General features: G+C 41.9%; 2 protein-coding genes and 1 long non-coding RNA gene across 3 annotated transcripts; 1 reads left to right on the top strand and 2 right to left on the bottom strand.

Annotated features, from left to right (window-relative positions):
- The first annotated feature begins 27833 nt into the window (after positions 1 to 27833).
- On the top strand, positions 27834 to 29077 carry LOC101675475 (protein WFDC10B). The gene is made up of 2 exons (XM_013053151.2): positions 27834 to 27965; positions 28876 to 29077. The coding sequence occupies exons 1-2, from the start codon at positions 27857 to 27859 to the stop codon at positions 29034 to 29036; spliced, it is 270 nt and encodes an 89-aa protein (XP_012908605.2). The 5' UTR covers positions 27834 to 27856; the 3' UTR covers positions 29037 to 29077.
- A 17403-nt stretch (positions 29078 to 46480) lies between these two features.
- Positions 46481 to 50937, bottom strand: LOC123392632. Its single transcript, XR_006607384.1, has 3 exons — positions 50849 to 50937; positions 47122 to 47271; positions 46481 to 46751 (listed from the first exon to the last, which is right to left on the bottom strand). It is a non-coding gene; the product is annotated as an uncharacterized LOC123392632 (long non-coding RNA).
- A 2185-nt stretch (positions 50938 to 53122) lies between these two features.
- On the bottom strand, positions 53123 to 55309 carry WFDC9 (WAP four-disulfide core domain 9). The gene is made up of 3 exons (XM_045082217.1): positions 55117 to 55309; positions 53685 to 53883; positions 53123 to 53153 (listed from the first exon to the last, which is right to left on the bottom strand). Exons 1-3 carry the CDS (start codon positions 55268 to 55270, stop codon positions 53123 to 53125), a joined length of 384 nt encoding a protein of 127 aa, XP_044938152.1. The 5' UTR covers positions 55271 to 55309.
- Positions 55310 to 72089: the final 16780 nt, after the last annotated feature.

Below are 72089 nucleotides of genomic sequence, written 5' to 3'. Positions count from 1 at the left end.
TGGGATCTGCATTCCCATTTCTCTATCTCAGCCTCTTTTCACACATGGCATCACCCACATTTGATCCCAACTCTATACTTCTTTCCTTTATGTTCAATGACTAGAGAGCCCCCTTCCTATAACTGCATAGCTCCCAGTTTTCCCCAGTAAAGTACTCTGTTTAGTCCTGTGCCTCTGAGGCTGAATAATTCACATCTGTTGGAACACTGAACTTTGCAGAGAGTAAAGGTTCATTTAGACTCTTATGACACCATTAAAAGGAGTATAAACTGTCAGAACCTTGAGAATTGAGAGCCAAGAACACAGTTATACTCCTCTGTTTCTTCAAAAAATTGCAAGACACTTTTAAGACAAGGGTCTAATTGGCCACAGCAACTTTTTTCAAGACATGGAGCACTGGGTGTCATTTGTAAACAATGACTCTTGGAATACTACATCAAAAACTAATGATGTATTGTATGGTGACTAACACAACACAATAAAATTTTTTTAAAAACATGTCTTCAAAGGCAAGAGAAACAAAAGCGAAAATAAACTTTTGGGACTTCATCAAGATAAAAGGCTTCTGCACAACAAAGGAAAGGGTCAACAAACCCAAAAGACAACTGACAGAATGGGAGAAGATATTTGCAAATGACATATCAGATAAAGGGTTAGTCTCCAAGGTCTATAAAGAGCTTATCAAACTCAACACCCAAATAACAAATTATCCTAAGAAATGGGCAGAATGGGCAGAAGACATGAAGAGACATTTATGCAAGGACATCCAAATAGACAATAGACACATGAAAAGTGCTCAGCATCACTTGGCATCAGGGAAATACAAATCAATGAGATACCACCTCACACCAGTCAGAAATGCTAAAATTAATGTCAGGAAATGACAGGTATTGGCAAGGATGTGGAGAAAGGGGAGCCCTCCGACACTGTTGGTGGGAATGCAAACTGGTCCAGCCATGCTGGAAAACAGTTTGGAGGTTCCTCAAAAAGTTGAAAATAGAGCTACCCATGACCCTACTGGGTATTTACCGCAAAGATACAAAGGTAGTGATCTGAAGGGGCATGTGCACCCCAGTGTTTATAGCAGCGATGTCCACAATAGCCAAACTATAGAAAGAGCCTAGATGTACATCAACAGAATAATGGATAAAGAAGATGTGGTGTGAGGGAATATTATGCAGCCATCAAAACATGAAATCTTGCCATTTGCAATGACACAGATGGAACTAAACGGTATTATGCTTAGCCAAATAAGTCAATCAAAGATAATTATCATACGATCTCACTGATATAAGGAATTTGAGAAACAAGACAGATGATCATAGGGGGTGGGAGGAAAAAATGAAACAAGATGGAACCAGAGAGAGAGACAAACCATAAGAGACTCTTAATCTCAGGAAACAAACTGAGGGTTGCTGGAGTGGAGGGGCATGGGAGAGATGGGTGGCTGAGTGATGGATATTGGGGACGGTAATGTGTAAGATGATGTGCTGAATGTGCTATGGTGAGTGCTGTGAATTGTGTAAGACTGATGAATCACAGACCTGTACCCCTAAAACAAATAATAAATTAATGTTAATTTTTTAAAAGTTAAGTGAAAAAAAGTGGTAGAACATACAAAGAGGAAAGAAAAAGTTAAAAGTCATCTCAGAAATAAAGATTGTTACAGGATTTCAAGATGGAATAAATTCAACTGATCTACAAGAGGCATTGAGAAAAAGAATGAAAAAGACAAGGGGGGGGCTGGGTGGCTCACTGGGTTAATGCCTCTGCCTTCAGCTCAGGTCATGATCTCAGGGCCCTGGGATTGAGTCCCGCATTGGGCTCTCTGCTCAGCAGGGAGCCTGCTCCTTTCTCTCTCTCTCTCTGCCTACTTGTGATTGCTCTCTGTCAAATAACAAATAAAATCTAAAAAAAAAAAAGAAAAAAGAAAAAGACCAGGGGTCACAAATAAAATGCATGTTCCAGCCATGCTCCTCCTCTGTATCAGTGCAGATGGGAGGACTCTAGAAGTATCTTCCACATCTCCTACACATTGATGATAGTTAACTCCTGCCTCATTTTCATCCTTTGGCTGAGCCACCCAGGGATCCCAGCAACTTTTAATACAGTATACTATTGTTCACTACAGTCACCAAGTTGTAAGTATATCCCCAGGACTTATATATTTTATATCTGGAAGTTTGTACCTTTTGACTCCCATCTGTTCACACCCTACCTGCCACCTCTGGCAACCACTAAACTATTCTTTTATGTATGAGTTTGGGCTGTCTTTGTTTTCTGGTCACATACACATGGGATTATACAGTATTTGTATCTATAAAGGGATCCAATTGCCAAAGAAAAAATGGCTGTTGATGGGAATTTAAGCATCCCTTAAGAATTCTTTTTGGAGAGGCAGGTCTGTATAAGGGTGAGGATTGTGTCTTTTTAGGTAAAACTATCCCACCCAGAAAACAGTGAAGGAATAGAGAGTTTGTGGAGATCTGTCCAGAGTCACTAGGGTAAACAAGGAAGCAGGGAAGGGATACTCCCCAAGACAGGAGGTGGTGGAGCCTGTCAACAGGAAGAATAATTGACTCTGACCCAACAAAACAGAAAATTTCTTTGACTAGGGATTCACCTTCTCACTCCATAAAACCAGAACAAATTGCCCATATTTTCTGTTTTTCAGAGAATAGAGTTGGTTCATTTGAAATGGCTGTTTTGAGTTCCTATATCTACTCCTGGCTCTGCCACCAATCCATGTGGATGTGGTGGATCTGCTTGGATAAGCATGCAAATCTTTCCCAACTCCTGGACATTTAAAAGGTTTTTCTTCTAGAGTCCAGTTCCAGGGCTGGGTCTTAATACCCAGTATAAAATAAGAGATAAGAGAATTCTTCTGGTCCCTGGGGCTTGCTCTGTGAGGTTGGAAAGTAAGACTCGAGAAAAAGACAAATGTATTACATTGAGCACCTACTGTGTTCCAGGTACTATAAAGGTGTTTATAGATGTCATCTTATCTCATCTTCACTATGGAGGTGCCAAGAATTAATGAGTGAACTAAATCTATAGAGGTCATAAGATTGTCCTAGTGTTATGATGCTGGCAAATACTGTCTTATCACAAACCCTATGAACATTCCTCTGTTTTTCAAATTTTTATTAAAAATTGGACAATAAAGGACAAATTCTTGCCCGTTATCTCCCAACCTTCACTGTGGTGCCTTCTGAGGTTTGAGGAAATTGACACTCATCCTTTGTTGAATTAAACATGACTTAAATGTTTAATTATATAATGGAATAACAGAAAGGACATTGGGAAAAGGAGACTGAGGCACCCAGGCACCCCATAATGCCCCTTAATTCCTTTAAGCAGTTTGTAAGCCAGAGATTATAATTCTCATTTATAGATAGGAAACTAGGCAATCTTGTGGCCTGGTCATTTGTGGGAGGCTGTAAAGATTCATGGCACTTTGAATTAGACCTTAGCTCACTCTCAGAAGCCAGCAGGAAGAAGAAGCCAGGGAAATGGGTTTGGGTGGGTTTGGGGAAATTTATGTTTGGGGCTCATTGCGAGAAGGAGAGGAAAAGAGAAGGGAGTTGGGGGAAATTGGAGGGGGAGATGAACCATGAGGGACTGTGGACTCTGAGAAACAAATTGAGGGTTTTCGTGGGAGGGTGGTTGGGAGAACCTGGTGGTGGGTATTAAGGAGGGCATGTACTGCATAGAGCACTGGGTGTGGTGCATAATCTTGGAACACTGAAAAAATAAAATAAAGCTTAAAATTTTTAAAAATAAAAAATAAATTAAAATTAAAATTAAAAAAATGTTTAATTACAAAACTAATGCTCCTTCTTTCTATGTATATGTGTGTGTGTGTATAAATATAAGTATACATGCATACCTGTGTGTATATTTATTTATACTTAAAATATCTACTTAATTCTTACATTCACAAATTCTACTTCTCTTAGATTAGTCTAAAAAATTTTTTAAAGATTTATCGTTGAAAATGCTCAAGACAGGGATGCCTGGGTGGCTCAGTTGGTCAAGCATCTGCCTTCAACTCAGGTCATTATTGCAGGGTCCTGAGATCAAGCCCTGCATAGGGCTCCTTGCTCAGTGGGGAGTCTGCTTCTCCCTCTGCCTGCCGCTCCATCTGCTTGTGCACCCTCCCATGCTCTCTCTCTCTCTCTCTGACAAATAAATTTTAAAATGTTTTAAAACATTAAAACATAAAAAGATATGGTCCATATACACAATGGAATATTATTTCTGCATCAGAAAGGATGAATACCCAACTTCTGTATCAACATGGACGGGACTGGAGGAGGTTATGCTGAGTGAATAAGTCAAGCAGAGAGAGTCAATTATCATATGGTTTCACTTACTTTTGGAGCATAAGGAATAACACGGAGGACATTAGGAGAAGGAAAGGAAAAGTGAAATGAGGGAAATCTGAGTGGGAGACGAACCATGAGAGACTGTGGACTCTGAGAAACAAACTGAGGGTTTGGGAGGAGATGGGGGTCGGGGGTTAGGTGAGCCTGGTGGTGGGTATTAAGGAGTGCATGTATTGCAGGGAGCACTGGGTGTGGGGGCATAAACAATGAATTTTGGAACACTGAAAAAATAAAATTAAATTTAAAAAAAGAAAAAAGAAAATGCTCAACATAGTATATTGTCTAGATAATCAGTAATTGGTACAATTCAAATGCTTGACAATAGGCATTTTTTAAAAGATTTTATTTATTTTATTTATTTGACAGAGAGGCAGGCAAAGAGAGAGAGGGAAGCAGGTTCCCTGCCGAGCACAGAGCCCGATGTGCGGCTCGATGCGGGGCTCAATCCCAGGACCCTGGGATCATGACCTGAGCCGAAGGCAAAGTCTTAACCCACTGAGCCACCCAGGCTCCTCAATAGGCATTTATTTTGAGTAAGACATGTGTGATTATGGAAAGCCACACTGTGAAATATTTACCTCGTTAAATGAGGGCAGGACAAGATGGGTAATAATCCGTGGATGATTCCAAATGTGAGAAAACAACAGATTGCTTATATTAAGTCTGCAAAAAAAAAAAAAAAAAAAAAAAGAATTGTATTAAGAACGCATACATGTTAATTCTCTGCAGCTAGATTATCATAATTTTTTAAATGATAACTTTTCACTTTTTCTGTAAATTATCTTATCATTTAAAATGTAGGAAAAAATGTTTGCAAAGGATGGGATTAGTCATGTGAGAGCAGGAATCCTCTGCAGAAGGCCAAGTCCCACAGACAACAGGCTGTATTAAGGCAAGCAAAGGGGAGGAAACAGGGCTCCTTGTTTGGCCAGTGGAAGCAGGGAGGAGCCCAGGATAATGATCCAGCTCTCCAGGGAAGTCTGTGCCAGACTGAGAGCTCTCCACTCTGGCCAGAGGCATGCCAACCCAGGCTCTGCTGCTTCTCTTCCTCCTCTGTGAGCTTCTGCTGCAGGTCCAGGGAGGGCACCGGAAACCGAAGACGATGCAGAGTAGGTGACGGACTAGGGGACAGGCAGGGGAAGGGGGCCAGGAGAGGCTGTATCCCTTCTGAGGAAGACCTGGGTATTGCAACCTTGCAGCACATCCTGCTCAGACCACAGCACTATGAAGACTCTGGGTCCTCCCAAACCATGGCTCTCTGGCCCTTTTATCCGGCCCTGGGAACAGTGATGGGGGTGGATGGGAAACTACATCTTTTGCTTCTCCATTCCTAATACCCAGACACAAACACCACATACAGTAGTGAAAGGTATATCATGGGCTGAGAGTCACATGGGGAAACCAAACAACTGTTCTTAGATTTCTGCACATATGTGACACATTACATGCACAAATGTTGGTGGGAGTAGGTGTAGAATTAAAGGACCGTGGGAAAGCAAGTTTTGGGGTGTACAAGGTCAAGTCAAAGTTATCATCAGAGATACCAGGATGGTGGCAATGGAAGGGAAATAGTGCAAGTGGTAAAATCTGGAAAGAGGCAAGGGCCCTGGAGAAAGTGACAGTGACAGGAGAGAAAGGGCAGAGTGGCAAGTCACCTTCTAATCTAGACCCTGCAGATTCTGGAGAGTGGAGAGGGTTTGTAGGATGTCTCAGTCTCTGCTGAGTTCTCAGAGTGTAGATTCTATGGGAGGCCTCACCAAGGCCATGACTAACATGGGAGACAGGGTCCTGGTTGCAGAGTACCCAGAGGACCTGGGAAGGCCAGGTATTGAGATCTGTTGAGAAGAGTCAGGGGTTATAGGATTTAAGATACTACCAATCACCACAATTGAGTAAAGGGCAGAAAGTGATTTCCCTGAAAAGTCTAAGAGTGTCATATGTGGGACCTGGGTTCTGGGGTCTTTGGGAGAGGCTTTAAGTTTGAAGGGAGTGCTCTCAAGGGATCTGGTTGCACTGACCCTGTTCCTGCTCTGTTTCAGAAATAGAGCTGATCAAAGAAATCAAGGTCTGTGAAAAGCATACCAACATATATATGTGCAGACGCCCCTGTGAATATCACCAAGATTGTCAAGCAAATAGCATATGTTGTTCAACCTTCTGTGGGAATATTTGCATGAGCCTGCAGTGAGTGGGTGAGAGGGCTGGGCCACTCCCCCAAACCTCTATTCATGCCAAGGCATGGGGATCTCAGAACCCAGGCAAGAGGATATCAACAGGAATGCACCCACTCCACTGTCTAAACTATTTGTTCCTGTCAAATAAAACAGAACAAATGTCCACAGACCTGCCTACTTTAGTCTCAGTGCAGACCCCAGAGGGCCCCCTCTCTGAGTCCAGGTCTCTGATCTCTTTCCCCTTGTCACTCTTCTGTATTCTCTCTCCTGTTGGTCCCTGCACCACTGATAAGTCCCAGAGGCCCAGCCTCATTGTTGATCTGCTTACTGAGCCAGTACACCTAGAGGAGAAACTTCTCATGTGTGGTATCTCCCAATGCTAACCAGAACATTCCTCAGCCTAGGGTCAAGAGGGCCAAGTTAAGTATGAGGCAGATGGAGGCTAGACCCTGGTCACAGAGTAGGGGGTCCCTAGGGAGGCCTCTTCTTAAACTTGTCCCACCCTCACCCCATTCTTCCCATTCTCCTTGTGAGGTTCAGATTACTGTTCCTTTACAATGAAGAAAACCAATCCAAGGGAAGTTAAGTGGCATGCTTAAAGCAAAAGAGAGTGAGAGGTCATGATGTGGCTAGAGGAGGATGTTTGTCTGGACCCTTGGTTTGCTCAGCACCTAAACCCAATACTTGCATTTCAGATAATTTCCTATAGTTCCTTAATTAGGCATCCTGGGTTTGTCATGACACAAACTACTACCAGAGGTGGCAGTGGGGCACACTTTGTGGGTGAAGGCATTAGTATGGACCCACTTGTGAGCATGGGGGCACCCAAAGGATGGGAATGAGGCAGGAATTGACCATTATCATGGTGTAGGCTATGCAGAAGATACTTCTAGAGTTCTCCCATGTGCACTGACATAGAGAAGGAGGATGGCTGGAGCATGAAAAGAGAATAATGACTGCAGAAGGAATGACAGCCATGAGGCTGTGTGTCTGTCAGACAGAGCAGCCTGATCAGCAATTCTCCACAGGTTGAAACTTTTGTCTTTTTGGACACCCAGGTCATGGCAGAATTTACAGGTGCTCCCTCCTTTACCTCCATGAGAGTCAAGGCCTTGCCAGGGTCCCCACTCCTCCACTCGACCTACCACGGAACACACAACTGCTCTATAGGACAGAACACCAAGTGGTGGACAGGCGAACACTCCTCCTAGTTAAAGCATTCTAGGCATAGATTCCAAGTCCACTGGGACAGGGTGGAGTGTCCAGAGAGCTCTGTGGAACACAGGCCAGGACACCAGTTATCATGATGGAGAAGAGCAGCTGCTTCCAGTAGATTTCATGGTTGAGGGGCTCATGACAGTGGCAAGAAATATGTCAGCTGGCATCATGGTGTACCTACATGGTAGGGAGCACTGGTTGTAGATGTGGGAGGTCATTCCCTATGTGGGCCCTGGCAAGTAAACTTGCCTCTCTTAATAGTCTCTCCCAGGGTATTTGGGACCTGGCCAAACCCTGGGAAGGCACTTGCAGAGTCAGGCTGTGTGAGGAAGCACTCCTGCAGAGCATACCCTTACCGCCCACCTGTGTCTGATAATGTCTGTGCTGCTGGTTGATCATAATATCTTTCCTAAGGTCTCCTGGTCCAAGTGCTGGTTGATGGTGATCTCTTTCCTAAGATCTCCTGGTCCAAGGGCAGGTCCGAGGAGAGATGGAAAAGCTCCTCTGATACCAGGAGCCCTGGAATGCTTCTGAGGCAGGCCAGAGAGTCTGAGAGAGGCAGGTTTCCTCCTCTGGGCAATCCTTCACTGATGCCCAGCAGGAATCACTGGACTGGAGTAACACTGCACACCTGCCTCCAGCAAGAGCTGCCTGTCTCCTGGAGCTCTTCCCACTTGACTCCATGGAATCTTGCTTGTGGCTCATAACATGATCTCAGGGTCCTGAGATAGAGCTCACCTCAGTCTCATGCTCATCAGGGGGGTCTTTATGGGATTTTCTCTCTCTACTTCTTGCCCTCCCCCTGCTCAGTCTGTCTCACTCTCTCTCAGAGAAATAGATAAATCTTTTTAAAAAATGCAAATACTTGTGGCTAAGCAATCACTAGGATTTCTAGAGAGTTCAGGAATGGGGACTATGAGAGCAGACACCAACAATACAAGCTTACAGTTTTAGAAGAACACATAGGCACATTACAGATCAAAAATATGTATGCAGGTATTATATATATGTGTAATATATGTGTGTGCATGTATACATATAATCATATATAATAATCTGTACATACACACAATAATTGTATGTATGTATACATAAATCCATATCCTTATATGGACGTGTATATATACACATCTACATGCATATATATGCCTGTCTGTATATATATGTGTGTGTATATGTGTATCTATACCTGTATGTGTTTATATACATGTATATGTGTATATATATGAATGTGTTTATATATGTATGTATGTATATGTATATGTGTGTGTCTGTATAAAATATAGAGAGAGCAAAAGTAAGAGCAAAGGTGTGCTGTTTTCCTAAATTCTACAAAGCTTTATTGCAAACCCATCTGAATGGTCCAGAACAAAGTGTGGCAGAGATCCTGGGAGGAACCTCTTGGCACTCTCAGTAACTGTGCTCCTCAAACAGACCACTACGGAACCCCAACATCTGAGCCAGATGCTGGGCAGGGCTGTGACAGCCCTGCAAGGAACATCATTTTCCAGCCATAGAAAGTGATGACTTGGGAATCCACAATTCAATCATTTGGGGTGTGGCACCTTTTGCAGTCCCCATCAGACTTCCTTTCCATTTGCTCCCACATCTTTGTGCCCACGTCCCCAGATTCTACCTTTTATCTTTATACAGTCCACTCTCCTCAGTCAAGTACCCAGAATCCTGACATATGTTTCCCACTGCTCAATGCATCCAGTGTACCCTGGGGGGGGGGCGGGAAATCATTGTACATGGATGTCTCCAGTCAGTGCATGAAATATTCCTGGACATAGAGTTTGGAAGAAGGAGGTCTGCTCCTTGGGATCCCTGGCCCCTGCCCACTTGACTCTTCTTTTTTTCTAATAAGCTCCCAATTATGGGCATGAGTGCTCTCTACAATGCTCTTCTCTGACATTTGGTGGGAAAATCCCCCTAGCCTTCAATCCACAAATTTGTACCAAGATGTTGGTGCTGGTCATCTGTCTTTCCTAAACTCCTTCCTACTCAGTCTCTTTTTATCCACATAAAACCCCTAGGGCATTTAGGGGAAGATGGTGTTATGCTTTAATTAGCAAGAGAGAATCAATACAGGGAAGCTGTTGACCTTATCAGCATGAGCAAGTCCAAGGCAAATAGATATACCAACTACTCTTTAGTCTACCTATGGACAGACTCATACACATATGATAGACTCAAGACTTGGATCTGTTTGGGTGGCCAGGACTGGGATAAGGTATACAGTGTTCCTCCTAAGTTAGGAGGATATACTGATCATATCAAAGAAAATCCAATACTTTGGAATGGGAGAGTGTCCAAGGAAAGAGTCTGTGATATAACCAACATGAACTTCCTGGGCAGAACTCACAGATCAAATCACCATTAAGTTCTAGGCCTTTGAACTTTGTTTTTTCTGCTCTTCTGTCCCTGGTGAGAGACCACAACCTCCTCTCCCCATCCCCAAGTAAGAAGAGGCCACATAAAAGAGCTGTCAGCCAGCTACTGCAGACACTCAACTCAACACCTTGAAAGGTTAAGTATGGGCAAGGGTCTGGAGGCATGAGCTTTAATTTGTGGCTTGTTTGAATGAGTTCCCTGCCCAGGTGGTCTCAACACTATTTCTGTGAGATGGAGATTGTTGTTTCTGGTGGTCCAATAAGAAAATTGACCTAGAGGTGACATACCTGTCTGAGGTTCCACAGGTAGAAGGGGCAGACATGAAACAAGGTACCAGTATTCCTGACTGTAAGTCTCATACTTTCTCTTCTTTAACATTATCTGGAAAGCCCAGGATCCTGAATTCTGGGGGGAGCAGTCCTCCCATGTCTTTGTGATGCCTCAGGGTCTTGCCATTGTCTTACACTCTACCTCAAGATGACCAACGAATTCACACAGAATTTTGTATGTGAGTAGTACTCAGCCTGGGCATGGTTATATTTCTCTTCTCTGGTTCAGTTAGTGTACCTGAGGAGTGCAAAGAAGGGTATTGGGCATCCCCAGGACCTTAAGCACCATTTAAGGGCAAGTAAGGAACTCAGAAAACTGGACTAAGAGTAAGGCCTTTTTTTTTTTTTTTTTTCATCGAATGGATCTCAAAATTCTGGAAAACTTAGATCTAGAATGATAATTTTAGGTATAAATAAATAGCTCCATGGATCCCATGGTTTTGGATTTTCTGGTTCTGGAAGTGTGCACCAGTTTTCCACCTTTTTTAAAAAAAAATTATTTTCAGTTAACCACTGCATACTACACCATTAGTTTTTGATCTAGTGCTCAATGATACATTAATTACAAATTACACCAGTGCTCATCACGGCACATGCCCTCCTCAATACCTATTTTCTTTTTACCCCCTCCTCCCACCTCTGTCCCCTTTGAAACCCTCAGATTGTTTCCCAGTGTCCATAGCCTCTCATGGTTCCTCTCCCTCTCTGATTTCTCCCCCTTTGGATTTCCCTTCCTTCTCCTATGGTCCCCCCATGCTATTGCTTATGTTCCTCATATGTGTGAAACCATATGATAATTATCTCCTTACACTGTTGGTGGGAATGCAAGCTGGCACAGCCACTCTGGAAAACAGTATGGAGGTTCCTCAATATGTTAAGAATAGAGCTACCAGACAACCTAGCAATTGCACTATTAGATATATACCACAAAGTTACAGATGTAGTGAAAGGAAGGGGAACATGCACCCCAATGTTCATAGCAGCAATGTCCACAATAGCCAAACTGTGTAAGAAGCCAAGATGCCCTTAAACAGATGCATAGATAAAAAAGATATGGTACATATATACAATGGAATCATTGCAATGATCATCAGATGCAATGAATACCCACCATTTGCATCGACAGGGATGGAACTGGAGGAGATTATGTTAAGTGAAGTAAGCCCTCCTCTTTCTTTGTGCAAAGGATCTGCCCAGGAATCCACACCATCCCAGTGTATGTTCACCTTCACCCAGCTACCTCCTACTTTGTATCCCCGTCTGTAAGTGGATGACAGAGCATCTGCTTTACTAATCTGTGTTGCTGTGCACTACTGCATTCAGAGGATAATAAGAACACTCTGAGCCACGCTCAAAAACTGGGTATTATGCCACCTCAAACTGCCTTTCTGGGGCAAACAATGTGAGTGATTTATAGGATTTCTGACAACCTACCATGCTCAGAGGTAGTTCACCTTTGGCCTGGAGCTTCACCAATTAGGTTGTATCCTTTGGTAAATATTGCCCAATAGTAAATGAAGTCTCAATACCTTCACTTGGTACTTTTCCTTCATCAAGACATGCTAAGGCCTGCTGGCAGGGACATGAGCTCTGAATGGAGAAAGTCGGAGAACAGATACAAGCATCTAAGGTAGAAGCCCCCATCCCTATACTTTGAAGCATTTTAATCAGAAACAGAGGCTGTATCTTGTCAAATGTTTTTTCTGTATTAATGGAGAGGACCGTGTGTTATTCTCTCTTCTCTTATTGATTTGTTCTATCACATTGATTGATTTGCAAATGTTGAACCACACTTGCATCCCAGGAATAAATCCCACCTGGTCATGGTGGGTAATCTTTTTTTTTTTTAATTTTTTATTTTTTATAAACATATATTTTTATCCCCAGGGGTACAGGTCTGTGAATCACCAGGTTTACACACTTCACAGCACTCACCAAAGCACATACCCTCCCCAATGTCCATAATCCCATCCCCTTCTCCCAAACCCCCTCCCCCCAGCAATCCTCAGTTTGTTTTGTGAGATTAAGAGTCACTTATGGTTTGTCTCCCTCCCAATCCCATCTTGTTTCATTTATTCTTTCCTACCCACTTAAGCCCCCATGTTGCATCACCACTTCCTCATATCAGGGAGATCATATGATAGTTGTCTTTCTCTGCTTGACTTATTTCACTAAGCATGATACGCTCTAGTTCCATCCATGTTGTCGCAAATGGCAAGATTTCATTTCTTTTGATGGCTGCATAGTATTCCATTGTGTATATATACCACACCTTCTTGATCCATTCATCTGTTGATGGACATCTAGGTTCTTTCCATAGTTTGGCTATTGTGGACATTGCTGCTATAAATATTCGGGTGCATGTGCCCCTTTGGATCACTATCAGGGAAATACAAATCAAAGCCACAATGAGATATCACCTCACACCAGTCAGAATGGCTAAAATCAACAAGTCAGGAAATGACAGATGCTGGCGAGGATGCGGAGAAAGGGGAACCCTCCTACACTGTTGGTGGGAATGCAAGCTGTTGCAGCCACTCTGGAAAACAGCATGGAGGTTCCTCAAAATGTTGAAAATAGAACTGCCCTATGACCCAGCAATTGCTCTATTGGGTAATCTTTTGAATGTACTGTTGGATCCTATTAGCTAGGATCTTGTTGAGAATCTTGGCATCCACATTCATCAGGGATATTGGTCTGAAATTTTCCTTTTTGATGGGGCCTTTATCTAGTTTGGGGATCAGGGTAATGCTGGCTTCATAGAAAGAGCCTGGAAGTTTTCCTTCTGTTTTATTTTTTGAAACAGCTTCAGGAGAATAGGTATTATTTCTTCTTTGAATGTTTGGTAGAATTCCCCAGGAATCTGTCAGGTCCTGGGCTCTTGCTTTTTGGGAGGTTTTTGATCACTGCTTCAATCTCTTTATTAGATATAGGTCTATTCAGTTTGTCAATTTCTTCTTGATTCAGACTTGGAAGCTCATAGGTTTCCAGGAACGTATCCATTTCTTCTAGGTTGCTTAACTTACTGGCCTATAACTATTGATAATAATTCCTGATGATTGTTCCTATTTTTTTGGTGTTAGTCGTGATCTCTCCCCTTTCATTCACAATTTTATTAATTTGGGTCCTCCCTCTTTTCTTTTGGATTAGTTTGGCCAGTGGTTTATCAATCTTATTGATTCTTTCAAAGAACCAGCTTCTGACTTCATTGATGTGTTCTACTGTATCTCTAGTTTCTATCCCATTGATCTCTGCTCTAATCTTATTTCCCTTCTTGTGCATGGGGTGGGCTTAAATTTGTTATGATTTTCCAGTTCTTTAAGGTGTCTATCTATGAAAAACCCACAGCGAATATAACTTTCAATGAGGAAAAGCTGACAGCCTTCCCTTTGAGATCAGGAACATGACAAGGATGTTCACTGTCACCACTCGTGTTCAACATAATACTAGAAGTCCTAGCAACAGCAATCAGACAACAAAAAGAAATAAAAGGTATTCAAATTACCAAAAAAAAAGAAGTCAAACTCTCTCTCTTTGCAGATGACGTGATACTTTATATGGAAAACCCAAAAGACTCCACCCCCAAAATACTAGAACTCATACAGCAATTCAGTAATGAGGCAGGATACAAAACCAGTGCACAGAAATCAGTTGCTATTTTATACACTAGCAATGAAAATATAGAAAAGGAAATTAAAGAATCAACTCCATTTACTGTAACATCAAGAACCATAAGATACCTGGGAATAAACATAACCAAAGAGGTAAAGGGTCTGTACTTGAGGAACTACAGAACGCTCATGAAAAGAAATTGAAGAAGACATAAAAAGATGGAAGGCCATTCCATGCTCATGGATAGGAAGAATAAACATAGTTAAAATGTCTATGCTGCCCAGAGCAATCTGTACTTTCAATGCCATCCCCAAATTCCACCAGTATTTATCAAAATGCTGGAGCAAACAATCCTAATATTTATATGGAACCAGAAGAGACCCCAACTTACTAAGGAAATGTTGAAAAAGAAAACAAATGTTGAAAAAGAAAAAACAAAACTGGAGGCATCACGTTGTATGATTACAAGCTTTACTACAAAGCTGTGATCACCAAGACAGTATGGTACTGGCACAAAAACTGACACACAGGCCAGTGGAATAGAGTAGAGAGTCCAGAAATGGACCCACAACTCTATGATCAACTAATCTTCGACAAAGCAGGAAAAAATATCCAGTGGAAAAAAGACAGTCTCTTCAAGAAATGGTGATGGTAAAATTGGACAGCTATATATAGAAGAATGAAAGCTGACCATTTTCTTACACCATCCACAAAGATAAACTCAAAATGGATAAAAGACCTCAACATGAGGCCAGAATCTATCCAAATCCTAGAGGAGAATGTAGGCAGTAACCTCTTTGACATCAGTGGTAGCAACTTCTTTCAAGACATGTCTCCAAAGGCAAATGAAACAAAAGCAAAAATGAATTTTGGGGACTTCATCAAGATCAAAAGGTTCTGCACAGCAAGGGAAACAGTCAACAAAACAAAGAGGCAACGTATGGAATTGGAGAAGATATTCGCAAATGACACTACAGACAAAAGGCTGATATCCAAGATCTACAAAGAACTCCTCAAACTCAACACCCAAAAACAGATAATCACATCAGAAAATGGGCAGAACACATGAACAGACACTTCTCCAAAGAGGACATACAAATGGCTAACAGACACATGAAAAAATGTTCGTCATCACTAGCTATCAGGGAGCTTCAAATCAAAACCACTCTGAGATACCACCTCACGCCAGTTAGAATGGCCAAAATTAACAAGATTAGTAAACAACAAGAGTTGGAGAGGATGTGGAGAGAGGAGACGCTGTTGGTGGGAATGAATGTTGGTGCAGCCACTTTGGAAAACAGTGTGGAGATTACTTAAGAAATCAAAAATAGAGCTTCCCTATGACCCTGCGATTGCACTACTGGGTATTTACTTCAAAAGTACAGATGTAGTGAAAAGAAGGACCATCTGTACCTCAGTGTTCATAGCAGCAATGGTTTCAGTTGCCAAACTGTGGAAAGAGCCAAGATGCCCTTCAACAGACGAATGGATAAAGAATATATGGTCCATATATACAATGGAGTATTATGCCTCCATCAGAAAGGATGAATACCCAAGTTTTATATCAACACGGATGGGACTGGAGGAGATTATGCTGAGTGAAATAAGTCAAGCAGAGAGACTCAATTATCATATGGTTTCACTTACTTGTGGAGCATAAGATGTAACACAGAGGGCATTAGGAAAAGGAAAGGAAAAGTGAATTGGAGTAAATCAGAGGGGGAGATGAACCATGAGAAACTGTGGACTCTGAGAAACAAACTGAGGGCTTTGGAGGGGTGGGGCATAGGGGGTTAGGTGATCCTGGTGGTGGGTATTAAGGAGTGCATGTATTGCATGGAGCTCTGGGTGTGGTACATAAACAATGAATCTTGGAAGACTGAAAAAATAAAATTAAATTAAAACAAAAAGATGGAAGCCCCCTCAACATCTGTTCTCTGACATTTAAAGATTCTCTCTACCTTTGCTTTCTCTCCAGAGTCCCCTTCTTTTATTCTTCTTCTCAGGTCTCCTACAACCCAACCTGCTTAAAGTCAATATGTCCAAGATTCATATGCCTAATTTTTGCTTGCTTCCAGCTTCTAAATTACACTTCTTCTGTAAGGAGAGTAAGTTTTCAAAGCCCCCTTTGAAAATTTTGCACCTTTTAAATTATCTCTTGCAGGACAGTTGCTTTTGAACAGAGGAATTTTGGTTGATTATTCTAGAGCAGCATTGTCCCTACAGCTTTCAGGGGTGATGGAAATGTTGTATGTCTGAGCTGTCTAATACAATAGCCTCTAGCTACATGTGGCTGTTGAATGCTTGAAATGACTAGAAGCTGAATTTTAAATTTAATTAAAATTGTCATATGTGGGTATTGGCTACCATATTGGACAGTGCAGAGGAGGCTCTTCTGCTTGGTGGAAAATGTCTGAAGAAATATAAATTCTTTCAGGGAGAAGAACAATCACTGTCTATTACTATGTAATTTTATGACACTGGAATTTTACTGTTTCCTTGGAATCTTTTTTTTTCTTTCCTCTTGGTTTTAGGATAGTAAAGCACAGATAAAGGCTAAAGGGGAGAGATGGGAGAGCCTGGGAAATTTGAGTGGTAAGTAAGTCTCCTCCTTCCTTGTGTCACCTTCCTCCACCCCTTAGCTGCCAGCTGTCAGCAGGGTATATCTTCTTCTGCTTCATTGTTTTCTCTTTAACAATTAATGCCATCTATGGGGAAATGATTATGATATTGGTAGTTGAATTGTTCGCCTGACTTGTATGATGTGATCATATTACTTTGTCTCTCCCACCTGCGTATTTTATTCAGATTGGTTAGTTGTTTCCTCATCTCTTCAACAAAATAGGTCCCCAAATTAGATTTAGATAGGTCCCCAAATTTTGTGTGACTCTTCAGTCACAAAATACTAACTTAATAATCAAATGTGCAGGCCCATATTATTAGCCACAACTCCACAGCAGTTGAGAACTGTGGACTCTCACCTCCCTCAGAAGCTCTGGTTGTGGAAAAGGGTCAGTATCTCCATCTTGGGCTCTTTGTGATTCTGTTCCTTGATCCCCATCTGGCTATAAAAAGTTTCTGTCTTGGGCACCTGGGTGGCTCAGTTGGTTAAGCATCCACCTTCAGCTCAGGTCATGATCCCAGGGTCCTGGGATTGAGTCACATATTGGGCTCCCTGCTCAGCAGGGAATCTACTTCTACTGCTCCCTCTGCTGTTATTTCTCTCTTTATGTCAAATAAATAAACAAAATCTAAAAAGAATGGGGAAAAAAAAAAGCTTCTGTCTCCTAAGTAGTAGAGGCAGGAAGAACTAATAAGTAGGAGTAGGACAGTTCTCACACAGTACATACTACCATAAGCTGGCTTGGTGCTTCTGGCACTCTTTTCTGGGATTTTTCAAGGGTTCACTGTAGACAGAAAATGGCACCTGACCACTTACAATTCAGATGTGCCCCAACTGAAGCTTTCTTCTTTGGTTCTAAAGGTCACTTCAGAGCCTTAGTCATGACTTAACATCTACAGGATCCTTGCAGACTTCTTGAGATGCACAGTAAGCTTTATTAGTAATACCCAGAAAGACTTTTATCTCAACTTGGAATTAGAAGATAGCCTCCCCCCTTCCTCCCTCCCAGAAACTCATTCAATGTTGGATCATCTATTTAGATGGGAGATTTAAGAGTCCCCTGACAAGTTTTTGACCTTGACCATCAACTTTCTCATGTCCTATGTAGTAACCCATCTCACATAACTCATTCTGGAATCTCTCTGGTACTCTGACCTAGGGTCTGGACTAACACTTCCATTATATTGTCCTATTACATACATTCTTAAGTAAACAAATCAGGACATCTGATGTTCTATTATTTGAAGTTCATAAATATAATGAATACAACAAAAAAAGGGCATGCATACACTGGTTATCCCTGGGGGTGGAAAGCCTAATGCTGATCCATTGTTTGTTTGTTTTTGACAAATTATACAAGCTGAAGATTTATTGTTTTTTAAATTTTTTTAATGTGTTATGTTAGTCACCATAAAATACATCATTATGTTTTGATGCAGTGTTCCAAGATTCATTGTTTATGTACAACACCCAGTACTCCATGCAATATGTGCCCTCTTTAATAGAGCACTGCATTTTCAAAAGAAGTAATTTTGCAGAGGAAGTGCCATGTAATTTGAAGTGGGGAAGTAGCCTGAGGAAGCCAATGGCTGGCTTGATATGTCGTTAGGTGCCAGAGGGTGAAAAGGAAAAGTAGGAGAAAGAATAACCCAATATTCGGGGCACCTGGGTGGCTCAGTTGTTAACCATCTGACTTTGGCTTAGGTCATGATCCCAGGGTCCTGGGATCAAGCCCCGCATCGGGCTCCCTGCTCGGCAGGGAGCCTGCTTCTCCCTCTGCCTCTGCCTGTTGTTCTGCCTACTTGTGCTCTCTACCTCTCTGTCAGATAAATAAATAAAATATTAAAAAAAAAGAATAACCCAATATTCACCAGCACTCTCTCTCTCTCTCTGACCCTCTTCTCCTTAATTCCTGTTCTACCTATAGTGGCATTGGGAGAAGACCTGTCTTCTTCTCAACCCAAACTCACAGAGAGACAACCATGAAGCCCTGGGTTCTCCTACTTGCCATGCTCATCTATGGGGTTGTGATACTTCTGCCCGTTCTGGGAGGCCTCAAGAACAATACTTTTTGTAGGTGGTATGACACAGGAGGAGGGGACTCTGCCCAAGCCTGGATGTCTGGTGTAAGTGATTCTGGGATTACCTTTCCTGGATCACAAACCTCCTTAAAGCAGAGAAATCCAAGAAAGATTTCTGTTCCCAGTGTAGTGCCCCTCCATGCTCTCCCTCTGAGCTCTGAGAGCAATAAGGGGTATATAGAAAGGGAACATAGCTTAGTCTGTAAGTTGATCCCATAAGCTAGCAAGAAATGATATTTTCCAATGTTAAACTACCTTAGGCAGGGGAAACACCAACACTGAGCTTTTCCTTGAGCCCATATTTTCAGATCTCTGTGCTTTTGTTGAATACCAAAAGGGCAATATTATTTACTTGGAAGGGAAGAACATTTTAGAATATGAAAAAATGGATGGGGCAACTGCGTGGCTCAGTGGGTTGAGCCTCTGCCTTGGGCTTGGGCCATGATCTCAGAGTCCTGGAATCAATCCCTGCATCGGGCTCTCTGCTCAGCAGGGAGCCTGCTTACCCCTCTCTCTGCCTGCCTCTCTGCCTACTTGCGATCTCTGTCAAATGAATAAGTAAAATCTTAAAAAGAAAAAAGAAAAAATGGAAAAGACAAAAAAGGGATCCATAGCAGTCAAATGTTTGGGGTCAGATGATAAAATGGGGATAATGAAAGGAGGGTTATGGGCCAGTGAAAGAGATGGAATTTGGAGAGAGTTTGAGTGCCTCAGTGGTACAAGCATGAAAGCAAATAGACAAGGGGAAAAATAGGTACCCACTCTCCTCCAGCTCAGTTTTGCATTCTGTAAATTGGGTATGGAAAGTAGAACTAGATAATATTGCCATCCCTGAAATCCCATGTCCAGTGAGAGTAGACTTGGTGAGGTGGTGCCATAGATGTTGAGATTGTCTTGGGTCCTATATTTAGGGATCTTGGGGAGGACCCAAAGGCTTGCAGTTCTGTGAGGACATGTGGAAAGAAGGAAGACGTGATGTAAGAAGGGTCTCCTGTGAAAAGACACAGCTTGAATTCAAGACAAGGATTTTCTTAAAATTCAGAGAAATATTTTGTTTGTGACTTTGAGCTCAGAGCTTAGGGATTGTTAAATTGAGAAGGGTTTCTTTTCTAACTTGAAGGTGGATGGATCTGCCAATCTCTACCATCTCAGTTCCAGTTGGAAGAACAGTCACTGAGCAGTGCTGGGTATAGCCTTTGTTAAAGTATTGCAAGACAAGGTGCACTAAATTACTGGAGTGCTTGTCTCCCAATCATAGATGCTCCTGGACCTTCTGTGGAAATGTCTACTTGGACAATAAGTGAATTGGTTAGAGTGAGAAGGTCGGATATGGACATGCTTCCTCACTACTGGTCACCCTCATTCAGAAGCTGTGACATGGATCAGATATACCAAAATTCTGGTCAAAGAAACAGGCAGCATAATGCAATGTCCTCCTATCTCCATACCTAGCTGCCATTCAGGGTGAAAAACCCATTCACCAATATGGGGGAGGGGATGCTCCACTCTCCTTCCTTTGCTTTCACTCAGTTCCCCCAAAGGGTCACCCATTAGTTTGTTCATCCCTCCTTTGTCCAAGACCCTAACTACTGCCTCCTTGGTCTGGTGTCTCCATTGGCCCCTTGTCTTAGGCAGGCCCAAAGAGACCCTGTCTACACCTATCTGTCCAATTGGAAAATCTCTTGGGAGAAATTGCTTAACAAGGGTAGCTCCCAATCTTCCAGAAAAAAAATTTCTCTTCCCCTTAACAGAGACCAGGGTGCTATTAAGTTTGAGAATGGAAGTCCCCAGGGATCCCTATCTTTTTAACTACTTGACTTATCTCTTCCAGAGAACACTTCAAATCCATGCTAAGCCCCTAGGTTAGCTGGCACACCACTGGTGTGGGTTAGAAGATGACTATGTCACCTTAGATATAAGAAGGGTGCTCCCTGGCTCCCTATTGTGATATGCACTTACCCTGGCCAAAGACCCTTCCATTCTCCCCTTGATCTCTTTATCCTGAGAGGGCTCAAATCTCTGTCAAACAACTGATAACCAACCTGAGTACTCTGCATTATTTCATACTCCTTTCCTATATTTCTCATTTTACAACAACCAACAGTTGTTCCCATACCACCATGGGTATAGGCACCCAACACAGCCTTCCCTGTTAGACCTATATATTAGTCAGTAGATTCACAGCTCTGGCAAAAATGCAGAGATTTATAAAAACCACACTAAACAAGCAAAAGTTTATTCTCATTCACAATTCATTTCACTGTGGGTGGTCTGTGAATGACCCCCATACCATGCATGAGTCAAGGACCCTGAATCCTTCTATTTATAACTCCATCCTTTCCCAGGGACTCCACTGCATCCAGCCAGCAGATGGGAGAACGAACAGGCAGCATGGAGGCTTCTACAGAAGGGTTTTAATGGCCAGGCCTAGAAGTGGAGCTCTGTTTCCATCCACATTCTATTTGCCCTAATGTAGTCATAGGGTCCCTCATTTGCAAAAGAGACTGGGAAATACAGTCTAGCTGTATCCTCAAGGTCAATAGAAAATAGGATATGGTGAACTCATGGCCATCTCTGAACTACATACTTATGCAAAGCCAAACTCCTCAACAAGACCCAAGACCCTGGCCTCCACATCACTATTTAATGGAGCAAGAACAACCCCCCTCCCTGGACATTAGACAAGGCATTCCTGCTCTCAGGTGGGCACTGTGAGCTTCCAGAATGATTCCTCCTTCTGCAATCTCTATATCCTCTACTCCCACCTGTTTTGTCTGCCTGGTAGTTTCACCCAGGTAATATTATTCATATTCTGAGATGTCTGCTCATTCCAGGCAGGTTTTCCAGCCTGTACCATTCCCCTAAATTATACTGAATTTCTACCATTAGTATTTTGAAGAACAGTTTTAAAAATATAACTTCCCTTTGATGAGGAGGTTATAAAGTCTCTACAATGTATTCAAATCTGTGCCTCTTCCTGGTCTAGAGAATGAGATATTCTCATTTAGATGGGATGAGTCAGCACATCACACTTAAAGCTGTAGATCTCATGGAAAGGTTCCAGAATGTGATACAACAAAGACCAAGGCCAAGCAAGGGATTAAGGCCTAACAGAACACTGGCTAGTACCCTTGAGTTCAGAATAAGGAAATGGCACAAGGACTCAGGCACCCAGCTAAACAGCCTTCAGGAATGGGGCTTTGTCTTAACCTTCAGGGAGAAGGAGCACTTGGATCTTGATTGAGTGAAAGTGGTTATTCCTTGGTGACCAAAGGAGTAGAGAATAACAAGAGATTAGGGACCTCCAGTGGAGGGACCAGAAAAGGAAAGCATTGTCCACTTGAGGATCCTGGGTATTATGGAGAAGGAAAAGCTATTTTTCCTCTCTCCTTCTCGGTTCTTAGCTAAGACCCCTTGCAATAAGAGACATATTAGCAGGAGAAAAAGAAACAGAAGTTTACTAACATGTATACCTCCACTCTACATGGGACAGACCAGGAAAACTGAGTCACTACCCCAAATGTTCCAGGCCATCTTCTTTTTTTTTTTTTTTTTAAGATTTATTTATTTATTTGACACAGAGAGAGAGAGAGATCACAAGCAGGCAGAGATGCAGGCAGAGAGGGGGGGAAGCAGGCTTCCTGCTGAATGGAGCCCCCCCCCATGTGGGTCTCGAGATCATGACCTGAGTCGAAGGCAGAGGCTTAACCCACTGAGCCACCCAGGTGGCCCCCACAAGCCATCTTCTTAAATATCATTTTCAGCAAAGACAAAAGATGTGGAAAGCAAGGGGAAGGCCAGTAATGGGAGGTCACCAGGAAGGCACAGTGAACAATCAAATGGTTGTTATGCAGATTTCTGCAACAGGCTCCATTGATAGAGAGTTTCTAGAAGTTGAAAGTCATCCTTCTCTTCCACTTACAGAGTGGAGGACCCCTTGTAAATGGAGATGTCTCTCATCCATGTAAATGTCTCTCATGAAGGGGAGCAAATTTCCCAGGCCATGTTCTGCCTCTTTGGCATATTGATTATTTGAAGCTCATTCATTTTAAGAAACAGCAGACACAGCTGAAGCTCTGAAAACTAGATAGAAGTTAACCTGTTTTTAAGAGACGGTCTAATGCAATCCTGGGTCATTGAGAGGTGAAAGAGAGAGAAGATGAATTGCATTGCCCCAGGTGAGCAGTTGCTTAACTTTGGAGTTTTGACTTTCTTATTTAAAAGCATCTTCTCCTATTTCCTCCATTGGAACATCTGAAGGCATTTTATTCAGTTCATCCTGAGCATTCCAAAAAGGATGTCCTTTTAAGGGGGACAGTTAGCTCCTTGACAATCATAGTATCAGAATTGTACACTTCTGGTCACCTGTCTTATTTCTATTTCTACTTGGGACAGACATGGGAGCACTCCATTGGCAAGAGAATAGAGCCAAAGAATGCACTCCTAGCTGAAGCCACTCATCCTAAGCATTCTGTAAGTAGTTGCTTTTTCTCCATGGGGACTCAGAAAGTCCTCAGCCACTGCACCAGAGCTATTGGGCTCCAGGGCCATAGGCAGCAGCCCCGGGACTTTCTTCACCATCATGGTGGCACTTCACACTCTCCTGGATTCAGGGGCCTGTTTCCTAGATCTGTTGGGTCCCCCAAAATTGGGTACCCCAATAATGGGTCTGTGATTAAAGGAGCAAGACTGATACAAAGCGAAGGTCAAGCAAAGCTTTATTTCGCGCCAAGCATCAGGAATCAGACCAACCATCAAACAGACTGGTCGGGGCAGCCCCTTACAGAAAGGACGACCCCTCCCTGCTTTCCAGACTAACTTTTATAGAGCAAAGGCCATGTGGTTGGGCCTGGCCACACACAGGTGGCCAATGAAATTGTAACACACAGAGAAAGCTGCACAGTCATGCTAGGTGACCAATTGAATTACAATTTACCCTAGTAGACATTTGATTTAGCCTATCACACCTTGGTTAGGATTGGCGCCAAAAGGCTCCCAAAGGGTGGGGGCCCATACTCCTTGGTAGCTAGGAGACAGTATGTGCCCCCACTGATTGAATACCTCCACCTGGCCTGACCCACCCTTGTACTTGCACTTTGTTACCTGGGACTGGTTTCCCGGACTTGCTTTTAAATAAGTTCCCCTGGGGGGGAGGTCAATTTAAGTTTTACAACAAAATGGCAGTTCAACCATGGTAGTTCAAAATGGCAGAGCGGCGTGGGGCCGCTCTGACTGAATAGGCCCTTACAGATCCTACCTCTCCCTTTTTTTAAGGCCCTTGTTTTGGTAACATACATGCCATTGGAGCTTCCTGAGAGAGTACGTGAGAAGTAAAATAGAGACTTCTTAACGCCTCCATTCTACATTAATACCACTTTGGCTGGCATTTCAGGTCGGATGAGTTTCAACTACATTTGGGCAGCAACAAATAGAGAATAGTGGCTTAAATAAAAGAGGTCACTTTTTGTTCACGTGGAAGATTTTGGAGACAACACAAAATCATGGAAGATCCAGGCCCTTTCACCTTTTTGCTCCATTGTCCTTGACATGAAATTTCCATTTCCAAGATCATCATCACCTCATGACCCACAAGGTCGAAGCAAGATATTAAATATTACCCTCAACCAAGAATACAATTCAAACAGATTAAAAAGTGAAACCAAAGTGAAAATTTCAACCATAACCAAACTGGAAGAAACTGGAATACAGTATTCCTCAACTGGAGGAGGAAAGACTCTGTGGTCTTAATAATAAAAATAGCATTGTGTTGCAGCATTTTATTAAATATTAATGGATTGATTGTTTTTCTTTGTCTGAAATTCCTTATTTTTCTTTTTTAATTTTTTTAAAGATTTTTATTTATTTGACAGAAAGAAACACAGAGAGGAAACACAAGCAGAGGGAATAGGAGAAGGAGAAGCAGGCTTCCCACCTAACAGGGAGCCTGACGTGGGGCTCGAACCTAGGACCCTGGGATCATGACCTGAACAGAAGGCAGGCGCTTAATGACTGAGCCACCCAGGTGCCCCTGCAATTCCTTATTTTTCCATCAAACACTTTGACTATGAAATTAGGACATGAAGCTGACGTTTATTTCCCCAGGGAAAAGGGATCACAAAATTAACCAGTGAGGATGGAGTCATGTTCATGGATCCGAAGGTCAAAATAGTTCTGAAAGCCATTACTAGTCATTGAGAGGAAAGAATTGTGGGTGGGAAGGAAGACCCTTTAGGAGTGGGTTAGGAAGAAACAGAAACATTCAGATAGGTCTGGAAATCCCAACACAGAAATGCGACCAACAGTTAAGCAGGGTATTTGAATTACAAATTTTTGTTTTCTATTGTTGTTGTAACAAGTCACCATGAATTTAGGAGTTTAAGCCACACAAATCATTATCTTACAGCTCCTTAGGTCAGAAGTCCCACACCGGTCTCATGCTGTACAATCAAGAACGTTAGCAGGGCTGTGCTCCTTTCTGTGTTTGGTCTCTAGGAGAAAGGATTCATGTCTGTGTTCATTCAAATTGTTGCCAGAATTCAGAGCCTTGAAGATGTAAGACTGAGGTCTCTGTTTTCTTGCTGGCTGTCAGCTGAGGCCGTTTTCAACTTCTAGATGCCACTCACTCACATGCTTTGGTGTGGACTCCATTCCTCACTCCCCCGAGCCTGCAATGGCCAGCTGGGTCCTCATGCTTCAGCTCTTAGCTTCTTCTGAGGCTCTCTAACCCACTGCACCCAGGAGACATTCCCTGCTTAAGGACTCATGCTTACACTGGTCCCACCTGGTTCCCCATCTCAAAGTCCCTACCCTTCATCACATCCCCAAAGCCCCTTTACTTCCTCAGGTCAGGAAATCACAGGTTGCAGGAATAAAATGCGGGCATCTTTACAGGGGCCTTTATTATCTTTATATCTGCTTACACTTAAAACCTGACTAAAATATTGTGAGGGAGAAAAAAACCACAGTAATACACAAGATCAAAGAGAACAGGAGAGGAACAGTAAATAAGATTTTCAAGGCATTGAAAGCTAGAAAACAGTGGCTAAGTAATAGGTATCTTACTTCTTTAGAAAAGAGAAAACCAAACTCCCTGGAGGATGTGTCCTGATTCATGCCAGTTTTTTTGGGGGGGGGGGACTGGGCGAGGAATGCAAAGCCAACTGATTTCACCAGAGATCCTCAAGATTCTGAGAACTGAGCCATCAGGTATCTGAAGGTGGAGATGTGGATGTGATTGAAAAGAGGTTGTTAAGACAGCCTATTTAAGAAGCAGTCAAAACTTGTTTTTATTCATTGTTTTTATTTTCTGTATGTAAATTCAGCAGTCTTTCACCATTTTCAAATCTCTTGAAACTTTTCAGGACTCTCTGGAATTCAACTTCTTCACAGAAAAATATCTCAAGGCCCACTGCCTTCTTCTTGAGGTATTTGAATATATCCAGCAGGATTTACTGAATCAACCCAGGGCTTGACTCCCTTCCACAGTGATCCTGGTTACCCATCGATGTATGTATTTCTCTAGCATTCAAAAATGTTATGCCATGCCCTGGAGACTCACTAAAGCTTTTTAGAAACTGCAGAACTTTCATAGTTTATTTTCTTGTGCACAGAAGAATCATGAAAACATTTTACGTGTTCAGACTTGGGTGTGTTCATTGGTCAAATGCGGGACACACCGCAATTCTTCTTCTAAAATTGTGGGCTTTCCCAGGCCCCTTGTCTCATGCCAACCTCATTCGTAAGGTTTCATTTTTGTAGAAGATAGTTTCACTGAGTCATGTGGGGAAGATGATATCAATAATGCACAGTATGGGTAAACAACGTGAGCACGGAACAAACTGAAGTGGGAGGCAGGGACTACACATTCACAGACAGCTTAACCTTTTCTGAATGCACAGTTCCTTAGAGAATTTTTTTAAAAATCTGGATAGGTGTTATACAGATAAAGTCAAAACTGTTACTTTTAACCTCTGCAATGTGACTGCACTTGGATTTTTTTTTTCCTCTCTCTCACAGTGTGATGCAAATTCTCTGTTACACGCCTGGACTTCCACAAAGCTCTGTCATCTGTGGATGATTGTCTAAGTGAGTGTTCTCCAGTGGCTCCTGGACTGTGGCTGAGGGGGTTAGAGTCTGTTCTCAGGCCACGTCAAGGTCCCATGCCAACACTGAGGTCTCTCTGCCAATCATCCAACCCATGGGTGAGATTCCTTGGCATCTGGTGTTGGATCTGCCGCTTCCGCGTTGGTCTCTGGGTGGATGCCAAATTGTTGTGTGGTGGATGGGGTGGAGGGAGTTCAAGCAGGGGTTCTTATTCAGGTGTCTTGCTGATGTCAGTCCTGAAAAGGACCTTAAAAGAATTGAATAATATAAAATTAGTATATCTATGAAAATTATAAACTAAGTAAATTAAAATTTCATTTAAAATGAAATGTGCTCGTATCATCCAGGAGCTAATTCTTGTGAAACTCAGACAATGTTGGAGGATATTCAGGCTTAGAAAAAGTTGTTCCACTTCAAATTTTGTAATCAGTTCTTAAAAGTCTCTGGTGATTTTTAAATTGTAATTTACTTACATTTACTGATATTTTTTAAATGGCTTTTGAAACATACTAAAATACATATACAATAAATATGTATGTTTTTTTATTGGGATGTCAGTTCTAAAACTACCTTTCTATGAAAACAAATGACACTGTTATTTCTCTAGGTAATGGATAACTGATCGTCTCTTATTAGTTTTCCTTTTACTTCTCTGTTTTTCAAATTTCTAAAAAAAAGAAGTGATAAATTATGAAGAATTCATTTCTGCAATGAGAGGAGCTAAAGCGTAAGAGAAGGAAAGAACCACAGGAGACACCAGTGACCAACCAAGGAGTGGTGCATGGAGGGGAGGAGGCAGACCAGATGGACAATAAAAGACCAGTCATGTGTTCTCCCAACTCCACACCCCAAAGCCATTCCCTGCCCCCTGCAGGACCCAGTAAAATCCTGGGTCTCCTGTGAGGCACACACTCAAACATTCAGAGTTAACATCATGAAGTGGTTGGTTCTCCAGCTGCTGACACTCTACTGCCTGGTGATCACACCAGTGACAGGAAGTTTGAGAGGAAAACCTATTTATATACCTGAACGTCGAGATTTTAGTAGGTATTCTGGGTAAGCTTCAAAATGAAGAGGGTTTAGAAAACAAGGAACCAGGGACTGGCATATGTGAAGGACTTGGTTCCATTTTTAAGCCAGGATACCTGACGAAAGCTGAATGTGCAGTTCTCAAGTTCGATGGTCTCTTGATGTTATGAGAAACAATGTTTTTATGTGTGTTGTGAGGACTGTGGTGTTTTTGTTGAGGAGGACCCATAGCAAAGGAAAGCTTCACAGTGCTCAAAGGAGGGTACCTAGCTTGAGCTACCAGGAGTTCGTGTCCTCCAGTTAGGGGTTCCAAGGATGAGAACAAAATTGGGAGAGGGTTACTAATTATTTCTTGAAGTGTGTCTTTTGTTTAAGGAATTGAGTATTTTAGAATATTGAGGATGAGGAGGAGAAATAAAATGGTTGCTTGACCAAGAGAACTTTGGAATCGTTAGGGTAAAAAGAATTGAAATCTGCTGAATTAAGGGGACTGTAGTGAGTCCAAAACTGTTAGTAAAGTTTTCTGGAGAACAGCCAGTTTTGGAAGGCTGTCTCAGCCAGACAGTGAAAAGTACAAGATAGTTTCACCTCTTCTCTGGGACTCTGTTCTTCCTACCCTGTAAAATGACAGCAGGAGGCCAGAGGATCTCTTGGGCCTCTGTCCTGAGAACTGAGTTTCAGGACTAAGGTCCTGTGATGTTCAGTTTCTTGGAGGTGACTTCCTGGTTGCTGGGCTTGCTAGGGAGTGGGAGCTGGATTTTAACTCTAGGAATGGGAAAGACCACCCAGATCCCTAGGCAGGCAGAAGAAGAAGAGAAACCAATGGTGTGGGTGCTGGGACCTTAGAGGGGCAGATAATAGTGAGAAAAACGCTTTTTCTTTTTGGAGTCACAGCTCATGTAGTTTTTTTTTTTTTCCTTACAGTTGTATCAAAACCTATACTGAGAGACTGTGAGAAGATTCCCAACATCCACGAGTGCAGGAGATACTGCAATTTTGATATTGAATGCAATGCTGGTGATTATTGCTGCAGTTCCAGCTGTGGAAATGTTTGCATGAAAATTGCAGAACCTGGTAGGATCTAAGATTTACCCCTCTCTTGCCATGACTTTCTCAAGAACTATGGAACCCCTAACTGTGAAGGAAAAGACATAAGGAGACTATGCTCCCCCCAGTACCATTATGCATTACAATCTGGGATCCCTTCCTCTTCTCCCCAGCCCAAGCCCGCCTTGTCCACTTGCAAGCCTGCCTGATTTATCCCAACCTCAGGAGATCTGACATGTGTGTGTCCTTGCTCCCTGGACTTAAAACATCCTGAGAGAAGCCTTATGTGTGTATCTACTAAATCAAAGAAATATCCCTGCCCCCACGTTTGGAAGGATCTGTTATCCTCAAAGAAATTGTGTTTTAGCGGGCTCTGTGAACTGCATACCTACCTCTTCTCTCTTTCAGAGACCAGCATTGAGAATGATAACCCCAGCACCACGGTGGCAACTATGTCGTTTCCTTAGACTCTAATGAAATGTGGAGGACACCTGAAGGGCGACAGTCTAATTCTACCTGATGTCCAGTGGTTCCCTCATCTTATCCCAGCTGGGAGGCAAGGGGAGGGAGGAGGTGGGATCCCAGGGTAATGTCTCTCTTTCTTGTCACTCTTTTCTCTGAACCATTATATTATCAGCCTCAATTCCTTGACAAATAAACTATGACAGTAACCCACCACCTCTGTCTCTTCTTCTATAGTTTCAGTACCAATCACTCCCTCCACTTTTTCCCCAAGCCCCTGCCTGTCAGTGGATTTCTTTGCCTTCTTAACATTCAGAAGGTTGAAGTTCTTAGCCAAAACTCCTGGACTCTCTTTGTTTATTGATATCATCCCTGGGGAAACTGTTTATGTGTGGGATGTTCTTACGGCTACAGAAAACACCATCCCTCTGGATTCCCCAAACTTCTTAGTGCAGTCTTTCTTTATTTCCAGGCCTTTGATTCTAGTAGGTTCCCATAAGCAGCCTCCTTATAACTAAACTAGGGAAGTACAGCCTTCCTTACAGGTGACGGCATGGTCTAGAACTGAAAGGAAATGCCATTGGCCTCTCCAACCTCTCCTGTCAGACAATGCTTTAAGTGTTAGCATTATTTACTCAATGACTTGGAATCTATAGGAGTATTTTCAAATGTGAATACTCCTAAGAAGAAGAAGCATTCTTTATAGGGTTTTAAAGAGTCTACAATGTGCTCAGGCTGTGGCAAGGACCACTCCTCATAAGTGGAGGTGTGATTATTGTTGTCATATAGCCCAAAGAAGAACAAGTCTAATGATCCAAACAAGCAGAAACCAGGATGGGGCATGGCAAGAAGGGATGAATAGGATATGCAGTCAGTGACTTAAAGTATAAATACAGAGGGGTCATTATGCACAATGTGGTAGCAGGCTTCCTGGAAGAAGAGAGATTTGGTCCCACCTTGAGGGATAGGGAAAAGTTGGGGTAACATGGGATGAAAGCTATTTTTCTTCCATGAAAGGATCAAATATAGACTGGGGGAAGAAGAAAGGGAACTTGAAGGAAAGAAAAGCTTGTTACCCTATCCTCCTCTTGCCCCCAACATCAACAGATGAAATTAGGGACAAGGTTGGATCACAAATTTAGTACTAAGCTCTAAAACCCTAGCATATTTTAACTTGCCAAATTTTCCCTTTTGGTATATCCATTAAAACTGCAGAACACAAGTGTTATTTTCTAAAATTAATGAAGGAAAACGAACAGGCACAGACAGGTGGGTGATCCGACCAAAGTTCACTCAGGAGGTTGATGACAAATAGATACGTAGACCTCATTCTCTAAATGAAATGCCCCTCTGTCCAAGTTTCCTGAAATACATATATGTCAGGGGCTAGAGATGTGCTTAAAATAGGGAGGAATAGGGGTGGGGAGGGACGCTGTGCAGAAAGAGTGATAACTGAGATGGGTGAAAGAGGACAGGTCCGTAGTGTTCTCTTGGACTACCAGGGGGTGATCGCCTTAGGACAAAACCAGTGAACTATTTCCTACTAAGAAATTAGCATAAAGAAGCAGTTGAGTAGAACTCTGGAGCCACCAGGTAGATAGGACACTCTTTTTTTTTTAGTGCTTTTATTTTTATTTTATTTTTTAATTGAAACTATATTTTATTTTTTCAGTGTTCCAAGATTCATTGTTTCTGCATAACACCCAGTGCTCCATGCAATACATGCCCTCCTTAATATCTACCTCCAGGCTCGCCCAGCCCCCAGTCCCCCAACCGCCTCCCCTCCAAACCCTCCGTTTGTTTCACAGAGTCCACAGTCTCTCGTGGTTTGTCTCCCCCTCCGATTTTCCCCAACTCCCTTCTCCTCTCCTTCTCCCAGTGTCCTCCTTGTTACTCCTTGTGCTCAGATAGGACACTCTTAACCAGTAGGTGCATTAAGGAACATAGTGAACTTTTGCACTTGGTGTCTCAATTCAAAGACCAGAGTTAACCTACTCTGGAAGCAGAATTGGGAGATGACCAGTATCCAAATGCGGCGCTAGGGACCCCAGGGGATCTCATTTTGCTTTCTTGGAATGATTGGTGGCAAGTAAACTGGCCTATCATTGCCAGAAGCATAATTTACCAGCAGACAATTTTAACATACTTCCCAGTAACTGATAGACTAGGAAGACAAGACCAAACAAAATACAACGAACCCAGCAGAGACAGTCGATTATCATATGGTTTCACTTACTGGTGGAGCATAGGGAATAACACAGAAGATATTGGGAGATGGAGAGGAGAAGTGGTGGGGGAAAATTGGAGGGGGAGATAAACCATGAGGGGCTATGGACTCTGAGGAACAAACTGAGGGTTTTGGAGGGGAGAAGGGTAGGGGGGCTTGGGTAGCCTGGTGGTGGGTATTATGGAGGGCATGTACTGCGTGGAGCACTGGGTGAGGTGCATAAACAATGAATTTTGGAACACTGAAAAAAATTAAATTAAATTAGATTATTAAAAAATACAATGAACCCAGTAAGAATCTAGAAGGTTTGAGCAACACAAATGAAAAATGACTAACTTGTATCAAAATGAATTCAGAATTACTGGGGAGTATACAATGGAACGTTTTTAAAAAAGGAAAACTGAGGTGCATGTCACCTGTCTGGCTCAGTCGGAAGAGCATGCAACTCTTGATCTTGAGCTTGTGAGTATAAGCTCCACATTGAGTGTAGCGATTATTTAAAATAAAATCTTAGTAGAAAGAATGAAGAAACAAAAGAAGGAATAAAAGAAAGTGAGAGAGAGAGAAGAATGTAGGAAAGAAGGGATAGAGGGAGGAAGGGAGGAAGGAAGGAAGAAGCTATAGGAAGGACAGAGGTTCGGTGAGGTTCAGTGGCAGAGCCAAGACCACTAGCTGGTAAGGAGGGGATCCACGATGTGAACTCACGTCCAACTCCAAGCACTGTTTTTGACCATTCCATGCCACTTCATGAATAATCTTCACCCGATCTCATCTAATCCTCACAGTGACAGCAAAGCTGCCCAATACGTTGTATGCTTTCCATTTTCCAGATAGGAAATTGAGGCTCCAAGTTACAGCTACAGTGATAAGTTGCCAAGCCAGTACCACGAATCAGTATCACTCACTGGGTTTGGAGCCATAATTGTCATTACTGAACAGTCCAGACACTGTTGTAAAATTCAGGGAGGGTACAGGGTTAGAATTCTGGAGACAAAAATGAATAGATTTTCACAAGTCTTTACTCTTAGGCAGCTACATACGCATGGTTTCAGGAGATCTGGAAAAGACTCTACCCCTTTCCCAGTGTCAGAAGTTCCACCAATAACACAGGTGCATTCCTGGGCATAATGATGTTCTCTGTCTCTCTTTATGTCTCCCTTCCTTTCTGCCTCCATCCCTCTCTTGTTGTTTTCAAAATGCATTTAGTCTGAGAGAGGTAACACAGAAAGGCATTGTCAGTTCTTCACATAACAAAATTAAAAAGTACATAAGGACCAGGAAGAGACATGTGTAAATGCGGGTGGAATGAGTAGGGGAGGGTCATCTGTTTATGGGGAACTCTGGAGGGGAGAAGGGATTTGGGGGAAATTGGAGGGGGAGATGAACCATGAGACTACGGACTCTGAAAATCAATCTGAGGGTTTGGGAGGGGAGGTGGGTGAGACATTTGGTGAGCCTGATGGTGGGTATTATGGAGGGTACGTATTGCATGGAGCACTGGATGTGGTGCATAAGCAATGAATTCTGGAACACTGAAAAGAAATTAAAAAATAAATACAAATTTTAAAAAATAAAATAAAACAAGGGGAGAAAAAAAGAAAAAAAAAAAGCTAGACTTGGATAACACCAGAAGGAATATGATGAATCCTTTTATTAAACCAAGGTCATCTGGGATTTTTTTGCTCCTGGGGCTCTAAGACCCTGTGGGACATGCCCAGGCCCTCCTAAAAATCTCATGCCATCAGTCTCTTGTCATCAGTGGATCAAGGAAAAGGTGTTCACTCATGTCTGGGGTTGCATTGGAAATGACAGCGGGCAAGCCAGCCCTGCAACTATTCCAGACAAATCCCCATGATTGTTCATATGTGACCTCTCATGTAGAAGCAAGACACTGGGTGAATGTCCTGCTGGGACGCTGTGGAGTACTGTAGCAGAGTGTGGGGCCAGTGGGCCCTGCAAGCCTGACCCTACTCTCCACGTTACTTCAGGCAAACCCCTTAACCACTGTGCATCTCGGTTTCCTCATCTATGAACTGAGAGTAGTGGTGAGACATCTTCACAGTTCTCATACATGGTCTGTGTCTCTCTCTGGCTTGTGCCTAATCCCCCTGCTTCTCATCTCACACAGGCACCTTCCTCTCCACAGCTCCACCTTCTCCTGGAGGAATGTAGCACATAACACTCCTCCTGCTTCTCTCTCTCTCTCTCTCTCTGGAGGAGACCACTTTATCTCCAATCTAGAAAGTCAAACTTGGGTTCAGAGAAGCAAGCTGCAGCCACCCCTCCTTAGGAGGCCTTCCTGGGACTGAGGGTCAGAAAGGAGGCAAGGACTTGTATTATATGAGGTCACTGCCTCTGTGGATTCAGAGAACTAGCCCTACTCACCTACCCTGGGACCTTCAAATCCTTCCCTCAATGATTCCCTCCAAACTATTTCCCTAGCTTTACCTGATACGTATCTTTTCCAAGTTTAATATTTTCTGATAGAGAGAGAGAACGAAAGAATGAGAGAGGAGGTGAGTGGAATGAGGAGAGAGAATCTTAAGCAGGACCCATATCCAGTTCAGAGCCTGATAAGGGCCTCCACATCAGGACCCTAACTGAGATCATGACCTAACCCGAAATCAAAAGCCTGATGATTAACTGACCAAACCAACCAGGTGCTCCTTAAAGTTTAATTTTTAAAAACAAAATGGTCACTAGGCAGGAGCCTGAGGGCAGAGGACAGTGAGGAGGTGGTTGCACAAATGGAGGAGAGAGATGGAATGAGATCGGGGCCTAACCTGGAAGTAGTGGCCAAGAGGGGAAGCCATGGGGCCTGGAGAAAGATTAGGAGGTAGAACTGGCCCAAGTCCATGACTGACAGGATGCTAGGGTGAAAGAGAGGGAGGAGTGAATCTCAGAGTTCTCTTGACAGCCTGGGGGCCTGCTGATGCCAAATATAAAGATGGGAGCAGAGAGAAGGAGGCACTGCTGAGGTATAGGAGACACTAAGTCTGATTTATACATGTGGACATAGCAGTCTCTTGAGATGCCCAGATATATGTTCTCCAAGTGCTGGGATATGTGCCTTTAACTTGGAAGTGAGCATAGGGCTGGAGGGAGACATAAGAACCACAGTTAGGATCATAGGAATGGATGCAGGAAGTGTGTGTCAAGTAATGACAGCAGAAAGCTGAGACCTGAATGCCATGGAGCATCTTCTGTAGCTGCAGTGGAACCCCCAGGGTGTGTGTATTTAGGGAGGAGACTGCACAGACAAGGTAAGTAGCTGAGGTGGGCTGACTGGGAGGGAAGAGGATTCTAAATGAGAGCTGAAGCTGACAGTGAGGCAAGGAGCTACAATGGCTAAACCAAAAAAGGTTTACATGCCTCAGAAGCAAAAAGGAGACAGGACTTACTAGAGTCTACCCTAGTGAGCCAGCATTTGTCTTTATAATCCCAAGATTTCTACGTCCTTTTACCTTTTTGGATGTGTCCCTTTTTGAATTTCTTTACTCTCCCTATGCCTAAGCCTAGAACAGTGGTTCCCAAGTAGCAGCCTATATCATGGTGCCCAACTGCCTGCTTTGGTGTCACCAGTGTTGTTTTTAAAAATTTAAGTCCCTTGGCTTCACTTTCTAAAGACTCTGATTCAGGCCATGGTCTATAGTTTCTAAAAGATGCTCAGGTGTTTTCAATGTACACTCCAGATTAGGAAATATAACTCTTCTTAACCTCAGATATCCTTGGTATGAAGGGTAAGAAATATAGCTGGAAAGTACAAAAAGTCTCAATGGCCAGTGTTCAGGGCTTCTGGAGTGAGTCATAGATTGGTGGTCCTAGGCCCACCCCTCATTCACTGTTCTTTCCCATCTGACTTCATTTTTTTAACCTAGCAAATTAGGAGGGTAATACTAATGAACAACAATATGGTCTTCCTAAATCTAAACTTTATCATTCCCAGACTCAGTGGTATCCAAAAGGAACAGGCATCTCTGTTCAGATCCCATTGCATCAAAAACTAATGATGTATTTTATGGTGACTAACATAACACACACACACACACACACACACACACACACACACACAAATGCTAAGGAAAATTTAAAAAAAAAAAAAGAAAGAAAGAAAAAGATCCTGTTGGAGAGATGCTCAGTTTAGAGCCCCATGGCCATGTGGTATAGTATAGTAGCTATCTGTTGCTGTGTGATACGTTCCCTGTAGGTCAGAAGTCTGGTGTGGTGAGTCAGGTTTCTCTGCTCGGGTTCTCAGCAGGCTGGAACCAGGACGTCAGCCAAAGCTGCAGTTCTCATCTGGGACCCAGGGTTCTCACTGACACTCACTAGCTGTGGAAGAATCATTTCCTTACACTTGTACCTGTGAGGTTGCTTCCAGAGGCCACCTTCAGTCCAGAGCACTTAGCTCTCTCCGTCCTCATATCTCCTAAGAGCATACTGGGTTCCTCTCACACTTCAAATCTATCTTACCTCTCCTCTATCAGTCAGAGGGAAAACACTCCTTTTAAAGGTCTCAACAACTTAGATGTGGCTCAGTCAGATAATTTCTATATTTTAAGGTCAATTAACTTGGGACTCTAATTCCATCTATGAAATCCCTTCACAGTAGCACCTAAATTCATGTTTGATTCAATAAGCAGAGGATGGAAATCTTGGGACTGTAACTCTAGAATTCTGTCTCCCAAAAGGTCAGAAATTGGGAAGCTATGTCTAGCCCTAAAAAGGGAGGAAGAAAACCCATATCTGCCAAGCTCTTCCTATGTGCCAGGCACTGTGTTGAGTTTACTATAGGCACCATCTCCTTAATTCTTTTTTTAAGATATTTATTTATTTATTTATTTACTTACTTACTTACTTAAGAATGTAAGAGGGAAAGGAGCAGAGAGAGATTCTCAAGCAGATTCCACACTGAGCAGAGAGCCTGACATGGGGCTTGATTTCAGGACACCAAGATCATAAGCTGAGCTGAAACCAAGAGTCTAATGCTTAACAGACTGAGGCACCCAGGCACTCCTTCATGCCCCTTAATTCCTTTAACCAATTTGTAAGCCAGAGATTATAATTCTCATTTTATGGATGGGAAACTAAGCAATCTTGCGACCTGGTTATTTGTGGGAGGCTGTAAGGAATCATGGCACTATGGATTAGACCTTGGCTCACTCTCAGAAGCCAGAAGGAAGAAGAAGCCAGGGAAATGGGTTTGGGTGGGTTTGGGGAAATTTATGTTTGGGGCTCAGAAAGAACCTACCCCTAGCTCTGAGTGTCAAACACACCACAGTCTGTCAGAGTCTTACTTGAGGAAGAAGGAAAAGAAGGTGAAGAAGAAGAATGAGAAAGAGAGGAAAAGAAATACTTCCTGCCCTCATAGAATTTGTAATCAGGTAATGATAAGAGGAAACATGCACAAAATCCTAAAGAATTTATTTCAACCCATCTATGTCCTAGTGATCTACATAGTTGTATCTCCAATCTGAATTTGACTCCCAAACACCACTTGTATACTCTACTTTTTCACCTCAATCTCACAAACACCTCACACTTCCCTCCTCAAAAACAGAACCCTTCATCTTTCCTCTCCACCTCCAACCTGCTCTGTCCATAGTTCTCCCCAGCTTGGTTGAAATACCCCAAACCGGGAGGTGTCTTCTCACTTGGAACTTTAGAGAACAAGCCTCACTCTCTTTCTCCTACAACCCATGAGATGTTGAGGCATTCCATTCCTCCACAGCCTACCAGATTGAACCAACTCACAGAAAGTGATACTAGTTTTAAAGAGGGAGGAGGGGTTTGAAGGGTGTGAGATAGGGTAAGGTTTGAGGAAACTCGCATCTACTCTTGTTTTAGTTAAGAATGGACAGTGCCCACTCTTCCCTTTCAAGGACTGTATGGTGTGTCCAGCTTTGTGTAAGAGCGACTTTGATTGCCCTGAAACTGCCAAATGTTGCGAATCCATATGTGACTTTGCTTGTGCCAAGGCCTGAACAGGTGAGGACTGGGGATATACCTCCCAAAGTCTCTGGGACATATGCTAAGGATGTTATGCTGTCCCATTGAATAGGGTTGCCCCTTTGGTTGGCTTTAGATATCCCTTGGGAATTTTTCCTTCTTTAATGCCCAATCACTGCTCTTGTGTTGTCCACTTGATTTCAGGAAACTATTGTTCTGGTCTTCAAAACCAACCATGCATAGTATCACTCCCTATTTTTTCCCCATGAGAACTTATTTGTTATGAGTTTCATTCTTCACTGACTGACACGTGTCAATATCTACTTACTCATACAAAAAAAAAAAAAGATAATCATTAGGTACATTCCTAAGAAGCCCTTATGTCTACACAGAACTTCACAACATATAGAATATATTCACATCCTGTAAGGTATGCTGGGGAAAATATGGGTAGCAAAATGCTGTTGGGAAAGAAGTGAACTCTATAACCTCTGAGGCTAGTGCTCATTTCCTCACATACTGCTGAAATAGTATCACCTTCTCTCAGAGATTCTTAGTATTTTGAGGAACAGCACGATATGGTGGAAGGAACCCAAGGCCTTTCAATTGACTTCAACTCTTCTACCTGTTTTTTTTATGGCCACAGAGTACTCACTTGTCACTAAATGATTCTCAACTTCTACAATGTATTAAAAAAAAAAAAAAGGAACCTCTGGGTGCTCTCTAATAGTCCTTCAACATCTGGTACTCTGGGATTAGATAACTCAAATCCATTACTTCTTTGGGGGCTGGAAGGAATCCTATCAGACTTTCAATGCAGAGGTGGCAAGACTTTTTGATACTCCTCAAATTATTAGCCACTGGAAGTTGACACTCTACCTTCTGCACTCCACTGTTACTCGGTGGGGAGGGGTGGTAAGAGGCTTAGACAGAAGAGAACCCTATTTAGAGTTCCCCAAGTTCCCCTGAACTATGATCAAGTATTTCAAGGTTAAATGGGGTTTTTTTTGTTGTTGTTGTTTTTAAATATTTTATTTATTTATTTGACAGAAAGAGAGAGAGCACCAGCAGCAGGAGCAGCAGGCAGAGGGAGAGAGAGGAGCAGGCTCCCAGCTGAGCAAGGAGCCCAATGTGGGACTCAATTCCAGGACCCTGGGATCATGACCTGAGCCGAAGGCAGTGGCTTAACCAACTGAGCCACCCAGGAGTCCCTAAGTGTTTTATTTTTTTATTATGTTATGTTAATCGCCATACAGTACATCATTAGTTTTTGATGTAGACACAAATAATGAATCATGGAACACTACATCAAGTGTCTTATTTTATACCAAAAAGTCAAATCAGGTTTCTGCCTGCACAAGCACATGGTGTGTTCCAAGACTGACAGACCCAAGTGCCTGCAGGATTGTGATTGCCCAGTGTCACAGAAGTGCTGTTCATGTTGTGGACTGAATGGCTTGGAACCTCAAAAATGAATAGTAATGGAAAATAATATAATCAATGTAATCAATTATGTAATAAAAAGCTATCAATTTTATCTTCTTTCCAACTACCATCCCAAATTGTCTTATGAAGTACAACAATATTTGTTGGGAATGCTTTGATTTTATATAAAATCATATTCATCTGAAAATGATGAGAAATTTGACTCTTCTTTATTCCAATTTCATGACTTACTTTGTTTCCTTTCCTTTTTTTATTATGTAGACAATCTGAAATAATGTCGAAAATACCACTGACATTTTTTTTCCTTTTTTTAATTTTATTTTATAATTTTTTATTTTTTTTTTATAAAGAAGATGTGGTATATATACACTATGCAGCCATCAAAAGAAATGAAATCTTGCCATTTGCGACAACATGGATGGAACTAGAGCGTATCATGCTTAGCGAAATAAGTCAAGCGGAGAAAGACAACTATCGCAAGTGGTCTATTCTTGAGAAGGTTCCATGTGCACTTGAGAAGAATGAGTATTCTGTTGTTTTAGGGTGGAATGTTCTGTATATATCTATGAGGTCCATCTGGTCTAATGTGTCATTCAAAGCTCTAGTTTCTTTATTGATTTTCTGCTTCAATGATCTGTCTATTTTTGAGAGAGGCATATTAAGATCTCCTACGATTAGTGTATTCATATCAATATGACTCTTTATCTTGATTAACAGTTTTCTTATGTAATTGGCTGCTCCCATATTGGGGGCATAGATATTTACAGTTGTAAATCATCTTGGTGGATAGTCCCTTTAAGGATTATGTAGTGTCCTTCTGTATCTCTGGCTACAGTCTTTAGTTTAAAATCTAATTTATCTGATATGAGAATCACTACCCCAGCCTTCTTTTGAGGCCCATTGGCATGAAAGATGCTTCTCCATCCCTTCACTTTCAGTCTGGGTGTATCTTTAGGTTCAGAATGGGTCTCTTGTAGACAACATATGGATGGGTCCTGTCGTTTTATCTAATCTGCAACCCCGTGTCATTTTATGGGCGCATGTAGGCCATTCACATTGAGAGTGATTATTGATAGATACGTTTTTATTGACATCGAGTTACCTTTGAAGTCTTTCTTTCTGTAGACTGTCTCTATATTTCTGTTCAATGCTATTTTTAGGATTTTTCCTCCTTTATAGAACCCCCCTTAATATTTCCTGCAGTGTCAGCTTGGTGGTTGCATAGTCTTCTAAGCCTTGCTGGTCTTGGAAACTCTTTATCTCTCCATCCACTTTGAATGTCAGTCTTGCTAGATAAAGTATTCTTGGCTGCATGTTCTTCTCCTTTAGTGCCCTGAATATATCTTGCTAGCCCTTTCTGGTTTGTCAGGTCTCTGTGGACAGGTCTGATGTTATTCTGATGGGCTTTCCTCTGTAAGTAAGGAGGCTCTTTGTCCTAGCGGCTTTCAAGAGATTGTATCTACAATTATGATTCCTCAGTTTGACTATCAAGTACCTTGATGTTTTTTTGGAATCTATAATCTTGGGTGGAGACCGCTTGGCCTCTAGTACATGAATGCTGGTTCCATTCGCGAGATTGGGAAAATTTTCATGAAGAACTTGTTCCACTATATCTTCTAGACTTCTTTCTTTCTCCTCCCATTGAGGCATTCCAATAATTCTGACATTAGAACGTTTCATGGCATCATTTATTTCCCTGATTCTGTTTTCATGGCTTCTAAGCTCTTTGTTCCAGGCTTCCTCCTGATCCTTTCTCTCTATCTGTTTGTCCTCCAGATCACTAACTCTATCTTCTGTCTCAGTTACCCTAGCTTTGAGAGAATTTAGATTAGATTGGAACTCATTGAGAGCATTGTGAACCTCATCCCTGGTGGCTTTCAGTTCTGCCCTAATCAATTCCATTTGGTCATCCATTGCTTTCTCCAACCTGGCTATTGCCTGGATAATTGTGAGCCTGAATTCTCTTTCGGACATATTGTCTATGTTGATAGCCATTAGCTCTGTTGCAGAAGGCCCATCCTCTGTATTTTTCTTCTGTTGGTCATTCCTCCTCCTAGTCATTTTGGTTGAGAGATAACTGAACGGATGTAGCTGGATGTATCGACTGTGGTGCAGTCAAGGTGCACCCTGGAATGCTTCTGAGAAATCAGGATTCCCCACCCAAATGAGAGAAAAAAGAGAGAGAGAGAGAGAGAGGAAAAAAAGGGAATATAAAGAGAAGGTTCAGCCCAAATGGGCTCCAAGGTAAGATTTATGAAGTATACAAACAAAAACAGACAGACAAAAAGACTGATGAAAGTATATGACAAGAGAAAAAAAAATATATATATATGCAAAAAAAGGAAGAACCTCGTCAAAAAGAACCCCAAGTATAAGATTATGTACTATCAGGACAAACAAAAATACACAGAAACACTGGCAGAAGAAAAAGGTGGGAGAGTGGTTATAAATTCTCAGTGTGAGCGAGGAAGGTTATTTTGATTCTTCCTGGATGTATCTTGATATGTTTGTTAAAGGACTCAACTTCCCTAAGATAAAGAGGGATTAAAAATTGGTTTACCTATGGGGTAGCATTGATTGGGGAAAGGGGATTACCTTGAAGTTTAACTCTATATGAATATTAGAAAATAAAAATAAAAAAGGAATAAACTAGACTAAACTAAAGTAAAATTTAAAAAAAATTTTAAAAATAGAAATGCAAAAGAAAAACACAGGTGTATGTTTCTAAAAGTTCAGTTTAGAAGGTTTTTATGGAATTTGATGTACTGGACATCTCACTGTGATGGCAAAAAGGTTAAAAAATTATCTATATATAAAAAAAATGAACCAGAATAGTGGGAACGAGTTAAAAATAAAAGTTGTATCTATGAAGTAGTGGTGGTTTTTCTCTTGTAGTCTTTTTTTTTTTCTTTCCTCGTTGGTTTTCAGGGGCCTGCCAGGTGGGTTTTCAGTCAATGATGTTCCCTGAGTTAATCCTCCCGCCCCCCTCAAGGGGGTGGGCTCTGAGGAAACTGGTTTTTTCAGGCTTTTGTTCTCTGGAGTTTTTATGTTTGTTCACTTCTTTTCTCTCACCTTGACCACTTTTGATGGTTTTTGGAGGTTTAGAGGAAAGCAAACTGCACCCTGATCTCCCTCTCAGAGAGAAGCTTCAGTCTGCTCCCCTGCTGGTGCTTCAGAGTCCATATAAATTCCCCTTTGGCCGCTGGCCAAGCAGGTTCCAAGTCACGGTCCCTGGGGATGCAGGATCTTCTCCTTGCACCCGAAACCACCACAGCGGCGGCTGTCTGGGCAGCTCCAGACCACCAGAGAGGTTACAAGCAGCAATCGCACACTGAGATTTTCCTGCTGGCCCGGGCTGGGAGCGTCTGGTCTTTCCGGGTCTAAGAGCGCTGGGCTTGCACTCACCTCTCTCAGGGGAGGGTAAGGGGTGCGCGTGTCTCAGGCTCTGTTAGCATGGCTTGGCGTTCTGCCATCTGGCAAGGCTCCCAGTGCCTCACAAGAGCTGGACCCCACATGTTCTAGGGTGTGCTGGTGGCTCAGGAACCAAGACCTAGTTTCTCCACCACACTTTCTCTGGCTCAGCGCCAGGTGAGGCTGTCCTGGGTCCAGGGACTTAAGCCCTTGTCCCTAGCCTCCCCGATTCCCACAATTTCCCCCCGCGATCCTTTGCTCTTTTTGAGTGCTTTCAACCAGATCCCAAGTTAATGCTGGTCCCCAGACACAGGGCACTCTCGTATTAGGGGTATTACTTTCCAATCAGTCACTTCTGATGGCTCCCTCCCCCTTTTATCTTCCAATATCAGTCTGACGTTCCCACTCCACTTTACCTGCCACTGGCGTCTTCTGCCCCTGCAGAGATCCAGACGTGTATAATTCTGATCTCAGACTGATTTCATGGATGATCGGAGTTCTTTGGTAGGTAATCAGCATGTCACATTGATTGGTTTGTGGATGTTGAACCTACTCTGCAAGCCCAGGAATAAATCCCACTTGGTCCTGGTGAATAATCCTTTTTTTTTAATGTTATGTTAATCACCATACAGTACATCATTAGTTTTTGATGTAGTGCTCCAAGATTCATTGTTTACATATACTACCCAGTGCTCCATGCAATATGTGCCCTCCTTAATACTGTCGCTGGGCCAACCCATCCCCCCACCCTTCTCCCCTCTAAAACTCTCGATTTGTTTCTCAGTGTTCATAGTCTCTCATAGTTTGTCTCCCCCTCCAATTTTCCCCCTTCTTTTTTCCCTTCCTTCTCCTAATGTCCTCCATGTTATTCCTTATGTCCTACAAGTAAGTGAAACCATATAAAAATCGACTTTTTTCATTCAGCATAATCTCCTCCAGTCCCATCCATGATGCAAATGATGGGTATTCATCCTTTCTGATGGCTGAGTAATATTCCATTGTATATATGGAATATCTTTTATTTATTAATTATTAAAATTATTAATTAATAAAATATCTTTTATTTATTAATTATTTTTATTAACATATGCTGTAGTATTTGCTCCAGGGGTACAGGTCTGTGAATCATCAGGCTTACACACTTCACAGCACTCACTACATCACATATCCTCCCCAATGTCCATAACCCAACTACCTTCTCCCTACCCTCCCACCCCCAACAGCCCTCAGTTTGTTTTGTGAAATTAAGAGTCTTTTATGGTTGGTCTCCCTTCCAAACCCATCTTGTTTCACTTTTACCTTCCCTACTCTGCACAATCCCCAGGCTTGCCTCTCAAATTCCTCATATCAGAGAGATCATATAATAATCGTCTTTTTCTGATTGATTTATTTCACTCAGTGTAATGCCCTCTAGTTCCATACACATCATTGCAAATGACAAGATTTCATTTCTTTTGATGGCTGCATAGTATTCTGTTGTGTATATATAGACCACATCTTCTTTATCCATTCATCTGTTGAAGGGTATCTCAGCTTTTTCCACAGTTTGGCTATTGAGGACATTGCTGCTATGGACACTGGGGTGCATATGGCCCTTCTTTTCACTACATCTGTATCTTTGGGGTAAATATCCAGTAGTGCAGTTGCTGGGTCATAGGGTAGCTCTATTTTTAATTTTTTGAGGAACCTCCATGCTGTTTTCCCAAGTGGCTGTCCCAACTTGCATGCCCACCAACAGTGGAAGAGGGCTCCCCTTTCTCTACATCCTCTCCAATATTTGTTGTTTCTTTCCTTGTTAATTTTTGTCATTGGGAAATTCAAATCAAAACCACATTGAGATAACCACCTTATACCAGTTGGAATGGCAAAAATTAATAAGATTCTAGTTTTAAGTAATCTCTACACCCAATGTGGGACTTATACTCACAAGCCAGTGACTGAGCCAAACAGGCACTTTGCACCTCAGTTTTCCTTTTTTTTTAAATGTTCAATTTCTCTCATAAAGACTGTATATTCCCCATTAATTCTGAATTCATTTTGATACAAGTTAATCATTTTTAATTTGTGTTTTTCAAACCTTTTCAATTTGTTATATTTTGTTTTGTTTTGTCTTCCTCGTCTATTAGTTACTGGGAAGTATGTTAAAATTGTCTGCTGGTCAGTTATGTTTCTGGCAATGGTAGGCCAGTTTACTTGTGACCAATTCTTCCAAGAAAGCAAAATGAGATCCCTTGAGGTCTCCAGCCCTGCATTTGGATACTACTTGCCTATCAGTTCTGTTTCCAGAGTGGGTTCATTCTGGGCTTTGAAGTAAGACAGCCAAGTGCAAGGGCTCACTGTGTTCCTTAATGCACCTACTGGTTAAGAGTGTCCTATCTACCTGGTAGCTCCAGAGATCAACTCAACTTCTTCTTTATGCTAATTGCTTAGCAGGACACAGTTCATTGGTTTTGTCCTAAGGCGATCACCCCCTGTTAGTCCAGGACAACAGTGTGAACCTGTCCTCCTGCACCCATCTCAGTTATCACTTTCTGCACAGTCCCTCCCCAGCCCTATTCCTCCCTATTTTAGGCACATCTTTAACCCCTGACATATATGTATTTCAGGAAACTTGGATAGAGGGGCATTTCATTTAGAGAATGAGGTCTATGTATTTGTCATCAACTTCCTGAGTGGACTATGGTAGGATCAGCCACCTGTCTGTGCCTGTTTATTTTCCTTCATTAATTTTAGCAAATAACACTTGTGTTCTGCAGTTTTTATGGGCATAACAACAGAGACCAAAAAGGAAAATTTGGCAAGTTAAAATATTCTAGGGTTTTAGAGCTTATTATAATCCAACCTTGTCCACAATTTCATCTGCTGGTGCTGGGGGCAGTAGATGATTGGGTAACAACCTTTTCTTTCCTTCAAGTTTCCTTTCCTGTCCTCCCAGTCTATATTTAATCCTGTCATGGAGGAAAAATAGCTTTCATTCTGTGTTACCCCAACTCTTCCCTATCCCTTAAGGTAGGGCCAAGCATCTCTTCTTCCAGGAAACCTGATACCACGATGTGCATAATGACCCCTCTGTATTAATACCTTAAGACACTAACTGTATATTTCATTCATCCCTTCTTGCCATGCCCCATCCTGGTTTCTGCTTGTTTGGATCATAAGACTTAATGCTTCCTTAGTTGTATGACAACAGATAGGCACACTTCCATTCACGAGAAGTGGTCCTTATCGCAAGCCTGAGCACAATGTAGACTCTCTATAACCTTCTAAAGGTTGCCTATTCCTCCTAGAATTATTTACATTTGAAAATATTCCTATAGATTCCAAGTGATTGAGTAAATAGTGCTTAACAAATAAAGAATTGTCTGAGCACTAGGTGTTATATGCAATTGTTGAATCACTAAACTGTACCTCTGAAAGTAATAACACACTGTAGGTCAATTTTTTTATTTTAAATAAAGGAAAAGAAAGAAAGAGCTTACTCAAGGCTTCATTGCAATTTCATGATAATAGAAAACTTCTTCCTTGAAAACAAACAACCAAAGAAAAAAAAAAAGCAAACAAGACATTGTCTGAGAGGAGAGGTTGGAGAGGCCAATTGGAGAGGCCAATGGCATTTCCTTTCAGTTCTAGACCATAAATGCTGTCACTTGTAAGGAAGATTGTACTTCCATGAATTAGTTAAAATGGAGGCCTCTTGTAGGAGACTACTAGAATCACAGGCCTGAAGTAAGGAAAGAAAGGCTGCACCAAGTTCAGGGAACCCAGAGGGTTCCTGTTATCTGTAGCCATAAGAATATTCCACACATAAACAGTTTCCCCAGGGATGGTAGTCAATGAACAAAGATACTCCAAGAGTCTTAGCTAAGGAGTTCAATCTTCTGAATGGTAAAAAGGAAGGGAAATATGCTGCGAGGCAGGGGTTGGGGCTTAGGGAAAAAGTGGAAGGAGGAATTGGTATTGGGAATATAGAAGAAGAGAGAGAGGTTCTGGGTTACTGCCATAGTTTATTTGTCAAGGAATTGAAGCTGATAATATAATATAATGGTTCAGGGAACAGAGTTGGCAAGGAGCAGGGACACTTCCCTATGACCCTAACTCCTCCTTCGCCTTGCCTCCCAACTGGAACAAGACGATGGTACCACTGGACATCAGGTAGAACTAATATCTTGTCCTTCAAGTGTAGTCGGCATCTCACTGGTGATTAAGGGAACAACAGTAGACACCACCGTGCGGCTGGGGTTAATTTTCTTAGTTCTGATCACTGGAAGAGAGAAGGAGTAGGTATTCATTGGCCACACAGTCTGCTGAAACACATCTTTTTGAGATCCTCCCAAACCCTGGAGGCAGGGATATTTCTTTGGTTTAGGAGATGCCTATACAAGATTTCTCTCAGGAAGTTTAAGTCCAGTGAGAAGAGACATAAATGTCAGGTCTCCTGAGGTTTGGATAAATCATGCAGGCCTTCAAGTGAACAATGGGGGTTTGGGCTAGGAGGAAGGGGTGGGGATTCCAGCTTGGAATGGGTACCAGGACTGGGGAGTCATAGTCTTTTTTCTGTCTGTTCCCTCATGGTTAGGGATTCCATAGTGTTTCAGAACCCAAAGGCAAAATGGGTGATTCTTAGATCCTACCAGTTTCTTTCATTCTCATGCAGATTTTTCCACAGGAGGAATAGCAGCATTCATAGCCAAAAATACAATCCGAGTGAAACTGGCACTTGTTCTTGCAATCATACACGTTGGGGACTATCACACATCCTAATAGAATATGCTCTGGTAAAACTGAGAAAGAACAACATATAAGCAGTGACTCCAAAAAGAAGAGTAGTTTTTCACACTATTATCAGCCCCTCTAAGTCCCCAGCACCCACACCGTTGGTTTCTCTTCTTCTTCCGTCTGCCTTTGGGATCCCATTCCTAGAGTCAAAATCCAGCAACCACTCCCTAGCAAACCCAGCAACCATGAAGTCACCTCTATGAAACTGAACATCACAGTATCTCAATCTTGAAACCCAATTCTTAGAACAAAGAGGCCCAAGAGATCCTCTGGTCTCCTGTTCTCATTTTACAGGGTGGGAAAAACAGAGTCCCAGGGAAGAGGAGGAACTATCTTGTACTTTTCCCTGTCTGGCTGAGACTGCCTTCCAAACCTTGCACTTCCCCCAGAAATGTTTACCAACAGTTATGGACTCACTACGCTCCCCTCGATTGTGATTATTTCAATTCTCTTGGTCAAGCACCCATTTTATTTCTCCTCTGCATGTCCAATAATCTAAAATGCTCTCTAACATTATTCCCCAAACAAAGGGCACATTTCAAGAAATAACTAGTATGCCTTTCCCAATTTCATGCTCATCCTTGGAGGCCCCTAACTGGAGGACATGAACTTCTGATAGCTCAAGCCAGGCACCCTCCACACAGGCTATGAACCCTCTGGAGCTTTCCATGGCTATGGGTTCTCCTCAACAAAACACCATGTAGCCACCACAGTCCCCACAACACACATAAAAACATCATTTCTCATAACATCAGGAGATGATCAAACTTGAGAATGGCATATTCAGTTTCCTCAGTTATCCTGGCTTAAGAAAGGAACCAGTGCTTTCATATATGCCAGTCCCTGGTTCCTTGTTTTCTACACCCTCTTCGTTTTGAAGCTCAACCCAGAATACCTACCATAAATTGGAGGCTTCTCTATAACCTCAGCTGACTCTTTAAACTTTCCTGTCACTGGCATGATCACCAGGCAGTAGAGTGTTAGCAGCTGGAGAACCAAGCACTTCATGATGTTAACTCTGGATGTTTGCGTGTGTGCCACGCAGGAGACCCAGGATTTTACTAGGTCTGCAGGGGGTAGTGCAGGACTTTGGGGTGTGGAGTTGGGAGATCATGTGACTGGTCTCTCACAGCCCCATCTGGTTCTGCCTCATCTCCTCCAGGCACCACTTCTTGATTGGGCACTGGTATCTCCTTCTCTCCTTTCTCTCCTTTCATAAGAGAAGGTACTTTCCTTCTCTTATGTTTTCTACTCCTCTCATTGCAGAAAGGAATTCTTCGTAATTCATCATTTTTTTATTTTAGAAATTTGAAAAACACAGAGAAGTACAAAGAAAACTAATAAGGGGGCACCTAGGTGGTTCAGTCATTAAGCCACTGCCTTCAGCTCAGGTCATGATCCCAGGGTGCTGGGATCAAGACCCATGTTGGGCTTCCTGCTCAGCAGGGAACTTGCTTCTCCCACTCCCAGTTCCCCTGCTTGTGTTCTCTCTCTCACTGTGTCTCTCTCTGTCAAATAAATAAATAAAATCTTTTTTAAAAAAGAAAACTAATAAGATATGATCAGTTATCCATTAGCTAGATAGATAATGATATCATTCTTTCACAAAATAAAATTTTGAGTTGACTTCCCAAAAAAATCATACATGTGCTTGGGTGAGTGCTGTGAAGTTTGTAAACCTGGTGATTCACAGACCTGTACCCCTGAGGATAAAAATATATGTTTATAAAAAATAAAAAATTAATTTTAAAAAAAGACAATAAAAAAAATCATACATACTTATTGTATAAGTGTTTTAATATTTCTTTTACTTTATTTTATTTTTTATTGTGTTATATTAGTCACCATACAATACATCATTAGTTTTTGATGTAATGTTTCAAGATTCATTGTTTACATATAACACCCAGCGCTCCATGCAATATGTGCACTCTTTCATACCCACCATATTTTAAAAGCCATTTAAGAATATCAGAAAATGGGGGAGTCTGGGTGGCTATGTTGGCTAAGCATCTGTCTTCAGCTCAGGTCCTGATCTCAGGGTCCTGTTACCAAGCCCCTCATCCCATCCACCTCCCTGTTCAGCAGAAAACTACTCATTCTTTCTCTCTCTCTCTCTCTCTCAAATAGATAAAATCTTTTTTAAAAAGAGTATCAGAAAATGTAAGTAAATTAAAACTTAAAAATCACCAAAGACATTTATAACTTGATTACAAAATTTGAAGGAGGACAACTTTTTCCTAGCCTGAATTCCCCCAACATTTTCTGTGTTTCACAAGAATTAGCTCCTAAATGATACCAGCACATTTCATTTTTTCTTTTTTTATTACATTAGTCACCATACAGTACTCCTTTAGCTTTTGATGTAGTGTTCCATGATTCATTGTTTGCGTATAACAACCAGGGCTCAGCATACCTAATTTACAAATTTTGTAATCCCACTATTATGTATCATTCCATTCCATTAACATGCTTTTCAGGAGGGACAGCATCAAGATGGCTGAATAATACTCCCCTGCCTGAAACCTCCCAACCCCCACAACACAATAATTTGGCATCCACCCACAGACCAAAGTACCTTAATAGAAGCTGTGGATCCACCATCATATCCCAAGGGACCCAGGAGGAGTCTCACCCATGGATTGGTTCATAGGCATAGAGACCATACCCTTGGCATGGGACCCTGAAGTGGCCTGATAACTGGCTCTATCCTCCCTCAGGCACAATCTAGGAGCCACTGGAGAACACTCATTTAAACACCACCTACAGATCACAGAGCTTTGTCATGTAACAGAGAAGTTCTGTCACACTGTTGGAGAAAAAAAATCCAAGTGGGGATGCATTGAAGAAGTTAAATGTAACAGTTTGACTTTACCTGCATCACACCTATTCAGATTTTTTTTTAAGTGTTCTCTAAGGAGCTGTGCATGCAAAAATGTTTAAGCTGTCTCTAGGCCCAGGCAAACGGATGTATACTCCCTGCATGACACTTCATTATTCCATTCTCACATTGTTTACACATATTGTACAATATCCAGATCATCTTCCCCACATTACTAAGTGAAAATATTTTCTACTGAAGTAAAACCTTATTAACGAGGTTGGCATGAGCTAACAACCACTGAGACTTCCTGGTGATATCCCATCACTGGCCTTCCCCTTCATTTCTACATCTTTTGTCTTTAGCTGAAGATGGTACTTAAGGATATGTCTTGGATGATTTTGGGGAGACATTCAGTTTTCCTAAGGGGCCCCATGTATACCAGAAGTTTACATTTAATAAACTACATTTACATTAAGTAAACTTCTGTTTCTTAACTTCTCCTAATATGTCTTTTATTGCAAGGATCTCAGCTAAGAACCCAGAAGGATAGAGGAAAATTGCTTTTCCTTCCCTGTAATACCCAGGATCCTCAAGTGGACAATGCTTTCCTTTCCTGGTCCCTCCACTGGAGGTCCCTAATCTCTTGTTCTTCTCTACTCCTTTGGTAGGGAAGGAATAACCACTTTCACTCAATCAAGCTCCAAGTGCTCCTTCTCCCTAAAGGTTAAGACAAAGCCCCACTCCTGAAGGCTGTTTACCTGGGTCCCTGAGTCCTTATGCCTTTTCTTTATTCTGAGCCTGAGAGCACTAACCAGTGTTCTGTTAGGCCTTAGTCCCTTGCTTGGCCATGGTCTTTGCTGTATCACATTCTGGAACCTTTCCATGAGGTCTACAGTTGATAATTGTGATGTGCTGACTCATCCCATCTAAATGAGAATATCTCACTCTCTGGACCAGGAAGAGGCACAGATTTGAATACACTGTAGGTACTTTACAACCTCCTCATCCAAGGGAAGTTATATTTTTAAAATGTCTTTGAGATACCAATGGTAGAAATTCAGTATGGAAACAGTATGGGCTGGAAAGCTTGCTGGGAATGAGAAGACATTTTAGGATATGAATAATATTACCCAGGTAAAACCACCAGGCTGACAAAACAGGTGAGAATGAAAGGATTTGGAGTGCAGGAAGATGAATCATTCTTGTCTTGTTAATTTTGGCCATTCTAACTAGTGTAAAGTTATATCTCAATGTGGTTTTTTTTTAATTTTTTATTTTTTATAAACAAATATTTTTATCCCCAGGGGTACAGGTCTGTGAATCACCAGGTTTACACACTTCACAGCACTCACCAAAGCACATTCCCTCCCCATCTCAATGTGGTTTTGATTTGAATCTTCTTGATGGCCAATGATGATGAAACTTTTTTTTTCATGTGTCTGTTAGCCATTTGTATGTCTATTTATGTCTTCTGCCCATTTTTTTATGTGATTATCTGTTTTTTGAGTGTTAAGTTTGAGGAGTTCTTAACAAGACAAGAAATAACTAGTGTTGGAGAGAATGTGGAGAAAGGGGAACCCCCTCACACTGTTGGTGGGAATGCAAGTTGGTGCAGCCACTTTGGAGAACAGTGTGGAGATTACTTAAGAAATTAAAAATAGAGCTACCCTATGACCCTGCAATTGCACTATTGAGTATTTACCCCAAAGATACAGGTGTAGTGAAAAGAAGGGCAATCTGTACCCCAATGTTCATAGCAGCAATGGTCACAGTCACCAAAATGTGGAAATAACCAAGATGCCCTTCAACAGATGAATGGATAAAGAAGATATGGTCCATATATACAATAGAAGAATACGTCTCCATCAGAAAGGATGAATTCCCAACTTTTGTGTCAACATGGACAGGACTGGAAGAGATTATGCTGAGTGAAATAAGTCAAGCAGAGAGAGTCAACTATCATATGGTTTCACTTACTTGTGGAGCATAAGAAATAACATGGAGGGCATTAGGAGAAAGAAAAGGTGAATTGGGGAAAATCAGATGGGGAGATGAACCATGACAGCCTGTGGACTCTGAGAAACAAATTGAGGGTTTGGAGGGGAGGGTTTTGGGGGATTGGGAGAGCCTGGTGATGGGTATTAAGGAGAGCACGTATTGCATGGAGCCCTAGGTGTGGTGCATAAACAATGAATCTTGCAACACTGAAAAAATAAAATTAAATTAAAAAAAAACAGATGAATAATTCTGGGAACTCAGAGTGCCCACCCTGAGAGCAGGAATGCCTTGTTTAATGCTGGGGGTGGGGGTGCTTGTTCCATTGGAGAGTGGTATGAAGGCCAGGGTCTTGGGTCTTGTTGAGGAGTTTGGCTTTGCATAAACACACAGTTCAGAGACTGCCATGAGTTCACCCTATCCTGCTTTCTGTTGACCTTGGGCATACAGTTAGACTGTATTTCCCAGTTTCCTTTGTAAATAAGAGGACCCTATGACTACATTAGGGAATAGAATTTGGATGGAAACAGAGCTCCACCTCTAGGCCTGGATATTAAAACCCTTCTGTAGGAGCCTTCATGCTGCCCATTCATTCTCCCATCTGCTGGCTGGATGCAGTCAAGTCCCTGAGAGGTGATAGAGTTATAGACAGAAGGATTTAGGGTCCTTGAATCATGCATGGTATGGGGGTTGTTCACCAGCCACTTGCAATGTAGTGTATTTGAGTGAGAACAAACTTTTGCTCTGTTTACTGAGATTTTTATAAATCTCTGCATTTTTGCTACAGGTATGAGTCTATTGACTAATATATAAGTCTAACAGGGAAGGAAGAGTTGGATAGGAACAACTGTTGGTGATCATAAAGAAAGAAGGAAACCACAGTGGTGAAGTAAAAAACAATGCAGAGCCCTCGGGTTGGTTATCAGTTTATTTGGCAGAGACTTGAGCCTTCTCAGGATAGAGGAATCAAGGGGAGAATGGAAAAATCTTCAGTCAGGCAAGTGAATAATCCAACAGGAATCTAGGGAGCACTCTTCTTAGACTACACAGTCATCCTCTAACCCACACCTAGAAGTTTAACATGGATTTAAAAGGTTCTCTGGAAGAGACAAGTGAAGGGGTTAAAATCATGGATCTCTGAGGACATCCATTCCCAAACTTAATAACACCCCAACCCCTGTCAATGGGAAGAGACAGGTGTTACCCATTTTAAGCAATTTTTCCCAAGAGATTTGCCAATTGGGCAGTTAGGTAGAGGTGGGGTCTCTTTGGGCCTGCTTGGGACAAGGGGCCAAAGGAGATACCAGACCAAAGAGGCAACAGTCAGGGCCTTGGACAAAGGAGGGATGAACAAACTGATGGGTGACCCTCCGGGGGAACTGAGTGAAAATGAAGGAAGAAAAGTGGAGCCCCCCACATTGATGTCTTGGGTTTTTTGCCTTGAATGGCAGCTAGGTATGGAGATAAGAGGACATTGTCTTATGCTGCCTGTTTCTTTGACCAGGATTTGGGTATATCTATTCCATGTCACAGCTTCAGAATGAGGGTGACCAGCCGTAAGGATGTTCATGTACAACCTTCCCAATCTAGCCAACTCACCTATTGTCCAAACAAACGTTTCCACAGAAGGTCCAACAGCATGTATGATTGAGAGATAAACACTCCAATAATTTAGTGCACCTCTTCGCACAATACTTTAATGGAGGCTGTACCCAGCACTGCTCAGTGACTGTTCTTCCAACTGGAATGAGATGGTAGATGGTAGACAATGGTAGGTGGTAGATCCATTCACCCATGACTTAGAGAAGAAACCCATCTCAAGCTTAACAATTCCTGAGCTCTGAAACCTGAGCTTAAAGTCACAAACAAAACATTTGTCTGCATTTTAAGGAAATCCTTTCCTTGAATTCTAGCTGTCTTTTCACAGGAAACTGTTCTTGCATCTCATGTCTTCCCTCTTTCCACATGTCCCCACAGAATTGCAGGCCTTTGGGCCCTCCCAACCTCCCTGAAGATAGGGCCTGGGGACAACCTCGCCATCTATGACACCACCCCACATCTATTTTCACTGGACTTTGGATTTCAGGGATGGCAATATTGTCTAGCTCCACTTTCTATAACCAATTTACAGGATGGAAAACTCGGCTGGGGGAGAATGGGTACCTATTCTTCCTCTTGTCTGCTTGCTCCCATGCTCATACCACTAAGCACTCAGCCTCTCCGCAAATTCCATCTCTTTTACTGGCCCACAACTCTCTCTTCATTATCTCAGTTTTATCATCTGACCCCAAACTTTGACTCCTAAGGATTCCTTTTATTATTATTATTGTGTTATGTTAGTCACCATCATTAGTTTTTGATGTAGTGTTCTATGATTCATAGTTTGCATATAAAACCCAGTTCTCCATGCAATCTGTGCCCCCCCTTAAGACCCACCACCAGGTTCATCCATCCCCCCACCTACTCCCTTCTAAAACTCTGTTTCCTGGAGACCACATTCTCTCATGGTTCATCTCCCACTCCAGTTTCTCCCCCATCATTTTTCCCTGCTCCTAAGGTTCTTCATGTTTTCTTAATGTTCCACAAATAAGTGAAACCATATGATAATTTACTTTTTCTGTTTGACTTATTTCACTTAGCATAATCTCTTCCAGTCCCATCCAAATTGATGCCCTTTTTTGTCTTTTCCATTTTTTCATATTCTAAAAGAGACTTCCCTTCCAAGTAAATAATATTTCTCTTTTGGTATTCATCAAAGGCACAGAGATTTGAAAATATGGGCTCAAGGGAAAGCTCTGTGTTGGTGTTTCCCCTGCCTAAGGTAGTCTAACATTAGAAAATTTCACTTCTTGCTAGCTTTTGGGATGGACTTATAGACTAAACTATGTTCCCTTTCCGTATACCCATTATCACTTTCAGCTCAGACTGGGAGCTGGTAAGGCACCACATAGGGAACATCCAACCTAAATCTTTTTTGGATGTCTCTGTTTTAAAGAGGGTTGGGATCCAGGAAAGTTGGTCCCAGTATCACTTACACCAGAAATCCCAGGCCTGGGTGGCCCCCCTCTTCCTGTGTCATACCACCTACAAAAAGTCTTGTTCTTGAGGCCTCCCAGCACAGGCAGAAGCATCACAACCCTATAGATGAGCATGATAAGTAGGAGAACCCAGGGCTTCACAGTCATCTCTCTGTGTGTTTGGGTTAGACTTTGTCAGAAGATAGGTCTTCTCCAAGTGCCACTAGACGTAGAACAGAAATTAAAGAGGCTAGCATCAGAAAGAGAGAGAAAGTGCTTGTGAATATTGGATTATTCTTTCTCCTACTTCTTTTCACCCCCTGGCACCTAACAACATATCAAATTAGCCATTGTCTTCCCCAAGCTATTTCCCCATCTCAAATTATATGCCACTTCCTTTGCAAAATTATTCTTTTGAAAATGCATTGCTTTTTTCTTTTTTTTTTTTTTTTTACTTTTCAGTGTGTCCAGAATTCATTGTTTATGCACCACATCCCAAAAAGCAGTAAATTTTTAGCTTTTATAATTTGTCAACAACAACAACAACAAAAGCTAAAAGGAAATAAAAAAGCATTGGGAATTCTACCACCACCACCCCCCTCCCCGGGATAACCAATGTATGTATGTCTCTTTTTGTTGTACTCATATTTATGAACTTGGAATAATAGAATACATCAAGTGTCCTGATTTGTTTACTTAAGAATGTATGTAATAGGATAATATAATGGAAGTGTTAATCCCAGCCCCTAGGTCTGAGTACCAAAGTGATTCCAGAGTGAGTTATATGAGATAGGTTAATCCATAGAACTTGAGAAAGTTGATGGTCAAGAACTGGTCAGGGGACTCTTAAACCTTTCATCTAAGAAAATGATCCAAAGTTGAACGAGTGGTAGACAAGGTTTTGAAGATTTTATAGGTAAAAAGATGTTCTCAGGGGAGTGAGGAAGTTGTCTTTTCTTTCCAAGTTGACAGAAAAGACTTTGTAGGTTCTACTCATAGAGCTTACTGTGTGTGTGTCTCCAGGAATTTGTAAGGATCCCATAGACCTAAGTCATAATTGAAGATTCTAAAGGGTAATAAATCTAGCTAAAGTGGCCTTTAATACCAAATAAGTGAGCTGCAGTTGGGGTACATCTGAATTGTAAATGGCCAGATGCCATTTTATGTCTTCAGTGAACCCTTGGTCTCCCATAAAGGAGTGCAAGATGCATAAAGCCAGCTTATGATAGCATGTACTATGTGAGAACTGTCTCACTCCCACTTACTGGTTCTTCATGCCTCTGCTACCTAGGAGACAGAAACTTCTTATAGCAGATGGGGGTGAAAGAACAGAATCATGAAGAGCCCAAGTTGGAGATACTGACCACATCAACTACAACTAGAGCTTCTAAGAGAAGGGAGAGTCCACAGTTCTGAACAATGTGTGAAGTTATGACTAATCACATGGACCTACACATTTAATTATTACTTTTTATTTATTTTATTTTTTTTATTATATTATGCTAGTCACCATACAGTACATCATTGGGTTTTTTTTTTATTAAATTCTTTTCAGCATAACAGAATTCATTGTTTATGCACCACACCCAGTGCTCCATGCCATACGTGCCCTCCATAATACCCACCACCTGGCTCCCCCAACCTCCCACCCCCCCACCCCTTCAAACCCCTCAGATTGATTCTCAGAGTCCATAGTCTCTCATGGTTCACCTCCCCTTCCAATTTCCCCCAACTCCCTTCTCCTCTCCATCTCCCTATGTCCTCCTTGTTATTTGTGATGCTCCACAAATAAGTGAAACCACATGATAATTGACTCTCTCTGCTTGACTTATTTCACTCAGCATAATCTCTTCTAGTCCTGTCCATGTTGATACAAAAGTTGGGTATTCATCCTTTCTGATGGATGCATAATATTCCATATACACCATTAGTTTTTGATGTAGTGTTCAATGTTGTTTGTGTATAACATCGAGTGCTCCGTGCAATATGTGCCCTCCTTAATACCCATCACCGGGCTGACCCATCCCTACCCTCCTCCCCGCTAAAACCCTCAATTTGTTTCCTGAAGTCCATAGTCTCTCGTGGTTCATCTCCCCCTCCGATTTCCCCTCCTTCATTTTTCCCTTCCTTCTCCTAATTTCCTCCATGCACATTTAATTATTAAATTGAGATGTTTTGTGACTGGAGTCACACAAAATTTGGGGACTTACCTAAGTTTTCCTGATGAGGCAAGGAAACAACTAACCCATCTAAATAAAGTATACAGATAGGAGAGACAAAGTAATAGGATCACATCATATAAATCACACCAACAATTCAACTACCAACATCACAATAATCCCCCCCCCATATCATGAAGACTCAAATATTTCCAATTTCTTTTTGTTATAAAAATATCCTGATGTACCTCTTTATAACTATATCTTTGGCATATGCCTTATTATTTGTATGTATGAGTTAATAGAGAAAGATTGCTGAGCAAAAGATGTTGTCTATTTTAGACTTTGGAAAACATCTGCCACATTTTCTGACTAAGGTTTGGGTTATACATCCACCAACAGGATATCAGATGTGTGCTACCACACTTCCTGTTCTACTCAAGGTGATACAAAGGAAAATCTGCTACCACTCTGTTTGCTCTCCAGTATTTCAGTGAGGAATGACCATAGGCATCAGGGTCAAATCAGCTTGAACTAGAACCCCAACACCCATTCCCCCAACTTTTAGCTGTGGAAATTGGGCTGATCGCCTAATTCCTGGAGCCTCAGCTTCCTCATCTCTATTTCTGTATCATAGAAATAATATTCATATTCATCTCATTAGGTTACTAGGATCAAATAATCTAATGTATATGAAACACTTAGCATAAGAGCCAGAACATAGTATATACTCAATAAATGCGAGCTTTTAGTATTAAGCTCAGAATTTCTCTTGTCTAGATGTTGGAAAAATATTTTCATTTTAGTTTTTTAGTTTTTTTCTTTTACACTTTACATTTCAATTTCTTGCGAATTTAACCTGTGTGAGTAGAGGGGGAGTTTATTCATTTAATAAATATCTATTGGGGGGCGCCACTTCAGTGGGTTAAAGCCTCTGCCTTCAGCTGGGGTCATGATCCCAGGGTCCTGGGATCAAGCCCCGCATCAGGCTCTCTGCTCAGCAGGGAGCATACTTCCTCTTCTCTCTCTCTGACTACTTATGATCTCTGTCAAATAAAATAAATAAAATCTTTTTTAAAAAAATAAATAAATATCTATTAGGGAGTGCCTGCGTGGCACAATTGGTTAAGTGTCTGGCTTTTGATTTTGCCTCAGGTCATGATCTCTGGGATCCAGACCGAGGTCAGGCTCTGTGCTGGACACGGAAACTACTTAAGATTCTCTCTCCCCCTCTACTCCTACCCCGCCCTCCTGCTCAGGCATGAGTTCTGTCTATCTATCTCTCTGTCTGTCTATATCAATCTCAAAATAAATAAATATTTATTAAGTGTCTAATTACAAGTTCTAGGTACTGGAATAGAGTGGTGAACAAAACGGGCAAAAATCCTTAAATTCGTAGAGCTGACATTCTAATTAAACAATATATTGATTCTTCTCCTCATATCAGGGAGATCATATGATAGTTGTCTTTCTCTGCTTGACTTATTTCGCTAAGCATGATATGCTCTAGTTCCATCCATGTTGTCGCAAATGGCAAGATTTCATTTCTTTTGATGGCTGCATAGTATTCCATTGTGTATATATACCACATCTTCTTGATCCAATCAATAAAGCAAGATGGGATTGGGAGGGAGACAAACCATAAGTGACTCTTAATTTCACAAAACAAACTGAGGGTTGCTGGGGGGAGGGGGTTTGGGAGAAGGGGGTGGGATTATGGACATTGGGGAGGGTATGTGCTTTGGTGAGTGCTGTGAAGTGTGTAAACCTGGTGATTCACAGACCTGTACCCCTGGGGATAAAAATATATGTTTATAAAAGAAAAAAAACAATATAATAGGGAAGGACAAAGATGGTAGTAATTGTTAAGGAGAAAACAATGAAGCAGAAGAGGATATACCCTGCTGACAACCGGCAGCTGAGGGCTGGGGAAGATGGGGCAAGGAGGAAGGAAACTTAATTACCACTCAAAATTCCCAGAGCTCTCCCATTTGCAGCCCTTATCTGCTTCTTCACCATCCTGAAAACAAAGAGGAAGGAAAATAAAAGAGCCCAAGGGAAGAGTAATATTCCAATGTTATAAATTATGTGGTCACAAGACAGTGACTGTCCTTCTCCATGGAAGTCTTTATATTTCTTCAGACATTTTCCACCAAGCAGAAGTGCCTCCCCTGCACTGTCCAATATGGTAGCCACTACCCACATGTGATGATTTTGATTAAATTTAAAATTGAGCTTCTAGTCATTGCAAGCATTCCACAGCCACATGTGGTTAGTGGCTATTATTTTTTTATTAGGATTTTATTCATTTATTGACAGAGAGATAGATAGAGAGTGAAGCAGGCAGCCCAGGAGGTGGAGGGGGCAGGGTGGGGGGAGAGAAGCAGACTCCCCACTGAGCAAGGAGCCTCATGTGGGGCTCAACCCCAGGACCCTGAGATCATGACCTAAGCCAAAGGCAGATGTTTAACCTACTGAACCATCCATTCACCCCACTAGTGGCTATTATATTGGACAGCTCAGACATACAACATCTCCATCACCCCTGAAAGTTCTAGAGAACAGCTATGCTCTAGGGGTTCCATGAAGCTGTTTATTTATATCTAAAAGTATCATCCCAGAGCAATCTATACATTCAACACCATCCCGATCAAAATACCAATGGCGTTTTGCAAAGTGCTGGAAGAAACAATCCTAAAATTTGTATGGAACCAGAAAACACTCCAAATCACCAAGGAAATGTTAAAAAATAAAAGATAAGCTGGGGACATCATGTTGCCTGATTTTAAGCTATATTACTATGCTGTGATCATCAAGACAGCATGGTACTGGCACAAAACAGACACATAGATCAATGGAACAGAATAGAAGGCCGGATATGGACATTCAACTCTATGGTCAATTGATTTTGACAAAGCAGGGAAAAATGCCCAATAGAAAAAAGACAGTATCATCAATAAATCGTGCTGGGAAAATTGGACAGATATACATAGATGACTCAAACTCAACCATTTTCTTATACCATACACAAAGATAAACTCAAATGGATGAAAGACCTCAATGTGAAACAGGAATCCACCAAAATCCTAGAGGATAACATGGACAGTAACCTCTTTGACATTGGCCACAGTAACTTCTTTCAATATATGTCTCCAAAGGCAAAGGAAACTAAAGTGAAAATGAACCTTCGGGAATTCATCAAGATAAGTGACTCTTAATCTCACAAAACAAACTGAGGGTTGCTGGGGGGAGGGGGTTTGGGAGAAGGGGGTGAGATTATGGACATTGGGGAGGGTATGTGATTTGGTGAGTGCTGTGAAGTGTGTAAACCTGGTGATTCACAGACCTGTACCCCTGGGGATAAAAATATATGTTTATAAAAAATAAAAAATTAAAAAAAAAAAGAAATTTAAAAAAAAAAAAAAAAGCTTCTGCACAGCAATGGAAATACTCAACAAAACAAAGAGGCAACCCACGGAATGGAAGAAGGTATTTGCAAATGACACTACAGATAAAGGGCTGGTATTCAAGATCTATAAAGAACTTCTCAAATTCAACACCCAGAAAACAAATAATCAAGTAAAAAATGGGCAGAAGACATGACATACAAATCTTTATCCAAAGATGACATACAAATAGCTAAGAGACACATGAGAAAAATGCTCAATATCATTCAGGGAAATTCAAATCAAAACCACATTGAGATACCACCTTGCACCAGACAGAATGGCAATAATTGACAAGACAAGAAACAACAAATATTGGAAAGGTTGTGGAGATAGTAGAAACCTTTTACACTGTTGGTAGGAATGCAAGTTGGTAGAGCCACTTTGGAAAACGGTGTGGAGGTTCCTCAAAAAATTAAAAATAGAACTACCCTATGACCCAGCAATTGAACTACTGGGTATTTATCCCAGAGATATAGATGTAGTGAAAGAAAGGTCATATGCACCCCAATGTTCATGGCAGCAATGTCCACAATAGCCAAACTGTGGAAGGCGCTGGGATGTCCTTCAACAGACGAATGGATAAAGATGTGGTCCACAATGAGATACCACCTCACATCAGTCAGAATAGCTAAAATTAACAAGTCAGGAAACAACAGATGTTGGAGAGTGTGCAGAGAAAGGGGAAACCTCCTACACTGTTGGTGGGAATGCAAGCTCGTGCAACCACTCTGGAAAACAGTGTGGAGTTTCCTCAAAAAGTTGAAAATAGATCTACCCTATGACCCAGCAATTACACTACCAGGTATTTACCCTAAAGATACAAATGCAGTGATCCGAAGGGGCACCTGCTCCCGAATATTTATGGCAGCAATGTCCACAATAGCCAAACTATAGAAAAAACCTAGATATCCATCAACAGATGAATGGATAAAGAAGGTGTATATACCACATCTTCTTTATCCATTCATCTGTTGATGGACATCTAGGTTCTTTCCATAGTTTGGCTATTGTGGACATTGCTGCTATAAACATTCGAGTACACATGCCCCTTTGGATCACTACGTTTGTATCTTTAGGGTAAATACCCAATAGTGCAATTGCTGGGTCATAGGGCAGTTCTATTTTCAACATTTTGAGGAACCTCCATGCTGTTTTCCAGAGAGGTTGCACCAGCTTGCATTCCCACCAACAGTGTAGGAGGGTTCCCCTTTCTCCGCATCCTCTCCAGCATCTGTCATTTCCTGACTTGTTGATTTTAGCCATTCTGACTGGTGTGAGGTGATATATACACAATGGAATACTATGCAGCCATCAAAAGAAATGAAATCTTGCCATTTGCGACAACATGGATGGAACTAGAGCGTATCATGCTTAGCGAAATAAGTCAAGCGGAGAAAGACAACTATCATATGATCTCCCTGATATGAGGAAGTGGTGATGCAACATGGGGCCTTAAGTGGGTGCACTCCTGTGTTCTTCATGGTAAAGGCTGCTGAAAATGTGACAACTAGAAAAGTAAAATCCTTAGTGCAAAAAAAAAAAAAAAAAAGAAAGAAATGCATTTGGAGGTGTGTATTCTTCAATAAAAGAACCACTACAAATAAAAAAAAAAAAGAAGGTGTAATATATATATATATATATATATATGTGTGTGTGTGTGTGTGTGTGTGTGTGTGTGTGTGTGTAATATGTACGTGTGTGTGTGTGTATATATATATATGATGGAACACTATGCAGCCATCAAAAGAAATAAAATCTTGCCATTTGTCATGACATGGATGGAACTAGAGGATATTATGCTGAGCAAAATAAGTCAATCAGAGAAAGACAAATATCATGTGATCTCCCTGATATGAGGAATTTGAGAGGCAGAATGGGAGCTTGGGAGGTAGAGAAGGAAAAAATGAAACAAAATGGGATCAGAAGGGGAAAAAACCATAAGAGACTCTTAATCTCACAAAACAAACTGAGGGTTGCTGGGGGGAGGGTGGGAAGGAAGAGGATGGTTGGGTTATGGACATTGGGGAGGATATGTGAAATGGTGAATGCTATGAAGTGTGTAAGCCTGACGATTCACAGACCTGTACCCTTAGGGCAAATAATACATTGTATGTTAATAAAAATAATTAATAAGAAAAAGAAGATGTGGTCCATATATACAATGGAATATTACTCAGCCATCACAAAGGATGAATACCCACCATTTGCATCAACATGGAAGGAACTGGATGAGATTATGCTAAGTGAATTAAGTCAAGCAGAGAAATACAATTATCATATGGTTTAACTTACTTGTGGAACATAAGGAATAGCATGGAGGACATTAGGAGAAGGAAGGAAAAACTGAAGAGCGTATTCAGAGGGGAAGACAAACCAGGAGAGAGTATGGACCCTGGAAAACAAACTGAGGGTTTTAGAGGAGAGGGGGTTAGGGATGGGTTAGCCTGGTAATGGGTATTAAGGAGGGCACATATTGCATGGAGCACTGGGTGCTATATGCAAACAACAAATCCTAGAACACTACATCAAAACCTAATGATGTATTGTATGCTGGCTAACCTAATATAATTTTTTAAATTAAAAATAAATAAATAAAAATAAAAATATCACTCTAGATCTACGTTTTCCAGAACTTTGAGATCTGTTCAATGAAAAAGAACTTTACTCTTAGTCCAGTTTTCTGAGTTCCTTACTTACTCTTTTTTTTTTTTTAAGATTTTTTCTTTATTTATCTGACAGAGATCACAAGTAGGCAGACAGGCAGGCAGAGAGAGAGGAGGAAGCAGGCCCTCTGCTGAGCAGAGAGCCCGATGTGGGGCTCGATCCCAGGACCCTGGGATCATGACCTGAGCCGAAGGCAGAGGCTTAACCCACTGAGCCACCCAGGTGCCCCAGTTCCTTACTTACTCTTAAAAGGTGTTTAGGATCCTGGGGATCCCCTTCTTTACACACCTCAGGTACACTAACTGAGCCAGAGAAGAGAAACATAATCATGCCCAGGCTGGGTACTACTCACCTACAGAATTCTGGGTGAATTCTTTGGTCATCTTGAGGTAGAGTGTGGGGCAATGGCAAGACCCCGAGGCATCACAAAGACACAGAAGGACACTCCCCTCAGAATTCAGGATTCTGGGCTTCCCAGATAATGTTAAAGAGGAGAAAGTATTGGACTTACAGTCAGGAATACTGGTACCTTGTTTCATGTCTGGCCCTTTTACCTGTGGAACCTAGGGCAGATATGCCACCTCTGTGCCAATTTTCTTATTGGAACACCAGAAACAATAATCTTCAACCTACAAAAATAGTGTTGATATCCCCTGGACAGAGAACACATCCAAACAAGCCACAAATTAAAGCTCATGCCTCCAGACCCTTACCCACACTTAGCCTCTCCAGGTGTTGAGTTCAGTGTCTGCAGTAGCTGGCTGACAGCTCTTTTATGTGGCCTCTTCTTACTTGGAGAGTGGGGGAGGAGGTTTTGGCCTGAAAGCAGGGACAGAGGAGCAGAAAAACAAAGTTCAAAGGCCTAGAACTTAATGGTGATTTGCATTGTGGCAGATCTGTAGGTTCTGCCCAGGAACTTCATGTTGGCCATATCACAGACTCTTTCCTTTGTTACTCTCCCATTCCTAAGTATTAGATTCTCTTCGATATAAGCAGTATGTTCTCCTAAGTTAGGAGGAACACTGCGTACCTTATCACAGTCCTGGCCACCCAAACAGACCCAATTCTTGAGTCTTTTATCTGATGCATCTGAGTTTATCCATAGGTGGGGAGTGAAAGGCAATTTGTATTATCTATTTGCCTTGGACCTGCTTTGTGCTAATAAGATCCCACCTAACACCTTCTCTGTATTGATTTTCTTTTGCTAATTAAAGCATAACACTGTCTCCCACCAAATCCCCTGGGGGTTTGTGTAGATAAAAAGAGACTGAATAGGAAGGTTTAGGAAAGACAGATGGCCACTTAAATGAGAGAACAAAGTGATGGAATCTAGCACCAACATCTTGGCACAATTTGTGGGTTGTGGGCTGTTGGTATTTTCCCAACAAATATCAGAGAGGAGCTACCATACCCATATTTTGGAGCTTATTAGAAAAAGAAAGAGTCAAGTGGGCAAGACCCAGGGCTCCTGAGGAACAGACCTCCTTCTCTCAAACTCTATGTCCAGGAATATGTCATACACTGACTGGAGACGTCCCTGTACAGTGATTTTTTTCACCAGGATATGTCGGATGCATTGAGCAGTGAGAAATGTATGTCAGGATTCTGGGCACTTGGCAGAGGAGAGTGGACTGTATAGAGACAGGAGAATCTGGGGACCTGTGTACAAAGGTGTGGGAGCAAACAGAAGGAACTTTGATGGGAACTGCAAAAGGTGCCACACCTAAAATGATTGAATTGTGGATTTTCAAGTCATCACTTTCTGTGGTTGGAAAATTGTGTTCCTTGCAGGAAAATTATGTTCCTTGCAGCCCTGCCCAGCATCTGGCTCAGATGTTGGGGTTCCATAGTGGTCTGTTTGAGGAGCACAGTCACTGAGAGTGCCAAAGAGGTTCCTCCCCAGATATCTGCCATACTTTGTCTGGACCATTCAGGTAGGTCTGCAAGAAAGTAGTTTAGAATTTAGGAAAACAGCAGGACTTTCCCTTGCTTTTGTTCTCTGTATATTTTATAAACATGTTTTATAAACATACACAGACATATATATATACACACATGTGTGTGTATAAACACACATACACACACATACTCTTGGGAGGTGAGCATGCACCCAGCAGAGGGCTGGACAACGGCACTCTGGGAGCTGATATTGGGAAGGGACATGGTCATGAGTCCAACCTGGCAAGTATGAGGGGTTCAGGGAGGATGAAGACATGCTGAACTCCCAGAGACCAGCTCCAGAGTGATAACAGGACATCTAACCTAGTGCTCAATCACCAGCACTCTATCCTGACCACAAGCCATTTCTCCTCTAAGGAGGAAAGCTATAGCTTCCTAGAGAAAAAAAAAAAACCTTTTTTGTTTTTTGTTTTTTATTGTGCTATGTTAGTCCCCATACCTGCAACAAAGCTGTGTAGAATTTAGGAAAACAGCAGGCTCCTGCTCTCATTCTCACTATGTGTATACTTTATACACACACACACACACACACACACAGATATTACACATGTATATGCACACATACATGTATACACATACACATATAAATATTTATGTGTCTATATACAAATACATGTATGTATATGAACTTATGTATACATACACATTAGTATGTATGTATGTATTATATTTCTTATTATATATTATTAGATGCATACATATGCACACATATATTACACATGTATGTAAAACCTGCTTGTGTGTTTTTGACCTGTAATGAGCCTATGTGTTCTTCTAAAACTGTAAGGTTGTGTTTTGGTTTCCACTCTCAATAGTCCCCATTCCTGAGGTCTCCAGAAATCCTAGTGATTGCTTACTCCACAGGTATTTGCATATTTTAATTGAGACATAATTGATGTATAACATTAGTTTCAGGTACACAGCATAATGATGCAATGTTTATATAGTGAAATCATAATCACAATAAATTTAGCTAGCATTCAGGATTACATTTTTTTTCAACTTGTGATGAGAGGTTTTTTTTAAAAAGATTTTATTTTTTTATTTGAGAGAGAGCCAGAGAGAGAGCATTAGTAGGGGGAATAGGGAGGGGCAGAGGGAGCCTGACCTGGGGATTGATCCCAGGACCCTGAGGTCATAAGTTGAGCTGAAGTCAGATATCTCACCAACTGAGCCCCCAGGTGCCCCAGTGATGGGAGTTTTAAGATCTACCCTTTTATCAACTCCTCAATATACAATACAGCATTGTTCACTATAGTCATCAAGCTGTACAGTACATCCCAGGACTTATTTATAATTTATGATATAATTTATGTCAATTTTCTCAAACCTCATAAGGCAACACAGTGTAAGTTGGGAGATAATGGGCAGGAACGAGACCTTTATTGTCTATAAACATTTGAGTAGCAGAGGACTGTTCATAGTTTTTTTGCTAAGGCAGATGGGGAGTTGAATCCTGGTGATATTCGCCAGTGTCATAATACCAGGACAATCCTATGGCCTCTGTAGATTTAGTTCACTCATTAATTCTTGACACCTTTTTATAAATATTTTATTTATTTTGTACCTTTTGATCCTCCTCACCAATTTTCTTCACAACCTACCTGCCACCTCTGGCAACTGCCAAACTATTCTTCGTATGTATGAATTTGGGCTGCCTTTGTTTCCTGGCCACATATACATGAGATCATACAGTGTTTGTATTTGTAAAGGGATCCACTCCCCCAAAGAAAAAAATGGCTGATGATGGAAATTTAAGCATCCCTTAGGAATCCTTTTTGGAGAGGGAGTTCTGTACAAGGGTGAGGATTGTGTCTCTTTGGGTAAAACTATCCCAACCAGAAAACGGTGAAAGAGGAGACAGTTTGTAGAGCTCTGACCACAACACGAAGGTAAACAGGGAGGCAGGGGAGAAGGAAAGGCGGGGGGATGCCCCCCAAGTGAGTAGGTGCTGGAGCCTGTCAACAGGAAGAAATAACTTAAGTTGAAGGACAAGGTAGCATAACTGACTATGACCTCACACAACAGAAAATGTCCCTGACTCAGGATTCACCCCCTCACTCCATAAAACCCGAACAGATTCCCCACATTTCCTGTTCTTCAGAGAGTAGAGGTAGTTCATTTGAAATGGCTGTTTCAGGTTCCTATATGTACTCCTGGCTCTGCCACCAATCCACGTAGAGTTGACGGATCTGCTTGGATAATCATGCAAACCCCCAACTCCTGGACCAAAAGGTTTTTCTTCTAAAAGTCCAATTTCAGGGCTGGGTCTTAATATCCAGTATAAAATAAGAGATAAGAGAGTTCTTCTGATCCCAGGGCTTGCTTTGTGTGTTTGGGAAGCAAGATTGGAGAGAAGACAAATGTACTACACTGAGCACCTACTATGTGTGCCAGTTACTACGAAGGTATTTATTGATGTCATCTTATTTTATCTTCAGCATGGAGGTGTCAAGAATTAATGAGTGAACTAAATCTACAGAGGCCATAGGATTGTCCTGGTATTATGACACAGGCGAATATAACCAGGATTCAACTCCCCATCTGCCTTAGCAAAAAAACTATGAACAGTCCTCTGCTACTCAAATGTTTATAGACAATAAAGGTCTCATTCCTGCCCATTATCTCCCAACTTACACTGTGTTGCCTTATGAGGTTTGAGAAAATTGACACTCATCCTCTGTTGAATTAAACATGATTTAAACATGTTTAATTACAAAACCAGTTCTCCCTTTCTCTGTACGTGTGTGTGTGAGAGTGTGTGTGTGTAGGTACACTTGCATACATGTGTGTATTTATTTACTTATACTTAGAATACCTACTTAACTCTTATACCCATAAATTCCACCTTTCTTATATTAATCTAAAAAATAAAACATTTATGGTTGTGGAGCACCTGAGTGGCTCAGTCAGTTAAGCATCTGATTCTTGGTTTCTGCTCAGGTCATGATCTCAGGGTTGTGAGACTGAGCCCTGGGTCAGGCTCTCTATTCAGCTTCAGCCCTGCTTAAGATTCTCTCTCTCCCTTTCCCTCTGTCCCTCCCCCTGCTCCCTCTCTCTAAAATAAATAAATATATCTTTTAAAAATGATTTATGAGCATGTCTGTGTGGCTCAGTTCATTAAGTGTCTGCCTTTGTCCCCACAGTCCTGGGATTAAGTCCTGCATCAGGCTCCCTGCTCAGTGGAGTGTCTGCTCCTCTCTCTGCCTGATATTCCCCATGCTTGTGCTTGCTCTCTCTTTGAAATTAATAAGGTAATTTAATAAATGTATAAATTAAAAAACAAAATATTTTTAAATACTTTAAAAAACAAAGAATTATGGCTGAAAATGCTCAACTTAATACATTGTCTAGATAATCAGTAATTAGTACAATGCAAATGCTTGACAATAGGCATATATTTTAAGTGAGATATGTGTGATTATGGAAAACCCCACTGTGAGATATTCACCTCATTAAATGAGGGTGGGACAAAATGGGTAACAATACGTGGGTGATTCCAAATGTGAGAAAACAATAGATTGCTTATATTAAATTAGAATATTAATAAAAAATTAGAATATTAATAAAAAGAGACACAGGCTTTACTACAAAGCTGTGATCACCAAGACAGCATGTACTGGCATTAAAAACAGACACATAGACCAGTGGAACAGAGTAGAGAGCCCAGATATGGACCCTCAATTCTACAGTCAAACAATCTTCCACAAAGCAGGAAAAAAAATATCCAGTGGAAAAAAGACAGTCTCTTCAAGAAATGGTGCTGGGAAAATTGGACAACTGTGTGTAGAAGAATGAAACTAGACCATTCTCTTACACTGTACACAAAGATAAACTCAAAATGGACAAAAGACCTCAACGTGAGACAGGAATCCATCAGAATCCTAGATAACCTAGGTAGTAACCTCTTCAATATCAGTCACAGCAACTTCTTTCAAGATATATCTCCAAAGGCAAAGGAAACAAAAGCGAAAGTGAACTTTTGGGACTTCATAGCAAAGGAAACAGTCAAGAAAACAAAGAGGCAATCCATGGAATGGGAGAAGATATTCGCAAATGACAGTACAGACAAAAGGCTGATATCCAGGATCTATAAAGAACTTCTCAAACTCAACACACACAAAACAGATAATCATGTCAAAAAATGGGTAGAACACACGAACAGACACTTCTCCAATGAAGACATACAAATGGCTACAAGACACATGAAAAAATGTTCATCATCACTAGCCCTCAGGGAGATTCAAATTAAAACCACATTGAGGTATCACCTTACACCAGTTAGAATGGCCAAAATTAGCAAGACAGGAAACAACATGTGTTGGAGGGGATGTGGAGAAAGGGGAACCCTCTTACACTGTTGGTGGGAATGCAACTTGGTGCAGCCTCTTTGGAGAACAGTGTGGAGATTCCTCAAGAAATTAAAAATAGAGCTTCCCTATGATCCTGCAATTGCACTCCTGGGTATTTACCCCAAAGATACAGATGTCGTGAAAAGAAGGGCCATCTGTACCCCAATGTTTATAGCAGCAATGGCCACGGTCGCCAAACTGTGGAAAGAACCAAGATGCCCTTCAACGGACGAATGGATAAGGAATATGTGGTCCATATACACTATTGAGTAATGTGCCTCCATCAGAAAGGATGAATACCCAACTTTTGTATCAACATGGATGGGACTGGAAGAGATTATGCTGAGTGAAATAAGTCAAGCAGAGAGAGTCAATTATCATATGGTTTCACTTATTTGTGGAGCATAACAAATAGCGTGGAGGACATGGGGAGTTAGAGAGGAGAAAGGAGTTGGGGTAAATTGGAAGGGGAGGTGAACCATGAGAGACTATGGACTCTGAAAAACAATCTGAGCGCTTTGAAGTGGCAGGAGGGTGGGAGGTTGGGGTAACAGGTGGTGGGTATTATAGAGGGCATGGATTGCATGGAGCATTGGGTGTGGTGAAAAAATAATGAATACTGTTAAGCTGAAAATAAATTTAAAAAAAAAAAGAAATGGAGCTGTTTCAAAGAAATCAAGGTCTGTGAAAAGCATACCAGCATATACATGTGCAGATGTCCATGTGAATATCATCAAGGAAGTCAAACAAATAACATGCTCTTCAACCTTCTGCAGGAACATTTGCCTGAGCCTCCAGTGAGTGGGTGAGGAGGCTGGACTGTGCATCCTGTTCCCGCAATCCTTTATTCATACAAAGGCATGAGGATCTCAGATCCTGGGCACCAGAATATTAAGAGGAATGCCCTTACCCACTGTCTGAACTCCTTGTTCCTGTCAAATAAACCAGAACAGATGTCCACAGACCTGACTACTTTAGTCCCAGTGCTTGTGACCACTGAGGACCCAGTGCAGACCCCAGTCGGCCCCCCTCTCTGGGTCCAGGTCTCTGATCTCTCTCCCCTTGCCATTCTTCTGTATTCTCTCTCCTGTTGGTTCCTGCACCATTGCCAAGTCCTGGAGGCCCAGCCTCATTGTTGATCTGCTTACTGAGCCAGAACATCCAGGGGAGAAACTTCTCATGTGTGGTATCTCCCAATGCTAACCAGAACATTCCCCAGCCTGGGGTCCAAAGGGCCAAGTTAGACATGAGGTAGGTGGAGGCTAGACCCTGGTCACAGAGTAGGAGGCCCCAGGGAGGCCTCTTCTTAAACTTGACCCACCACCACCCCATTCCCCCCATTTTCCTTGTGAGGTTCAGATTACTGTCCCTTTATAAGGGAGAAAACCAACCCAAGGGAAGTTGAGTGACATGCTCAAGGCAAAAAAGAGAGTGAGAGGTCATGCCATGGCCAGAAGAGGATGTTTGTGTGGATCCCCATTTGCTCACAGTTCCTCCATTATGGGCATGAAAGTGAGTGTCTACACTAACATCTAGTGTTACACTCCAGTCCAGGGCTTCCTACTGGGCATCAGTGAAGGATTGCCCAGAGGAGGAAATCTGCCTCTTTCAGGCCAGAGCCTCTGGCCCAGCTCAGAAGCATACCAGGGCTCCTTGTATCAGAGGAACTTCTCTACCTCACCTTGGGCCTGCCCTTGGGCCAGGAGACCTTAGGAAAGAGATTATGATCAACCAGTAGCACAGACCTCATCAGACACAGGTGGACGGTAAGGACATGCTCTACAGGAGTGGTCCTCACAGAGCCTGACTCTGCGAGCATCTTCCCAGGGCTTGGCCAGGCCCCAAACACCCTGGGAGAGACTATTAGGAGAGGCAAAGTTACCTGCCAGGGCCCACACAGGGAATGACCTCCCACATCTATGACCAGTGTGCCCTACCATGTGGGTACACCATGCTGCCAGCTGACCTATTGCTTGCCACTGGCATGAACCTTACAGATCATGAAATCTACTGGAAGCAGCTGGTCTTCTCCATCGTGATAATTGGTGTCTTGGCCCTTGTTCCATAGGCTCTCTGGACACTCCACCCTGCCCCAGTGGACTCAGAGGCTACCCCCAGAAGGCTTTGCTCTGTCCTATGGAACAGCTGTGTGTTCCATGGTAGGTCGAGTGGAGGAGTGGGGACCCCTGTAAGACCTTGACTCTCAGGATTCAAGGAAGGCAAGGAGGCAGAGGAGAGAGCATCTATAAATTCTGCCATGACCTGGGTGTCCAAAAAGCCTGTGGAGAATTGTTGATCAGGCTGGGCTGTCTGACAAACATATGGCCTCATGGTTGTCATGGTTTCTGTGGTCATTTTTCTCTTCTCATGCTCCAGTCATGCTACTTCTTTATGTCAGTGCAGA

The sequence above is a fragment of the Mustela putorius genome, unplaced genomic scaffold (genome assembly GCF_011764305.1).
Source record: "Mustela putorius furo isolate JIRA1106 unplaced genomic scaffold, ASM1176430v1.1 tig00000592_pilon_pilon_pilon, whole genome shotgun sequence".
In the NCBI taxonomy this organism is placed as follows: Eukaryota; Metazoa; Chordata; class Mammalia; order Carnivora; family Mustelidae; genus Mustela; species Mustela putorius.
The sequence above is the reverse complement of the archived record's forward strand: the minus strand, read 5'-3'. Positions and strand labels throughout refer to the sequence as shown.

Excerpts from the sequence above, each read along its gene's own strand:
- LOC101675475 (XM_013053151.2), top strand. The coding sequence starts at position 27,857 with ATGAAGTGGTTGGTTCTCCAGCTGCTGACACTCTACTGCCTGGTGATC. Across the intron at positions 27,966-28,875 it reads ACCTGAACGTCGAGATTTTA|TTGTATCAAAACCTATACTG; the intron begins GTAGGTATTCTG and ends TTTTCCTTACAG.
- WFDC9 (XM_045082217.1), bottom strand. The coding sequence starts at position 55,270 with ATGACTGTGAAGCCCTGGGTTCTCCTACTTATCATGCTCATCTATAGG. Across the intron at positions 53,884-55,116 it reads GCCTGGGATTTCTGGTGTAA|TCATGGGTGAATGGATCTAC; the intron begins GTGATACTGGGA and ends TTCTTCTCTAAG. Across the intron at positions 53,154-53,684 it reads AACGTTTGTTTGGACAATAG|GTGTGGGTTAGAGGATGACT; the intron begins GTGAGTTGGCTA and ends TTAAACTTCTAG.